Source organism: Girardinichthys multiradiatus, chromosome 22 (assembly GCF_021462225.1).
Source record: "Girardinichthys multiradiatus isolate DD_20200921_A chromosome 22, DD_fGirMul_XY1, whole genome shotgun sequence".
In the NCBI taxonomy this organism is placed as follows: domain Eukaryota; kingdom Metazoa; phylum Chordata; class Actinopteri; order Cyprinodontiformes; family Goodeidae; genus Girardinichthys; species Girardinichthys multiradiatus.
This window is the reverse complement of record NC_061814.1, coordinates 24,160,790-24,216,183: the sequence shown is the minus strand read 5'-3', so window position 1 is coordinate 24,216,183 and position 55,394 is coordinate 24,160,790. Positions and strand designations below refer to the sequence as shown.

The 55,394-nt window shown below is 36.7% G+C and overlaps 2 long non-coding RNA genes across 2 annotated transcripts; one reads left to right on the top strand and one right to left on the bottom strand.

The window, feature by feature from the left end:
* The first annotated feature begins 17,553 nt into the window (after positions 1–17,553).
* LOC124858588 lies at positions 17,554–36,657 on the top strand. The gene is made up of 4 exons (XR_007035880.1): positions 17,554–18,074; positions 26,485–26,585; positions 27,102–27,134; positions 36,498–36,657. It is a non-coding gene; the product is annotated as an uncharacterized LOC124858588 (long non-coding RNA).
* Positions 35,123–53,115, bottom strand: LOC124858587. Its single transcript, XR_007035879.1, has 3 exons — positions 53,024–53,115; positions 35,325–35,499; positions 35,123–35,207 (listed from the first exon to the last, which is right to left on the bottom strand). It is a non-coding gene; the product is annotated as an uncharacterized LOC124858587 (long non-coding RNA).
* Positions 53,116–55,394: the final 2,279 nt, after the last annotated feature.

Genomic DNA, 55,394 nt, shown 5'->3' with positions numbered 1-55,394 from the left:
TCTCTCTTTGTGCCTGTCCTTTCTCTCCTTTCTCAACTCACTCTCCCTTTATTGGTCTCAGCTGTTAGTCATTCCCACCTGATTGCTTTCACCTGCTCTCTATGCCTTTTCTCCACACTCTCCCACAGTATATAAGTTCTGTGGTTCTCTGGCATTGCTGGTTTCTGCCATGAATTCAGTTTGACTGCTCCATGTCTGAAGCACCTCTGGATGTTCCTTGGTTGTTGTTCCCTGTAGTAAGTCTTGAAGAGCTTTTTTGGTTCAATAAATGAAATAATGATTTAAAAATGCATTTTGGCATATCTTTGTCTGATATTAAGATCAGTTTTGTGACATGAATAGATAAACAGAAGAAAACTCTAAGTGGGTAAATACATTATACAACGCTCTAAATAAATTGATGCACAGTGACCTTAGTATATATAAAAAACAAACACTCTTTTTGGAAGACTTGCCTGCTTAACTTCTAACATTTGGATTTCTTTGCATCGAGTGACACCAGCTTCGGCTGTCATGACATTGGGATGCAAAGCGTGCTTTTAAGCACACATGGATTCAATGATGCCGCTTGTTCACCGTGAGGGAGGAAAAAATAGAGCTGAGAAAACAGGAAACCCACCCTCCCTTGTTCAGTTTCTCTGGCTCCTATTCAGGTTCCTCCTTTCATAAATATCTCTCATAACATGTTTGGATTTACCTCAGTTTAGGTCAATCCAAAATATTACTAACAAAAACAAAAAATAGATTTGGACATATCTCAAAGCGTTGACATATCGACATGTTTTATTATTTGCCTTGTGCACTTTGGGATGATGATATTCACTTTTGACTCACATGGTCTAGATGCTTCAGTTCAGCTTTCCACTCTCCGTGAAAATAAAAACACACTCTTTGTACCTCTCTCATTGCACACTAAATTTCCTCTTAGTGGGTGCCTGTCAGTAGGTAAATAAATCCTGTGGATGGCTTGGAACATTGAGCGCCCTCATATGGCTCAGGTGTTGCTGAATGAGTCTTTGTTTGTGCTTCCATAAGTTGCTTCATTCAGCATACTCAGCCAGACTCTATTTGAAACGCCCCTAACATGACTTAAATTTGAAACCATAAACTTTGATGGATTTTTCTAAACATAAGTATCTTCAGAAAGCTTTTCAGATAATTAAAAGATGAAATATAAAGCTTTTGTGCAGAATTATTACTATACAGTTATTTGATGTGGGTCCTGTAGAGGGCAGCAGATGCTTGAAGATCATTATAATCAAATTGTTTCTTCTGTGGGTCGTTATCTGTAAATATGACACAAACCATATATGTGTACACAGCCCTGTGTAAATGCATATTTATAAATATCTATACAGAAGCTATATGTAGATGCTATCTTTTTTTAAAGTGTGAACCAGCTAAATTAGAACAAGCTCTCTTACAACTTAATTTGTCCTGGTTGTAGCCTGCCTTCTGCATCCTTGACCTTCGTATCTTAAAACTCAGAAGAAAACATGTGACCATTTTTATCATCTTCTCTTGTCTCCAGTTTTGTGTTTTCTTTAAGTTTTGAAGTTTTCTAGTATGAAATGGACAAAAAGTTTGAAAACATGTCCACCTCAGAAAGGGTACAGTGTTACAGTGCTTAATTTAAAACATATGGTGCCTTACAAGCTTTAAACTGTGTTATGTTTTGTCACATTACAACCACAAACTTCAGTGTACAGTACTGGGATTTCATGAGATGGAGAAAAAGAAAGCATTTAATATTAAAAAGTTGGGAATGTTATACATGATTTAAAATTAAAAGCAACTAAGAGGCCCACCATCACTTTGGATGTGCTGCAGAGATCTAAAGCTTATGTGGGAGAATCTATTGACAGAAAAACTATTAGTCATGCACTGCACAAATCTGGCCTTTACAACCTAAAAGAAAATCACTGCTGAAAAAAAGCTGAAAGACATCAAGCTTAAGGTTTGACATGTAGGGGACATAGTAAATAGAAGAAAACTGAACATTTTAACCTACATGCAAAATGAAATGTTTGGTCAAAAGCGAACACTGCACATCACCCAAAACATACTTTCCCCAGTGTAAAACATGATGGTTCATGCTTTGAGGATGCTTTTCTTCAGCAGGAACAGGGCAGCTGGTCAGTAACTTGGAAGATGGTTGGAGTTAAATATAGATCAGTCAGTCCTGAAGAAAACCTGTTAGAGACTGGAAAAGGCTTGAAACTGGAATGAAGGTTCACCGTCCAGCAGGACAACAACCCTGAACCCACAGCCAGAGCAAATAATAAAAGTGTTTATGTGGAATCACAATGGCCACAATGGAATTAAAATGGCCCAATAAAACCAAACCTAAATCCAACTAATAATTTCTGGGCAGACTTGAAAATGAATGTTATCAGATGCTTTTCAAGGAGAAATATGTTTGGTCTCTAGATCTGAGCAGCCTAAAACAGTTGCAGTTGTAAATGCCTTGAAAAATTGGTTTCATACGGGCTAGAAGTCAGAAGTTACATCTCTCAAGTTTGAATTTAACTTCAATGTCTTTTAAAGGCACAGACTTCAACACACAAACACATCTTTTTTTTAACTGACAGGTGGAGAGCCCTTCAGGGGAAATTGTTCCAGACTCACCTGCACCATTGTTTCCTCTGCTCTTCCTGTGTGAGGAGCTCATGTTGTTTGAATACAATGGGGTCAGGGAAATTACTGCTTCCATCAGACAGACACTCCATCATTGTGACAGAAACGACTGGCAAGAAAAACCACAAATACTCACTGCCAAACAGCTTATTTTTGTAGTACAGGCATCAAATAGAAAATTCTATCTAATGTGATTAATAGAAAGTTAGTTGATGTTTTCTTTGTAGATATCTTTTCAGATGTCTAATTTTTTTAAATTGCGTTAATGACCACAGAGTTCAACACCAAGTAGTCTCCATGTGTTTAGGTTCAGCCAATCTGTATTCATGGCATGTTGTGGTCTCACTCAAGATTTTGTTTCCAGATTTTGTCAACTTGGGGAAATGAATTAAATATATTGAATTGCTACATCTTCATTAAAGGACATTTTAAAGTGTTTAATATGTAAGTATGATTTTTCAGAATCACAAATGGTAATATATTCTGGGATAGTTTCAGAAAGGAGCTCATTTTATGTTTTAGTTTTTTTTTGTTTTTTTCTCTGGACTTAAAAAAACATAATCCAACTATGATGAAACAAACACTAAAGCTTTAAGGTAAACAAAGCTAAATACAGCTAAACAGATGTTTTGTCATACATTCAAAACTATATGTTTGTTTTTACCCAATTTATCATCACACAAAATAAATGCAGTTTCAAATATGAATTATACATTTTTATAAAAGCTATTATAAACAATGCAAGACAAACAAATAAATAGTTTTTAATATTTGCATTAACTTTGTGAAATGACTACTTACCTAAAAGGTTTTTAAATCTGTGAGCTGGCTTCCACTACTTAAAATCTGACTGATTACTGATGACTAATGTTTTAAAAACGTTTTAAAAATATATAAATGTGTTTTTATAATATTGTTTTATAAATCCTGGACATATTTGTTTAAATAGTAATAGCAGTAATAGCCCCTTCCACTAAATATGTTAAACTTCATGTGTACAGTCAGGTTATTTTTGTTTGACAGGTAACAACATTTTCCAGTGTTCAGTTGGTTGGTTCTGGATGTAAAGCTCCATCAGAGAGGTCTATCAGAAACGTCAGAGTTGTGGATTAAAGCCACTCTGGAAATGTCAGCTTTGTCAGATAATGCCAGCCTAATGCAGACACTATAATCTTTATCAAAGTTCATGGAGCTACACAGAACCCAGCTGCTTTAATCTATTTAGGGTTTTTTTTCATTATAAGTCTTAGCAACATTATTAAATACCAAATGGTTATTTCTTTATAATTCTATATTGAGCTTGTTTGCAGTTTTACCCAAACACAAAAGACATTTGTTTTGTAAGAAATAAACAGCAGCTGTTTTCAGCATATTTCTGTCCTGAATAATATGTGGACATGTTGCTCAGTCTCACAGACCTTGTCTTAAGTTACATCAGCTATAATTAGCATTTTTGACCATTATGCACATTCCATGCATAATTGATGCTCTTTGTTCTTGTTGAATGTATGTCAAAAGGGAATCCTGCTCTGTTTCAACAAACCCAGATAACTTACCCGGGAGAAAGGAAAAACATAATTCAGAAATTTGAACTATTCAACAACTGGATGATTTAAAATTGATGAAAGGAATGTTATTAGGCAGGGTTGCCCAGCCGTGATCAATGAAATAATGTATTGTGGAAACTTTTGTCTCTTTAGCCTTTAGATTTTTATATGAACAACTTGTTGTTGATTCAGCCACCGTCCAGAATAATGACTGTAGTGTATGGAGATGATGTTTGTGGGTATCTGAGGTAACTTGTTTTGAAATAAAGATTTGTAGATAAACTATGGTCTAAATAAACAAAAAGGTAACTTACCAAACATCAGGACTCTACCTTGTTTGAATTCTAACCATAAACTGATATTTTTCGAATAAGGAACCTAAATTTAGAATAAATTCTGCTTTGATAACAGTTTTCTAGCTAACCATGCTTCCCTCCATGTCTTAATTTAGAGTTACTTACCATGGGAATAGTCCCAGCTTAAACTTCTTCCATCCTGGTCCCTGTGTGGGTGTAAGTCTGATTCTTAAACAGCACATATGGAGACACACACAAACACACTTGGTTGGGGTTACAGGGTTGAGTCTGCTGATGGTGTAGCCACCCTTTGATTCACCGCTCAATGAAACTTCTGACTGTTTTAATTAAGGGGAAAGTATACTGACAGTGCAGCATGTGGAAATCCACCACCAACCACATAAAGGGGTGCTAATGCTTTTCTTCCTGTTGACACACGGCTGGCCTCCTTTCGTCAGAAAAAAAACATTCACTTCCATTCATTTCTCTGCCTCCTCCCTTTTGTTTTTGTAAGTATGGCATTGCATGAGGTCTTTTGCGAACAGCAGGAAAAACATATTCTAGATCTAGGCAATTGAGATGCTATCATGTGCTTAGTTTGGAGAAATACTTTGTAATTAACACCGTTCTCTAAAAGATTTATTTCTTACAAACACTTTTCTTAAGGGTGAACAAAAAAAGCAAATGTTTTTTAAACTGTTCATTGTGTTTTGCCCAGGATGGGTCTCCCTCTAGTAGGTTTACTTCAAGGATTGCCCTGTATTTGGCTCCATCCCTCTTCTTCCTATTAACACTGTCTAGCTCCTCTGTCCCTCCTGAAGAAAAATTAGTTTTCCATAACACATTGCTTTCCCCCAACATTAAACTTAAAATGGGACTTCTTATTACTTTCCTTCAAAAATGACTTTCTTTTAATCAACTGATTCTCCCACCTGAGCTGTGGATTGCTGTAGCTCCTCCAGAGTTATCATGGACCTATTGGCTGCCTTTGACAAATATAGGTTTTGCCCAGTCTGTCAGTTTAGGTGGACCTTATAAAGTCTTTGTAGGTGAGCAATTGTGCAGTTTTCTTTCTGGGATTTTACGGTGCTATGCGAGATGTTCAAAGCTTAAGACATTGCTCAATTGACTAACCCTGCCTTTAACTTCTTCATAATTTTATCCCTGACCTGTTTGGTTTACTTAATGCTGTTGGTTCACTAATGTTGTCTTAACAAACCTCTTAAGGCTTCACAGAACAGCTGTATTTATACTGAGATCAGATTAATCACAGCCTTTTAATAATGTATGAAGGCAGTTAGTTGCACTAGGATTTTTTAGGGGTATCAGAGTAAAGTGGGTCGAATACAAACATTTAACATAACTTTTCAGATTTTTGTTTGTAAAATCTTTTCAAAATCATCCGTCGGTTCCCATTAACTTCGCAATTATGTGTTTCATTGCGTTGGTCTCACATTAATGCTAAATTAAAGACTTTAAAGTTTATAGTTCTATTATGGCCAAATGTAGAAAAGTTCAAGGGGTGTGAATACTTTTGCAAGGCATTGCATAAATTGAATCTTGTTTTCTTGTTCTCTATAATGAATATTATGGAGCTGTTTTGACAATCATTTTAAGTTAGTAAAGCAGACAGAACAGTACTCTTTGGTCACCGGGTTGCATTAAAACAGCTGACAGCTGTCTGTGGGTTCCCATGTTAGTCACACAGGTACAGTTCTCTGTTGTCTCTGTCTTCTGACAGATGCTTCACTGAGGTTTGTGTATGGTGATGTGTGACAAGTTCTCTCTTCCTCTGGGGATCAATGTCTGTCCTGTTCTCTCGCCAATCTGATGTTTATCTGCTGGTGATCAATCACATGGCTGACAGCATGAGGGTTAGTGTTACCATCCTTGCTGCCTCTGACTGGATGTCTGAAGACTGAAAACAGAGGACAGATAACGACTAATAAGAGTTGGAGTCTTAATTAAGCATGGGCTGGTTTTTGATCAGTCAGGTAAATATGATGCATCGTAAAAAAAAAAACAAATTTTTGCATTTGAAGGATTGTTTGATGGAAAAAAATTTGTTTTATCTTAAGTTGTACTTTTTTAAATGGTATATTTTAATTGATTTAAAAAAATATAGATGTTAAGTCACTTTCATTAATAACATTTTGATAAATAGATCTAAAATGAAGAAAAATGCAATAGCACATGAACTTCTGAATTCTAACAGGAAAAAAAGGAGAAAAGCAATTTGATACTGTACACAGTTTTCTGTCTACCAGCCCAAACTAAAGTGCTCAAATGGCCTCTCCACACTTTAAATACATGATTGATGATCAGCCCCTATACTCCAAATGGGCCTGAGTCGCGAGTTTTGCACCTAATGCAGGTGTCAGTAATCTTTCTCAGCCTCTTCAGATGATGGCTTTAGCCCGAGGAAATGCTTGACCAGATTCTTCCCTCACTGCATAGAAATGGTGTAATCTCTCAATTCTTGACACAGCAAATAAACACTGCACAGAAGGAGAGTCTCGCAACTTTATCTCTTCCTTCCTCCCTTCCACATTGTCCTGGTGACAAGTTCCAGGGGAAGAGAAAAGAAAAGACATATTTCTCAGGTCAGAAGCCCAAAGGGGCCGTCGCATGGGACTGAAGGTTAAGTGCATGTACTAATCCTCACAAAAAAGAACTTAACACCATGCATATGACACTGCAGATACTTCCTCTGGACCTTCCATTTGGTCACCTTCTCTTCCTAAAAGTGTGATTATTGGTGCCTTATCCCATTACACAACACAAGAAGAAAAATGTGTCTGTGAGGTGTCACTCAAATTACTGTAGCCACACACCTAATTGGAGGTTAATCTCTTATAACCTGTCTCATAAATTATTTCTGGATACAACTGAAATTCCACTAGAATAATCCATTCTTCAATTTAGCAAGGAAAGACACCTATTTTTTTTTTTTAGAAAATGATCATAATGTCTCTTATCAGACATGGACTGCAGAATTGTCTATCTTGGCTTCATTCAAACAATGTGTATGAACAATCCAAACAGCAGCAAGCTGGAGCTTCATCATAACTGTTTTTCAGCATACTGTGGCTCTCAAAAGTGTGAAAACCCATGTAAAAAGCTAGGTTTTTTGTGACAAGAAGATGAATAATGTAACAGTTTGCTTTCCCACATATAATCTGACGTATATCCTGTGCAATTCCACTGAAAAACAAATTCTTCTGAGAAAAAATAACCTGCAATAACGTGGTTGCATAGTTGTGCACTTTTGTTTGACCCAGTAATGGATGGAGAACAACCACTGAACTACACAAACAAAAGAGACTGGTAAAAACTCTAAATCCCAGAATGCTCAACATAAACCTATTTTCAGGTCAACTCCCAGGAACGATGAGCCACAGTTGGAATCTCCTTGACATCAAAGTACAAAACTATGGTGCCCAGCATCATTTGTACTGTTTCCAGCGGCTCCTCAGCAGAAGCAAAAGTCCATAACATTATAGCAGTAAAGACAGTCATCAATTACTGACAATAATATGGGAAAACAGTGATATCTCAGAAATAGCATATTTTTCCAAACTAAAAATGGAAACTGGTCAAGGAGGTCAACAGCAACAATGAAAAGGCTTGTTTTGTTTATTTTATTTGTATTCTACGTATGACAACAATCTCCTTAAAATATGCTTGAACCTGTGTTAAGGTCTATAACAGCAAGACTTAAACTTCTGTGCCACCAGTCCAAAATATATGTTAAAGCACATCACCGAACCATAACCAAGAACGCATAGTAAAGCATGGTAGCGGCAGCATCATGCTCTGGGTTTACATTTCTTCAGATGAAGCTCGTGTCCCTATTAAGGTGACTAAAATTAGAAACAGTGCCAATCAGTTCAGTTGTCTGCTAAATGGCTGAAGACAAGAAATAATTGTATTTTTCAGCTTCACACTAAGCCAAGGCATAAATCCAGATCACGTAAGAGTGGCTTCATTGGAAGAACATAAACAGTCTGGAACTGCCAAGCCAGAATCCAGAACTAAATCTGACAAAAAAAAAAAAAAACTGTGGGGTCAAAAAAAAGGCTGTGGAGAAGAGATGTTATCAAAATCTGGTATAATTGGGGAACCTTTCCAAGATAGAATGATCCAATATTGGTGAATCAAGAGGAGGTGGGAAGGTGGCATGCACACAGACTCCTACCTAAGAAGACTAAATGCTGAAGTTCATTCAAAAGGTATTTAAACAAAGTGTTTGTTTAAAAATGTGCTTCATAATGCCACCAGGCTGCTGCTGGCTTTCTTCCTTATAGACGTTTTCCTCCAAACCAATTTTTCTAATTTTAAGTTGGATTTTACAGGATACTTGTTATAAGAATAAAGATGAGGCATTTTGGCATTTTAGAAATAGTGTGCTGCACAGTGGAGCAGTTGGTAGCACTGTTGCCTTGCAGTAAGAAGGTCCTGGGTTCAATTCCCAGCTGGGGGTCTTTCTGCATGGAGTTTGCATGTTATCCCTGTGCATGTGTGTGTTCTCACCAGATACTCCGGGTTCCTCCCACAGTCCAAAGACATGGCTGTTAGGTTAATTGATTACTCTAAATTGCCCCTAGGTGTGTGTGTGGTTGTTTGTGTGTTGCCCAGTGATGGACTGTACCCTGCCTCTTGCCCATAGACTGCTGGAGATAGGCACCAGCTTCCCTGAGACCCACTATGGAATAAGTGGTAGAAAAGGACTGACTGACTGACATTTTAGAATTAATTAAAAGAAAAACACATTTTAAAAAGGGTGTGTTGACGTTTGAGAGCAACTGCAAGCACTAAGGGTAGGACTGGAACAGTTAATGAGAATCAAATTTATTTCTAACACCAAAGGGAAGATCTCAATGTCTTTAAATCATTGGTATTCCTAGAAATTTTATTTATCAGCAGCTACTCCAAAATAATACTTCAGACAATATGACCTGATTAAAACAAACCCATCAAAGGTTGTCAAAGTCTGAAATATTGCATAATGATAGATAATAATAATAATAAAAAACAATAATAATAAAAGACAGGGATTCAGTCATCAAAATCATAGATGTTGATGTATTCACTTTAAAACAATGGAGTAAAAACATCAAGGTTTACATAATTTCTCACATATGTTCGATGGATTTAACAAATGTGATTTCTTCATTATTTTCAAATAAATAATCTTTGAATTTTGCAATGAAAAAATAAAATATTAAATTGATCTCTCAACTTATTTTGTAACATTAAACTACACTTAAGTTAAATAATAGCATAATAAAAAAAACAATATGCCATGGCCTTAATTTTGTCTATATTAGAAAATTGAAATAAGGATGTTTAACCTTAAACAGTTTGTTCATTGTAAATGAAATCCAATTTGTTGCACTAAATGATAATCCTATTAAATTTTGTATGATGTTTATAGTGTGTCCTGTTCCAGACTCTAACAGCATGGATTTTGAAACAAACTATATTGAATTCTGTTCACCTTTGAGGTGCCACATCTACTGCAAATTTTTCTGCTTGGCTTTAAAACTCAACCTAGTTTTTTTAAGCTAGTTTACATTTAAAAGTTTAGGAATAGAATACAATGCACTTCACATAACAAGCACTAATCAAGGTAAACAAAAAAACATTTTAAGTCACATATTTGAAAAAAGGTCAATAATATATAATATGAAAACATACTATATTACTTTGATGCCCTAGAAAAAAGCTAATTATAATGCAATTTTCCCTGAAACCATGATTTTTTTGATCTTTTGGTATTCCTGGATCCAGATATCTTCATCTTTTCCCTGAACCTATTTAGTTGTGAAAATGTATATTTAAGACTGAATAAATAAATAAATAAATAAATAAATAAATAAATAACATAAACAAACAAAAACGTAAAATAATTAAAAATGAATGAATATTCTAAAACTATTTTAGCATTTTCAGACTGTGTTTTCAGTATCAGTACAAAGAATATATCTATTTTATTCAGTGTTTGTTTCGACACATTATTTAATCTGTTGTTTTATGCTGGAATCAGATAGTTTAAACATAAAACAGGTTTTATAGATCTGGGATAAGCCGTAGGACTGAGAATCTGATCGTGGACTGACTAAAACGAACAAAACAATCTCCAAAAAGTGAATAAACTGATGATAAATGGGCAGTTCAGGTTGAGTCTTCTCCTATTGCTTCTGCAATGCTTATTTCTGTCTTTCACCCCTAAGGGGCAGCAGAGACCTGCTTTAAGTATTGTCAGCTATTCAATGAGCAATGAAAGTCAAATGGCAGTGAAGCATTTCATGATCAAGAATCACTTAGAAAGGAACAAAGAGTCCAAATTTTACACACAGTGAATAAAACTGATGTGTTTCTTAGAGGGTTTATTTAGAGCTTTTTTGATCTTTATCAGTGAGAGTTTTTCATAAAAATCCAATAGACGAACTCTGATAACTTTAATTCTTGTGAGCTTGTTTCCCTTCTTTCAGCAAACAAGTTGAAACAGTGAGACAGAGTTCCTGGGTGGGGTTTACAGTGAGAGTGGAGGCCCATCACTTCAATCTTATCAAATGTTTTTTTTTTTTTTTTTTTTTTTACAAAAGGGAAAGATTAAAAAAGGGAGAGCCATGAGGTTGGTGATAAGTGAAAAATGTGACTGCTTGTAATTCTGTGAATCAGGATGTGGGAACCTACAAAAGACTAATAAAGATGGGAGATCTGTGGAGGTCCAGAGAGCCAGCGCTAGATGAAAGTGGGAACTCTCTCCCACAGCTGTCAGCAGTTTTTAATGTGAACGTTGTTATTGATTGGCAGAGCTGTTGACCGAATTTCTATAGTTAGAAGGCTTCATATTTCTCAACTATTACATGTTCTGTGTGGTGACAAAAGTCCAGTCAGGTTTGTCATCTTCATATCTTTCTAACTAAATTCTGTTAATTGAATTGTGTTATTTATGAATCAGCATGTATAGAAAAGTGTTCTTTTTGAGTAAACTGTAACTTATGACTCCAAATGTCCAAATTGGCTTCAAAGAGCAAGTGCAAAGTTGTTCATTGAACCTGTTTATTGCAGCTGAAAGTGTTTTAATCTGCAGTGCAGGTAAGGTTTCATGTAGAATACAGTCATCTTTAGCCTTTACACAGCACTGTAATTGAATCAAGCCATGATCTTTCCTCCCTGTAGTTATTTTAAGACATGAACGACACAACAAAAATTGAAATGCACTACCCTCCTTCATTTTCCATTTCAACAAAAGGTCAGAAATTCAATCACCACCACCGCTATTGCTATAATAATGTATGTATGGGAAACACGGGCACAGTTACTGACCACCAAATTCTTTGGCTGCCTGTGGTCATTTTGTCTTGCCTAAAAACAGAGGCGTTTCTCACTGGAGTTATTCATTAATCCCAGCGGCCTGGGAGTACAGCACCAATGGACTCTTTCACTCTTAGCTCTATCACTAATGGTGTTTTGTTAAAAATCCGAGTTGGAGGCAATGAAAGATAATTTAAAATTAGTTTTAAACTTAAAATGTCAAACATTTTTAAACTACGTAGCTTTATGGATGTTTGAGTTTATTAAAGAGGAGATAGCACTTAAAATAATAAATTTTTACCCACAAGGTTATTACCTTGTTCATGTTTAGCAAGATGGAGACATAAATTATTATTCATTTCATTTTCTCACTCTTTTTAGTGTTATATTTTGATGGTAATTTCACCAGCCATGTTGTTTCATTTGAAACAATTCAAAATTAATATAAGGCCAATAACCAGTGGCAACACTGGGGAGTGGGTGGTGGTGGATAGGGGGGAGGGTTATGGCCACCTGGAAAACTTTGGCCAGACAGTCTTGTACATATAATTTTTTTTTTTTTTATCTGAATTAAACTGAGCAGATAAAAAGCTTTAATGAGTTGTGATATCATTTACTTTATTGAAATTCATTTTTTATTTTGTCATTTTAAACACACAGCCTTTAAATGCCCGTTATATGACAGTATAACAACACTCCTAAAATTGGCTTTCAGTTTTGTTGTGGCACCCCCAGAATTATCACTGGGTCCCATCAGGTCTCCCCTTTGAAACCTTTCTCTGGAGCCGTCCCTGATCATAAATCAAGGTGATAATTCAGAGAAAACACAAGATAAGACTGTAAAGAGGGACACAAGAACGAGTGAGGAAATGTGGAATGGTAGAAAAGAGGCGGAGGAGGCAAGACGAAGTGGAGTTCAGCAGAAATGAGCAGGCTCATTAATGCACAGTCACAGCTTTCATTAGCTCCCAAGAACAAGGTAAACAAATATAAACCAGAAAGAAAGAGATGCAACTGAAATAATTGACAAAACACAATCAAGAGATTAAAGAAACTAACTGAGCTTCAGTGGTAATGACTTATGCTCAGTCTGAGAGACCTTTTAATAATCTAAGCTGCAGTAAAGCCACATAAATAGTGCACCTGCTTTGTTGCTTTATATTTTATTAGGAGAACGCAACTGTATGTGACTTTGAACCTAGTTTTTCAATTACTCTTATATAAAATGTAAGAAAGAAAAAAAAAGAAATATTCAGAACATCAGTAATATAAATAACAGGAATGTCCTTTGGATATACCCTATAAAATGACTCTCTTTCTATTTGTATGATAATAAAAAAAAAAAACTGCCCTTGCATTATATTGAAATCGTCTTTTGGAAACACCTTTTCCTCTTTTTTGCAAAGAAGAAACAAATCCTTCCTATTGTGTTTTTTTTTTATATTTTCCAGCATGCTTGCTGTTTCTTCCATCAGGCATTTTTAAACCCTTGCATCTATTACTTTTCACTGGGTAAATACCTAACGCTCGAAACATTTGTCAACGTATGCAGCTGGCTGAACAGAATAGATTATTAGGAACAGAAGGGGAAAAAAAACACAGTGCCTCTCCAAACAGTGCAAAACGGGCCACACAAAGTGAGATTCTTTACCTCAGACATAAGGAAGCTGCAGAAACAGCAGCTCTGGCGGTTTACACGTTCACCAACACAATGTAGTACAGTCTAGTTATGTCTACAGTGTGATAGGAAAGATGAATTAATAATCTACTGCATTTAAACAACACACAGTAATTACACATTTTGAACAATAAGCCAAGAGAAATCAGATTTTGAATAGCTGGTCAGAGGTTATGTTGTGTCTGTGTGCTAAATGTGCAAATGATGAGCTGTAGGTTGAGGAATTTATGTGGTTTGTACTATGGTGTTTACATCAAGCCTCATTAGAGATTTATCGCCGACGCAATGCAGCTCATTCACTCTGAATGCCAGTGGAAAGCCACGAGCATGAAAACACTCATTGTAAATTACTCAACAAGAATACAGAAATATAAGAAGCCAAATGGCAAACGGGCTAAAAAGGAAGAGATGTCTAATTTGGTCTTGTTATGCTGTGTCTAATAATTTATATAACTTTTTTGTGTTAGAAAGTAGTTTAGAAGTTGAATATGTGTATTTGATGTGCTTGTGTTTTGTCTACAATAAAAAAGCAAGACTTAAGCTGCAGAAAACAAGGGCAAAAGCAAAATAGTTGATGGTTTTGGTTGCATGAAACATTTTGAACCATCTAAAATATGCACAATAAAGCAGCCTCTGGCAATAGTCTGCTGCAGTGGCACAGGCGAAATGAGATTTGCTATAGTAAAGGAACACGAGCAGAATAGTGGCCCCCTGTTATAGGTCCTGTGGCCAGCGCTGTGCAAACAGCAGAAAGTTGCGGCGTGTGAAGGGTAATGGGACATCCAATGCCAGGGGACAGCAGGCAGCAGAGTCACACACCGCAGCCGAAAGAAAGATGAAGTAATCTCAGGAAACAAGTAGACACACTCCACTTCGAATTTCGCCCCAAACAAGATTAAAGTGACATTATTCTATGAGAGTGTGGCAAGAGTATTAATCTTACACATTGAGGCAGAGGCTGGACAAACAGAAGCAGCCTGCAACAGTATGAGAGTACATTCTTTATTTTGTCAGTATGTGGTTAGATTTAGAAGTAGCCATGAGAACCTTATCATCTCCTTTTACATTACACTGATAGGGTCATTGCACCTCTTTTAGTGTCTTCATGGCAAAAGTTACATCATTCAAGTGTAGCATGTTGATGCACGGTTTGTTTGGCATTTGGAAAAAATTTTTTTTAGGTTGATTTACATTAAAAACACTTTTTTGCAGAGAAACAGTTGCGTGTCAATGCAGGGGTTGTTTGCATGCATATATGTATTACAGTAAGGACTTTATTGGAGTACAAACAAATTAATTTACTAATTAAATTGTTCAGAAACCAATACCAGATACTGAGTAAACTCTTACGTAAATATTACATGATTTAGACAGTATTTACTAGTATATAGGGACAAGTGTAATTACTGTTATACAGTTTTTTAAATCATTGTTTTATTCTGAGAATCACAACTGAAAAAGTACCGAATTCCGTCGGTACTACTGAGTACCGAGTCACGTAAAATAAAACGGGACCATGTTTCGGTATCTAAACGCATCATTGTGACACTGAGGGAGTGGAAAAGCTGGCAATTTTCCATGCCAGACATGAACACAGCATTACATGCACAAGAGCGTAATGACGTCAGTAGCTGCTGGTACAGTCAACAAAGCATGTCTGATAGAAAGCGCTTGAAAGTATGGCTCCACTTTTAAAAATGCGATGCAGATTACAGTCACTGCAATATTTGTGATGCAAAGTGCAAGGCCAGAGGAGGGAATACTTCTAATCTGAGGAAGCACCTGGTTAGGCACCAGATTTTCCCCAAGGCTGAAGAATGCACAATGTTCGTCAGCCTCAGATCTACAGCTGCAACTCCTGCATTCGGCATGTTAGTACGGCTGCATCTTTTAGTGGCTGTCATCTGCAGCCAGCAACATGGGAAAAGAAATGTTTGAAACTGTGATATTACAATTCAAACAGCTGGATGTTGTTTTGATATATTAATCGAAGTTTATATATTTAAAGATAAATGTTAAATTGATGAGATTTTATAATTAAATGAACTAACATTTATTACCCCATAAACATACACAAAAGTACTGAAAACTGGTACTGTTGAGTACAATTGAGTACCAATTCCTAGGTACCGGGTATCGGTACTGTATTGGTTCAAATGTGAAAGGTATCCATCCCTACAAAGTACCCAACCTAATCTTGCCTCCACACATAGTGGGTATGATGGCCAGAAAGGTTAAAAAATGCAATAACTGACATTCACTGTATGAATTTTTGCACAAATGTGGCTTGTGTTGTACATTATATAAGTGTAAAAATGTAAATATTGTAATTTTTGTCATCTATGCTTGAGCTGGACAGTCCCAACCTAAAATGTGTCTGTCTTTCCACTCATCTGTACAATTTCCTTACATTTCTTGGAACCCCTGTTAAGGATGTAGAAAAACATGTTCTTTTGTTGCTGCATTATCTCAGACTAAAAGAATAGCTGCAGTTGTGTAACAGTGATCTTCTTTTACCTCCACTCCCATCCTCCTCCCTGTAGATGGTGATAAGATAAACTTTGGTCCTTAAATAGCCTTGTTTGTCACAGTTTCAGCTATGTCGTTTATTATTAGCCTGATTGTAGATATGGTCAAGCTTAGACAAGTTTATTTACGGATTTATGAATATCAACACACATCTACCTTACTTGGATTTCATGTTCTCTTGTCTTTCCTATTTTGAAAAGTGAAAGTAAAATAGGCCTCATATTAACGTCCCTGGGAACAGGAAGTTATTGATTACTTATTAAGTTGTTTGACACTGTTCAACTTATACTGATATAATGATTTAGTCAGAACCAGTTATTTTCCCTACTTAATAAATATAATTAAATCGAGCCTTACATATAAAAATAATCGTCAGTGAGAGAATATGTCACTGCAATTAAAGATGAATTAAATTCAAGGATTTTTACACATCTTTACTACGGGTCCCAATAATTGTACATGGATATACCCACCCATCCCATTTAGGAATTCATTGGTTTCAAATCCACCAAATGACCGTTACATTGAGGTTTTGTTTAGAACCTGTTGCATAAATAAGTCAGTGCCTAAAACCCCACTGAGAAAAACAGAGGTTTAATGACTGGGGTTTAAGCCCTTCCACCCCTCCACTCTTCCACTCTCAGCTTGGTCTCCTAATGAGCCATCATCATGCAAAACTGCCAGCTTGATACACATTAATTGGATTTTCACTTTTTCACCAATTAATTGACCAGCATTGTCATGTTGGCCAGCTTCCGAGGGCTTCTAAGAAAACGGGGCAGCTTCCCCTTTTTACTCTCGCCGACTCTAACATTCACCGACTTGAGAGGGGAAACATTTTTCTTTTCTTCTTTACAACCGAGATCAGCTATCTCATTATAGGCTTATGGCATTTGTTGGAGCCCCTTGCTTTTGTGGAGAGAAAACTGTTTGTGTGCTGCTCAGCTGCAGCCTTTTACAGTTTGTTAACCTGCCTCTGCCAGTGCCAGGGACCCCGGGGGGAAAAGCCTGATGTGCAGTGAGTGACTTAGATTCCCTGTGCCCTGGAGGACATACCACAGGGTTAGGGAGTGCAATCCCACGCCGCCTTGTTCAACAAGCACCAAAACAAGAAATGAATGCAGCCATGGCATTTCAAAATGGTTATTTGATATGTTGACACATCAGTAGTGTTTCGAATTCTGCCAGGGGGATTTTTTTGTTCAAATGAATCCTTGCAGTTCAAATCCACTTGAGGAATGTGCGATGGGAGAAATATTTGACTCACTGTGTCGGGATAATCTTGGACATTGAGGATCTAAAACCAGCCTGGACCAACAAATGTGACCTCCAGTTACTCATCAACAAAACACTCACATTTGAAGGGCTGATTCTTGTTATGTTTTCTCAACTTCTCTCTGATTAAGCTGATTAAATATTAACATCTAGAACTATTCAAAGTTGAGTCCATGTTGATGACAGGAATACCACTGATAAAGTGTGATTTTTCTCTTAATATTTACAAAGGATAATTCAATTCAATTCAATTCAGTTTTTGTTGGGATCTGGGTTGTTTTTGTGTATTTTGTGCTTGCAACATGTGTTCAGAGTTTCAGATGGTGCTGGAGTTCTCAGGTGTGCTGGGTGACAGGTGCGACTTATTCCACTGATTACTTGGAGGAGTACTTAAGCAGGAGGCTGCCAGCACTTCGATGCCAGAGTGTTTTGTCTTCAGTGGTAACAAGCTCAGCCAACACTAAGTTTATGCTTTGTTCTTCGTTTCCAAGTAATTTTGTTTATGCTCCTTCGTAGGCTGAAAACCTGAACTTTGGATTTACTTCGCTAATCACTGACTTTGTGTCCGGACGTTTCTGGACGGACAAGATTACCTATGGTCTGAGGACTTTGTCTCCTAACAACTGTTTCCATCCCTCCACCCTCCAATGCAAATATCTGCACATTGAACTCTCTCCTGAAATCACCAAGCTCAAATGGCACCAAATAAATCATCTGAACAATTTCTGTTTCGACAACCTGGACTCCAAATCCCTCTACCCCTGGCGACCTGACCGCATCCACTTAGTAAGCAGTTTACCTGACTTTCAGAATTACTTGTCGTTTTCTCTGTCTCATTTAGTTCCCTGTTTTCACCAGTTCTCTTTCCATACAGTTGAAGATTCTTCAGTTCTCGTTTCCTGATTATTGTTTGCACAATTAAAAACATCATTTCACTTAATCTATCTCTCCAGAGTGTTCTTCTGTATGTGGGTCAGATCTATTACAAAAATAATGACAGTTTTATTTATATAGCGCCAATTCACAACACATGTCGTCTCAAGGCACTTCACAAAGGGTTTGGAATGGTGCGGGTTGTTGGGGAGGTTAGAATAAACTACTGAGTGTAAGAGTTTGGCCATTTTAGAATGGGCTATGTGTAGGGGTACTAAGTAAAACAAACTGATAAAGTTTGTCCATCTAGAGCCCACTGGTGGCCATTGTTATACTAAAAACCACAAGTATTGGGGGTACCTGTCTCTGTCAGACTGATTATAACCAATGGAAAAGAGAAGGGGTCGCACTGGTAGCAGAAATGGAGGGTGTATTTGCACCTCAACCATAACTGAGCCAGTTAAGACTAAACCTGACTCCGACTTACTCCAATCAACAGTGGGGGAGGAAGGCAGAGGTAAAAATAATTGGAGTGTTTTCTGTTGCATTGTGTGAAAGGTGGGTAATTTTAAAATGGGCTAAATCAATTCAATCAAATCATACAGATTTCAAGTCAGGTACGTAGATTCCAATTAATCCTAACTATCGAACAGTGCAGTCAGATTCAGTTATTTATTCAAACTGGTTAAAAGTTTTTCTGTCTAAGGAAACCCAGCAGATTGCATCCAGTCAGTGACTTGTAGCATTCACTCCTCCTGGACAGTCACTGGTGTTGACTTTGCAGCAATCCCTCATACTGAGCATGCATGTAGCGACAGTGGAGAGGAAAAACTCCCTTTTAACAGGAAGAAACCTCCAGCAGAACCAGGCTCAGTGTGAGCGGCCATCTGCCACGACCGACTGGGGGTTTGAGAGAACAGAGCAGAGACAGAAAAAGAACACAGATAACAGGTTTACATGCAGTTACAGTGTCAAGCTTTTTTTTCCCATTTTGTCATACTGCATAAGCTTGTAATCTATTCTACTTTATGTGACAGAACAACATGAAGTAGAAAATAAATATGAAGTTAAGAGAAAAATATACGTAATTTTCACTTGTTTTACAAAACAAAATTTGGGAGGTATGTCAAACATTTGAATTTGGTCTCCCTAACTCAATACTTTCTAGAACCTCCTTTTCTGTCATACCAGCTACAGGTCTTTTAGGCCATGTCTAAAATATTTTAAACATTTATAGGTGGAACCTTTTTCCCCTTCCATTTAGCAAATAACATCAGTCGGACTGGATGGACTTTGACTGGGTTATTCTTACTGTAGCGAAAGAAATCTGACCTTTTTTGAGGCATTTCACAATCTCAACAAGACTTTTGCAAAAGGTCTTCCTCATGACAGATTGAGTTGATATAATCCAGCATCCTGCAGATGACTTTCCTGAAATTGTTAAACCATGTCCAAAGGCAATATTTGAAATCTTCAGACTATTATAAATAGTTTATTTATATGCATGTCAAATGATGCCATTTAAATTAATAATCTCTTTCTGCTAGTTCAGAACTCAGTAAGCATTTGAAATAAATGATTTCTTGGCTTTTTCTCGTTAGAATGGCATCTAGACCTATAATTCAGTAGCTAATTCCAACCAGAAAGATATCGTTATCTAGTGTTTTGGAAATGTTGGCTGTTGACAAAAAAAAAACACGTTTTTGTGACCCCTGCTCACAGAAATGAAAATGGATGACTTTTGATTCAGAGTGAAGCACAGACTAAGAAATAGTCGTCAAAATCAAAGAAGGGCAACCCAATTGGAGTTTGCAGGTCAAAGTTTGAGTGCACAAATTTGGAAATAAAGCTGATTCTGATTCTGTTCATCTTGCTTAAGATTTGGTTGCAAAAGAAAAAGTAAAAGGTTTGATTCTTCAATCTTCAGTTTAAGTTTTTGCAAAATATTGACTTATTTTCTTTTTGTGTGATCCAAAGTAAGAAACAGTGGCTTAAGCCAGGTGAGACACACCATTTTAAGTTAATTAACCTTGGGCTAAAGTAAGACTTTTTTTTTTTTTGATAAGGTTGTGTTCACAGCTGAGAAGCTGATGGCCTGAAAAGGTTTTTCCTCCCTGGAATCCCTCCTTCCCTTTTCTGTCTGACAAATTTTTTCATAGGTTAAAAAACCATGGTGAAACCTTTTCAGAGAGCGACAGAAAAACTCCAATACTTTTGATAAACTTAAACCTTTAATCAGCTTGTGGGACTAAGCTTTCACTCTTAGTTTCTTTTTTTTTTAATTCTCTTTAAGTGGCTTCTAGTTACATGTTTGATTTTTTAAGATGTGTTTTGTATCTTTGCTTAATTAATCATTAAAGTATATTAGTGTGAGTACTAACAGTTAATTAATTTAATCTATAAAGACTAGTGTCAGTATAATAATTCAACTCCAGTTGGTGTGTCGATGTTGTGATTCTTAAATAAATAGTTTTTTTTCAACATTTATATCTCCTTTTTCATTTTAGAAAGGTATGCGATTAGAGCTTCCAAATCAAGTGAAGAATTTACCCTTCAGATTGAATATTGATACATGTGGACTAAGAAATTGCTAGATTACTATTGATTTGGGTCCAAGCCATTCTAACACGTGAATTTGCTTTGATCAAAACTGTTTAACTGTAGCTCTGGCTGAATGTTTAGGGTTTGTGTCGTACTGGAAGGTGAACCTTTGACCCAGGTTCAGGTCTTTTGCAGCCTTTAACAGAATTTCCTCCAGGATTACCCTGTATTTAGCTCCATCCATCTTCCAATCAACTCTTACCAGCTTCCCCGTACCTGCTGAAACTAAGCATTCCCACAGCATGATGCTGCCTCCACCATGTTTCACTGTGGGGATGGCACATTAAGGATTATGTGAATTATAGATTTTCTGCTTCACAATGAGTTTTGCATGTAGGCCAACAGTTCACTTTTGGTCTCATCGGACCAGAGCATCTTCTCCACTTGTTTGCTGTGTCCCCTACATGGGGTGTGTTATACCCGAAAGGGAACATTTTATTGCAATGGCTTTCCTACTCACACTAGTTCATAACGGCCAGATGAAGTACAAGGGTTGGACAATGAAACTGAAACACCTGGTTTTAGACCACAATAATTTATTAGTATGGTGTAGGGCCTCCTTTTGCGGCCAATACAGCGTCAATTCGTCTTGGGAATGACATATACAAGTCCTGCACAGTGGTCAGAGGGATTTTAAGCCATTCTTCTTGCAGGATAGTGGCCAGGTCACTACGTGTTACTGGTGGAGGAAAACGTTTCCTGACTCGCTCCTCCAAAACACCCCAAAGTGGCTCAATAATATTTAGATCTGGTGACTGTGCGGGCCATGGGAGATGTTCAACTTCACTTTCATGTTCATCAAACCAATCTTTCACCAGTCTTGCTGTGTCTATTGGTGCATTGTCATCTTGATACATGGCACCGCCTTCAGGATACAATGTTTGAACCATTGGATGCACATGGTCCTCAAGAATGGTTCGGTAGTCCTTGGCAGTGACGCGGCCTTCTAGCACAAGTATTGGGCCAAGGGAATGCCATGATATCGCAGCCCAAACCATCACTGATCCACCCCCATGCTTCACTCTGGGCATGCAACAGTCTGGGTGGTACGCTTCTTTGGGGCTTCTCCACACCGTAACTCTCCCGGATGTGGGGAAAAGAGTAAAGGTGGACTCATCAGAGAACAATACATGTTTCACATTGTCCACAGCCCAAGATTTGAGCTCCTTGCACCATTGAAACCGACGTTTGGCATTGGCATGAGTGACCAAAGGTTTGGCTATAGTAGCCCGGCCGTGTATATTGACCCTGTGGAGCTCCCAACGGACAGTTCTGGTAGAAACAGGAGAGTTGAGGTGCACATTTAATTCTGCCGTGATTTGGGCAGCCGTGGTTTTATGTTTTTTGGATACAATCCGGGTTAGCACCCGAACATCCCTTTCAGACAGCTTCCTCTTGCGTCCACAGTTAATCCTGTTGGATGTGGTTCGTCCTTCTTGGTGGTATGCTGACATTACCCTGGATACCGTAGCTCTTGATACATCACAAAGACTTGCTGTCTTGGTCACAGATGCGCCAGCAAGATGTGCACCAACAATTTGTCCTCTTTTGAACTCTGGTATGTCACCCATAATGTTGTGTGCATTTCAATATTTTGAGCAAAACTGTGCTCTTACCCTGCTAATTGAACCTTCACACTCTGCTCTTACTGGTGCAATGTGCAATCAATGAAGACTGGCTACGAGGCTGGTCCAATTTAGCCATGAAACCTCCCACACTAAAATGACAGGTGTTTCAGTTTCATTGTCCAACCCCTGTACATGATAAAGGTTTTCTGTCAACGGATTTTCTCATCTGAGCTGCGGGTTGCTACAGCTCCTCCAGAGTTCTCAAACGTCTCTTGGCTGCTTCTAAATGAAATGCTTCCCTGTTAGTTGAGGTGGATGACAATGTCTTGGTAGGTCTCCTGTTCTCTATAGTATAAGAATATCAGCTTGGAGTATTTTTATAACCAAACATTGAAAACCTTTAAAGCCTTCATAGAACAGCTGTATTTGTACTGAGATTTGAAGTAGACACATATATGGACTTCTCAAGGCATCTAGTTATGCTGGCATTTTTAAGAGCATTAGATTAAAAGGGGCATAATGCAAATTTATGCAAAATGTTCTGAATTTTACCTAAAGAAAAGTAAATTTAAAGTAAGGAAAATGTTGAAAACAATACATTTTTCATGAACTTTAAAATCATGTGTTTCCTTGTCTTGATCTATCACATAAAATTCAAGTGAAATACACAAGGTTTTAGATCTAATGTGATATAATATAGAAAGGTTCCAGGGGTGTGAATACTTTTGCAAAGCCCCACACATTTGATCATAATTTTTTACGCTACTTTTTATTTATGTATTGCATGTTTAACCCTTCTGGACCTCACTATCAAATTAGTGGAAAACACAGTTTTGCTGAGGCCTCCACTATGGTTGTGCAGACAAAGTGCCAATGAATGAGAACATAGTGACCATTTATAAGTTTAGTCTTAATGGATAAGGCTACTTCTGTAGATGATTAATAACTGTATCATTGTAATGATGAATGACTTATAAATAACTTGTCTAATGACAACTGTGAAGAGTACATACTTGGTTTCCACCAAAGGGGAGTTAAAAAATAGACCTTTCCCTTCAATCAATAACCCTGCAGTCGGGGAAGGCTGAAGGTTAGAGGTCAACATTTACTAAAGCTGTTATTGGATAATGAAGGGCAATAGCCTTAATTAATCGATGGAGTGTTCAGGAGGAGGGGTTGTTTTCACCATATAATGTGTTGGTCTCCATAACCATGAAGGATTCCATTATTTATGTAAAAGTGTCCATTATGTCACAAGGAGGAGAAAAATAGGCGTTCTTTTTTTTTTAATGCCATCAACGTTTAATCAAGTAGAACTTCATTAATCCCTATAATTAATTGAGCAGACTTTGCTATGTTCCTTTTCCTACCTTTACGTTATGGTCATGTTTCACCATTATTGTTGTCCCATCCCTCCAAAGGTTGTGAGTTAATCTGCATGACCCAGCACCTGTCACATTCTAATAAACACAGAACTAATTGACTTTGTTGCCCCACTTATCAGCTACCTTCCAGCAACCATGGAGATTTTTGTTTGTTTACAGCAAGACCACCAGGTGTATCCTATCAACCAAGATAGAGATATTTTATAACATGGTTATTATCAGGTCATTACAGAAGAGGATTGAATTATATTTAAGGACAGCATTTTCAGTTCAAAAATTAGGGCAGTGGGGATGGCTGCAATGCTCTGATGATCAAAAATAAAACTATTAATATGTGCAGGATTTTAAATCCTGCACATTATAGGTAGTTTGTTATGTTGTTTACTTGACATGCACAGTTAAGTACCCAGCCCAAATGATGTCAGCTAATGTAGACAGCTAATGTCCTGTTTACTAGACACAGACATCAGGACACTGCTTAAAAAACAAACCCCCTTTAAAACTAACAACATTAAAAAATTAATTCAGGAAAGCATAGAAATGCATTTGAAGTTGACCATGGCAAATATAGTCAAATCTTGGTGGTCACTCAATGGCAAGCCCTATCAATCCCAATTAGTTGCCAATGACCTTAAACCTGAGCTGGTAATGCCTCAAGTTAAACCTGAAAACAATCTGGAAACTTTACTCTATTATTATAGCAGTAAGTGACACTTGTGCCCCTGTATTTTTGTCTCTGTCCTGGATGCAGTTACTGTTTTCATAATTCCATGTTATCTTTGTTTTTCTTTTTCCTTCAAAATCCTGGCTCCTGTTTTTTTTTTCTTCTCTTTTCACTGGCTCTCAATGTTTGTTTTTGCTGGAGGGTTGTTTCTGTCATTTCGTTCCACTGTTGCCACATGCTTTCACAGGATGAGAGATCCCTGTAAAGTCGATGACTCAGTGCAATCTAATGAGCTTTCTAACTTTTTGCCGATCCACTAAATCTGACTGGATGGCAAAATAATTTGCATGGACTGGACTGTGTGTTTCTGAATCTGCCGACAGGTAATGAGGTAGCAACCTGCATATCAGGGGCACACTCCAATATTAATGAACTGAATTGATTTATACTGATTCTGGACTGAACTGGATTCTATACAACTGGTTATGAATTAGACTTTTCAATGCAAAGTGCCTTAAGATGACTTGATTGGTTATGAACTGGCACAACATAAATAAAATTTAACTGCACTGAACCAAAGTGAATTCATAGAAGTACCACTTTTTGTTTTTTCATTTTGTGTATTTAAACAATATTAATACATGTGAAAAGGTAAAACTGTGACACAGCTTTGTGGGGCTTAAAATGTGAGATACAAAAAGAAAAAAGTTATTATTTAGACACTTTCTACATGGCACAACCATGTTGTCCAACATGTCACACAACCATGAAACACAAAATGTCAAATTGTATTCATGATTATTACATTATTAATTTCTTAGTCTCATAATATTTTTTAGAAATATGTTTATATAAAAAACTTAAAGAATATCAAAGTTAAAAGAAAAGGTTTTCTTCATTTCCTGTGTATTCCCTTTACTCACCATGTGATGGTTCAGAAACCTCATAATATATTGTGTCCTATCTGGTTTATTGTGGTATTTCCAGTATTGCAACAGGTGTAAAGGTTATAGCTTAGTTATTTAAATTAGATGGAAAGCCAGTTTGTTCTGTTTTTACAAAAAAGTAAAAAATAAAAATTATACTTTAGTATAAATGTTTATACATCAGTCAATACATCAGTCAATCAAAAACTAAATAACTACATAAATACAGTAAGGTTCTGTTTTCATCTTGCTCTCACTATTGAAGTAATTCTAACAAACAATATTGCCTATTTTAATTATTTTTAATAAATGAAGTTCTCAAAAATTTCTTATCTTACAGGATTTTACAACTATTTAGATCTTAAGAGTGATAGAAATTGAGTAAAATGTTCTTCACATTGAAAAAAAATTTGCCATCACATATTGTAGCCTCCTAGCTGAGAGGCCCGAATAGCTGGGTAAGAACAGGAACAAAAGTATGGCTGTAGTGTCCTATTTATCCTGCAGTACCACAATCAGGAAATGAGCTAGCTATATACAGAATCACCATATGTCACACTGTACACTCTCTTTCTCTGTTGTTGTCGTTATTTTATACACTTACTTAAGCACACCCACATACAATGGCTGTACAAAGTTTTTCCAGGGTATTTCTCGGTTAATTAACAGATTAGTGGTGTGGGGCAGCTCTGAAGTTCAGGGGTCAAGACTAAACCCTCTAACTGAGAGGATAATCAGTGGCAGGTGGGCCCACACTTCTCCCATTGCCCCCTCCACAAACCCCTCCCCCCCTTGACTTGACTTATAGCAAAATAAGCCCACCCCACTGACTTTCCTTACAGCATTCTTGACTGCGGCCTCCGATAGCACACTGGAAAGAGAGAAAGAAGACGTGGCTAGTGAGGGACCATGACGGTTGTAAGGAGGGGATCGAGCAGAAGAGACCTACTTTCGATGAACTCTGGGAAAGCGCCACCCTTTCATATATGCTGCCAGGTCTTGTATTTACAAAACTGAACAGTGGGAATCTCAGAGCACAGCCTGACTGAATGGGAACTGGACTATAGTACTGTAGGCTTGTTGCTAATGCTATGAAACAGAAACACAAAAACAGTCCAAAGTAAATGAGGGCTTTTTTTGCCCTGTCTCTGCAGTCACTCCTCCCATTTTTCATTCCAGGTTCTGCTCGGTGGTGATCTCCATTGTGAGGCTGTGAATGGGAGAGTTTGGGAGTGTCTCTCCTCCGATTAATTAGGAGTGGCCAGCGTTTCCGCTCCCCTGTGAGCTCCTCCATTATTATTATTTCCTCACATTCATTATCAAATGTTAACCGCATTCCTTTGGTCTGGCTTTAAACACTTTTGACAAAAAACAAAGTTTGCAGAGGAGCGATTATGACATTTTTAGCCAAAATCTTTTATTGTCTTGTCTTTTTAACTCAAAAAGATTGAAAAAAGAGCAACCTAAAAATAAAAATTCACACAAAAAAATCTAACAATTTATCAACACACAGCACAAGCGAAGAGTTTATGAAGCTTTATAAATATGCACTATAGAAGTAGCCTGACGCACACACAGTTATTGAAACACTAACCTAAAATATAACTGCCCTATGTCTGTGGTGAACATCAGCCAGAAAAATAAGTCCTAGGGTGCATTCTGCTGGTGCCCAGCAGGCATCCATTTGCTGAAAAAAAAAACCCCACTTGGCCTCATTAGCTACACACACTCTTAGTTTGTCACAATGCCTTTGCTTGAGACTTGCTAACAGAGCTCTTCCTCTCCTTCTTCTCTAGGTGGAGGCTTCAGGGGCCGGAGGCACAGTTTTGGTGAGTGAGGCCTTTTCTTCTAGCCCTCTTCTAGCTGATTTAAGGGTTGTAATTATCTTTTGCTGGGGGAGGCTGTAAATTGGATTAAAGTAGAGGGTCTTGGCTCAGTGGGTCACCCCACCCCCCTTCCTCAGCCCTCCACCTCCCCCACCATCTCACCACTTGGTGGGCCACACGCTGATAAAGTGCGGAAAAACGGATTTGGATTCAGCCTCTGCATTCATGGCTTCCTGCCCGAAAAAATGAAATTTTCCAACAGAAGGGGCCAGTGTGCCCGTGGTATCTGTCCATGTGGTATGTTTCATCTGGCCTCACTCTTCCAGAAACACCATTACCTACGTTATCTCTGTGAACCAACTCAGCCTGACGGGACTCAGCAGCCTGGCCAGCTACTACCACACACAGATCTCTAGCCAACTCCTTATTCCAACTCCCTTCAGTGCTGCCAGCCTCCTGAATTATAGTTTATTAGATGTAATGGCTTTGTGCTAAGATACGCACATACCTAATGTACAGTATGTATACAAAAACACACAGTAGTAAGAGTAATAATAATAATAATTTATTACATTTGTAATGCACTTTGCATGTTAAAATCTCAAAGTGCAACAGGATAAAAGAAATCGAAAATAACAGGATTAAAAGTACATTAAATACTATAGAATTTTTTTAAAAGAAATGTATTCAGTTTTTTCTTAAAGAAGTTCACATCTTAAGAGTGAAAGTTTGATGTTCATGTGTTCTCATTCTACACTTTGATAAAACTTTATATATCAGAAAGAAATGTTAAAACCTAACTTAAAAGCTAACTTTGGAAATCAAAGATAAGAAGATAAGGTAGGGATGATGTTTTTTGGCTTTGAAGCCGTTTTCCTGGTGATCGTAACATTTTAATCCAGTCACAGAATGTCTCCAAATCTTTACAGATTGCTAGTATGCTGGTGCGTGAAATGGCAAATTTACCTATCCAAATGATGTCAAACCTGTTTTTACTTGAATCAAAAAGCCTTCAAAACTCATGGCAAGACAGACTCTTCATTGAATTAAAGTGTATTTTCTGACTGGTGCCCATAAGTAGGATTTGAAAAACCCTTACTTAAATTTATTTTCTAATTTGTTTATTACCTCTGGTAAATTCACCTGTGTGGTTGGGATCTCCATATAAAACAATTACAATGATGCAATATTTTCTAATAAAAAGAATGAAAAAAAGAAACCCTTTTGTTTCTCTATATGTCCTTATTGTTTGCAGGAAGGGAACTACAGGGAGGTAATGTTTAAATACTTTTAAGAACAATTTGCAAAACCTGTTACATTCTTGTATTTTTTAAGGAATAAAGATTATATAGAAATACATAATTTTGCTCTCCTACATTTTTGCTTCCATAATTACGTTTTATATAAAACATTTGCATGCTTGATTTTTTTATTGTGGCATTTAGGAATTAGAGATTTCTTTGATATTGTTAAAGCCTTGTAACCCCTTTTAACACAAAGGTTTTGGGCGAGAACTGACTAGCAACTACCATTGTCACTGTAGGTGCAGTATTCTTTTGGTGATGTAGAGTATTGTTTTGTTGCGAAATATACCTTATTAAAACTATGGCCACAAAGTACAAGTTGGTTTCATCAGACCGAAACACCTTTCCCCACAATGTTGTGGAAGATTTTAGAAAGGCCTGAAGGATTTCTTTATAAATAAAGTATTCTGTCTTGCCACACCATCCCTTAGTCCAGAGATATGGAAAATATACCAGTTTTATGTCACAAGTGGAACAGAATCACTGCTTGTAAAAAATTCCTGCAGTTCCTTTAGCGTTATTGTCGGCTTCTTGACAGTCTCCTGACAAGTTTCCATCCTTTTATGCAACCAAATTATTGCAGCTTTTCTTCTTTTAGATTTGTACCTCTATTTGCTTGTTTTTCACCTAAATTGTATATTATATGCAGAAAAGGTTTTGAAATGATTTATGAAATACTTATGATTTATGATTTAAATCTTGTTTTTTTGCATCACAAAAATCTGGCATTTTTAGATGTGTAAACTTTTTAAATCCTGTTTGAGTCTAAATTGGAATAAACAGAGATATACCTTCTGGGAGTTCATATTTAAACCATTTAAGTTCAGAAAAGATGAAACACAAAAGTTTGACATGATGTCATTTACTAAAGTTTGCAAAATCGTAGCCTAAATGGTCCTCTTTAACACAGACAAGTTAAAAAAAAACCTAATAATGGTGACATGTTTTTACTTAGTTTTACTCAGAGGAATGTGTTATACCATTCTAAATTGAGTGGTTCCTAACTCTGGGCACAACGACCTGAAGAGAGTTTATTGAATAGGGTTTCTCCATTCATGTAAAATGTCAATGCATTTTCCAACAGACAGTTAAAGGGGATCAGTGGACCCTCAAAGTGTTCGTGGAGAAAATAACCTTTGAGTTTTACTTGGGGATGCTACTCAACTGAGCCATTGTATGACCATAACACCTCTAATGATTTAACCAAATAGCTTTGGCATTTTAGAAAGAAAGGGGAAAAAAAACAGAACAGTAGCCTAACTGTGACTCATAAAGAAATAAAAACATAGGCCGACATCAGCGGTCATTCAGGGTTTACTTATGCCTTCAAGCAATCTGAATTTAATGCTCGAGCAAAAGTCAATGCAGAGAGGAAGAGAGTAAGCCATCCTTGGTGTTAGTTAACAGTGTAGACGTGTTTTTCATTAGGTGCTAGAAAAACAGAGCTGCAGTTATATAGGAGGCTCATCTTTTGATGTTCCTCCAACCTCCCAGGCTGGTGTCTTTTTCTTGCTCTCAGCCGTGGAGATAAATAGGAGGGAGTGCTGTTAGTATGAGATCCTTCCACACGGTGGGGGCTTACAAGTGTTTGCTTAAGATATGGATTGTTTGTTCTGCTCCTTGCAACTAATTTATTTATTATTATACTCCAAATATGTTGGCTAAAAGAACATAAGAAACCAACTCCCTTTAGACTCATTATTGGATTTTTTATTTATTTATTTTTGCAGAAATAATTTGATCACTTTGGTACTATCATAAAATATATAACAAACTATATCTAAATACTACAATATATGTTTAAAATGCACCACAACAAGAATATATTGGAAATAAAATAAAAATATTTTATTTAATGAACTCAAAACAAATAAAGTTCTATTAATAAGATTATATGCAATGACTAAGAACACAATGCACAAGAGATTTTTGATAATCCAGATCTCTGCAAGAATTATCCTCAGATCCAATATATCCAAAGTGGATTTGTGTCAGCAAATGAGGGTATTTTGTCTGTGTTTATTAGACAGTAGTCCGACCCTCCTTTCATCTTTAATTTCCTGCTGTGTCATCTGAAGACTGAGATCAAAGGGAAGACAAAGTGACCCTCCACGCTCTGCTTTCCTCTGAGGAGGTTGTAAGACCCCCACTGCTCGCTCAGCCCTCAACTCTATCTCTCTCTGCTTCCTCTTCACTCAACCCTTCACCACAGGCGGACCTTTAAAACGTAAAACCTATCAATGCTATTTGTCTACAATGAGACAGTTCATCTTGCCTTCCTGATTATTGATTGACTGAGGAACCATTAGTATCAATTTTAATTCTGCCATTGACAAACACCATGTCACTCCTTGATATTTAATGTTGTTTTTTATTTACAAGCAGCCAGGATTCTGTATCGCCTTCCTTCTCAGTTTGACTTCTTCTATATCTCCTTGATGAAATGGCCATTCAGTGAGCTTTCCCCTTTCTCATCAGAATACTATGATTGCCAATCTGTGTGATCTTTGTCAATCAAACATCTGTTCAATGTTTTGTCCACTGCTGCACCTGCTGACCTCCAACTGACCTGCAAAATAAGCAGTGAGGCGGGAAACCACAGGAAGCAATTTACTCTCCCAAAGCTACCTTGGAAAAGGGAGAACCAATCAGGGCCCTGCCTGAGTGTCCATTTCTGATTAAACATACTCTCTAGCTTGGCTTCTTATGTTTGATTTTCTTTCTTTTTAACTGCACCCACAGTGTTTCATAGGCAAAGGGGAGGTTAAAATTCTGCCTTCCAAATGGATTGCAATTTCCCTCCATTTAGCACCTGAAGGTAATTAGCTTGAAGAGATTGCAGAGTGAGAAACACGTTCATGGAACATTAACTCTCGCACATTCTCCAGTTGCAGAAAATTAATAGGAAAGATTAAAGTTTAAAGAGAGCAAATGCCATTAGCTCACAAACCCTTTCTCTGGGGCTGCAACCAAAACACACAAAACTAGTTTCAAGAAGGGTTAAAACAGGAAACAACAAAATGAAAAGAAAAACGAAAGTATTTACAATGCTAAATGTAGGGTGTGCATTGGTTTACATCACATTTGTTTGAGCCAGCAAACCTAAAAATCGTAAAACATAAATAAATCACAATCAGCCTTTCTGCTTTTTTTTTCTCAAAGCAAATAAGTATATTAAAATGCATTGTCTAAAACAAAAAAGTCTTTTGAGTCAAGCCCCCAAATCTGAAAGTACTCTTCCATATATGAGATGTATCTAATTGCATCATCTTGTAGCTTTACATTGTCTACGGCTGTAATGACAAAGTATATCAGCTTTTATAAAGCAGGCATTTCTGGTGACAGAGTAACAAGGTTGGTCAAAATTGTAGCAGAAATTATAAAGTCTGTCTGAATGCTGCCAGACTTTCAGTGTTTTGAATTAGAGTTTTTATCACCTGTGGTCATTTATCACTGAAGTGAACAACAGACAGACTGGGCTCGTGACAGAGTGCTTTTAAACCACTGGGCAGCGTGCTGGGTTGTAAGGTCTCGAAGCTACTGCTCTAAGATAACAATTCTCCTGATTTTGTCCTCCTCACTTCATAACTCCCCATATAAATCTTTACTTTATGAACAAAACTTCAGCTGCTGTCACTGCTTTTGTCTTGGGTGGCCATTTTTGAAGTTTGGCATTTAAGATGCAACATCATCTCTCTTTGGCAGCTTTTAACTTTTGCCTTGTGCTTGCCTTTTTTCTTTCCTGTTTTTTACATATATCTATATTGCTGTAATGTTGTAATGTAATTATTATAGAGTGTGAGCTACAAGCCTGAACGCATTTTCATCATTTTCATGTACATCATCCTAATGATGCTCAGCATGTGTTGTATTTAAAGGCAAGCAAAAAAAAAAAAAAAAAAATGTAAGCCTTAAACATTTTACACTTTTTTACAGTTTATTTTTATTATCTCTTCTTCTTTGCCATGCCTTTTTCAGTTTCTTGAAGTATCTATATGTATATCTAATCATTTATTTCTATCGTACATTGAGTTTTCGTTCGGTTATACTTTTCTCCACTTATTTGCCCATTTAGCCATTCATCCATCAATCTATCTACCTTAAGGGGGATAGAGGAAGAGACGGCAATTGGCAATGAATTTTTAGAGGCCATCCCACTCAGAGATTCCATCATAGCTGGAAAAAATTCTGTGAGGTAAAAAAATGAAATTGAGACATGGTAGAATTTATTGCCCAGAAAATTCCATTCTACTATCTGATTTGAAAAGTCCAGTCCTCCTAGCTTCAGAAAATCTATTTCCCCACATTTTAATGCCCCCGTGTAGCAGTCCTCATAATTCATTCGAGTGTGTTAAGCTCAGTTTTATTAGATCTGAAACAAATTTTGGTGAGGATCCTATAGGTCATTAACCATGGAGTAATTTTATCCTTGTTTCCCTAATGATGCCATAATGGTGAGTGAATTTCTTAACTAAAGACCAAAGAACATTGTGAAGGTCAGCTTCATCTGTGGGCTCCTTCAAGCGCTTCTCGGAGAGATTGGAAAAGGCGCACTTTTTTGAGGAGTCATTAATAACCTCAAAGCTGAGAGTCTCTTTGCAATCTTTCTCTCTACCTTTTAATTTCCCTGCCTTTTTCTACACTCTCTCTCATTCTCTCTCTGGCTTCCTGGCTTTTCTTCTGTTCTTTTATCGCCCTCATGCAGAAAGCATGGAATGCTGCACATGTGTTTGTGTGTCTGTGTGTGGGTGGGTTGTTTAAATGGATCGGAGAAAGTCAAAGAAAACGACGGAGAGCAGTGCAGTACACACTGATCCCAGATGTGATGCTGCTATAATTTGAATTTTATGCCTTTGTTATCGCTTTAATCATTTTCTTTATTCGTTTTGTTTCAGTGGTCTGAGAGAGACACCTGATTGGGTAAACCACCCAGGGACCCATTTTTATTTGGAATGTGGTGCAAGGTCTAATTAGAATTTGAATTTTGCTGAGCCTTGAAATGGCTGGTACTTTATCCTGATCGCCTTAGATATTGTTCCAAGTCAATCATTTGTCATCGCAAAGGATGCTGGGAAGGTTCTGCTAATGAAGCCCTGCGTTTTGTGCGGCGTTCTTTTTGCTGCCCTGGCATTTTTGTCCGTTTAAATGGTCTGAAGACGCCAGCGGTTATATATCCATGTTACAACACAAGCAGCAGCGTGCGGTGACTGAACTGCTGCTGTCACATCCATCTGAGGCTTGTCAGCGTTCAGCATCTAAAGGGTGCACAGGGTCTGAGATGCCAACCACATGGTATACAGTATTTGATGATAGAAAACATAGATTTTGGCTCACTTGATTATGAATGAAGTAAATCTCTACATGTCCTATTCTAGAAGTTTATTTACTCTTTTCTTTTCCACCTCTATTACTGAATTAAAAAGATACTGAACTCTAATACTTGAACATCTTTAGAAAGTTTTTATTAAACTTATGACTAAGTTACATCCAATAGTGTGTTGATGTACTTTAAGGACAGGGACAATAAATCCAATCAGCTACTGTTTTACAATTCAACTTCAGCTACTTTTACAGCATCTCAGCTAATTTATGATTGATCTATGAATTAAATTATTTTATTTGTAACACACCATGTACATTTAAAGCAAAAACACCTCAATCTATTAAATCACATATGACATATTTGGGAATAACACATAGGTATAGGAAAACCTAAACTAAAATAAAAAAAAAGGTGAAAAGTAATTCTGATTCATCGATATTGATCTACCCACACACCCCAAACTTAGATTTTAAATCATTTTTATTCAACCGAAAAGTTAGTTTTTTTCTAGAAAAAAAGACACTCATCTATCAAAAGATAATAAAATGACCTTAAAAGGATCATCAGTTTTGAAAACTAAAATAATTGATTGCTTTTTGTACACATTATAGTAAATGTTGAAAATTATTAATATCATTGTTAATAATCAATGCGGAATCTCAATTAGCATTACAGCAATCAAACCCTTCTTTTAATTGCTGACCAGCTTTTTGCATGTTTCCACTGGTGTTTTGACAATTAAACTTTGATGTTTAGCTTTAAGATTGTAAGCCCTCCTTACCATCACCTTAATCTTTAGCTCATCCAAAGATTCTTTATTAGATTCAGGTCGAGACTGTGGCTGTCCATATTAGAAGAAGGCCAGGCCTGCTTGCAACCAAACATTTTCAAAGTGCATCTTTTCTCTTTCTTCTTTCTTCTTTTTATTTTTTAGAAATGGAAGAGAGATCCTCCAGTGATGTTTATTCAGTGGTTAAGTGTTGCTACTTTACTTTTATATGCCTAAAGTATGTGTGAATGTGAATATACAATGGTACAGAAGACCACTTTCCAATGTAAAATGGTTTTGAAAAATTTTGAAAAACTTACTGTATTAAATAAATTGTTAAAAGAACACAGGCACAATTAGGTGTGACCTCATGATTCATAGTGCCTGTTTTTTCTAACAGTTCTGTGCTTTTATTCAAGAATGCTTAACTTTAAATGTAATTATTCCCTGTATTTAGGTTTTCCTTCTTTAGTTTCATACATTTGAAACATGCCTAAAATACAAACCGTTTTTATTGGTTACTACTGTGACCAGCCAATTCGCATTAATGCACCAGTCATAGTATGTCATTTACAATATATGACATTAAAACCAACTTTAATTTTCTTTCTTTTTTTTAAATGTAGTTTTATTTTAACTGAATTGTCCTTCCTTGTTCTTGCAGGATTTACAGTTGCGACCTAACAATGGATAGAAAAGTATCACATTTTATGCAAATTTAAGGAAACAGAAAACTTACACAAAAGTGGTTGTTGTTAATTGTTTTTCCACCACAAAGAGCTCGCAAATCTACAGACCTGTGCATTTGCTTTTGATGTTGATGGATTCCTCCAAGGGACAGGAGACTATTAGCTGTCCTGTATGTGGCTGTGTGAACAGGAGAAGGTAATGGTGTTTTGTCAGAGCTTATCTGGGTTAACGTGTGTCCTACTCTCAGGTCCCCTCTGATCCATTTTATTTCCTGAGTGTGTCCTTTTGGAGAGATTGGAGTTGACAGGCTTTAACATGTAAAAATGTACCAATAAATGGCATTCATGGGTGCTGGTAGGAAGATTCTTGGTTGTACATAAAGAAACATATAGTGTCCTAAACTGAACAGCTTAATTTGAATATGTCCTAATAATGAAACGCTTTTACATTTTTATTTTCTTTACATTCATGGCTATTGTTTGATTTTTCTGTTGTATTTTATATTATTTTCCTGCAGATCTGCTTAAATGAGGGGGTATCTTTTGCTCACACACGGGACTACCTCTTCTGATAACTGCCCCTAAAACTAATTGAAACTGAAGTAAAAGTCTGGTAAGACTTCTTTGAAGTCCTTTGAAATAAAATAAAATTCTTCTGACAAGATGATGGATCACCTGTAAGTCTACCTGACACTGAAATTAAGGTTTTTAATGACATACTGCCTCCTCCTCGATGTGAATTTCAAATTCCCTCCCTGGTCTCCCTCCCTGTCGTCACCTGTCCCTTTGACTTGCATATACGCCAAACAGAGGCACTTTGTCTTTGTCACTGGGAGCAGGACAATGTTTTTCACCACCAAGCTTTTGTATTAACCAATCTCATATGGAACTGAGGACATAGCTCATTGAGCACCGTGTTGTTGTTACGTGAGCGTATTTTTCTTTTCACAGAAACCAGGCAGGGAATTTTTGAACCTCATTCTGTCTCTGGCACAGCTGATTCCTTATTGTTCAATATACAAAAAATGCAAAATTTCCATTTTTACTATTTTTATTTTAAACTTAATAAATCTAAATAACATTTATATTAGAAATACCACATTAATAGATTGAAACACCTTAAAATTCATATTATTAACTGATTTATCTTTGTACAGAGATAACTGATGATGTTTGAGCTCTCCTGAAGGATGACCACTGTATGGTGTTACTTGTAATCAAGTATAGCAACTTTCATCAACAACCAGTTTGACTCTCCTGTTTTGCTCTATTTCAATGTAGACCCAGTAATATATCCAGAAACTTTGAGGAAAAGGGTCCCAGCCGGCTGTGGGAGTGGAGCCAGTGAGAGGTAAATGAAAAATCAATGCCGCTGTGACACATTAACTTATCCTTCAATTTCATAACTGGCATTAGATGTCAGGAGAAATCTGTGTTTTGATGGTGGCTGACTTGGCCCTAATGGTGTTCATGGCCAGTCTATGTTGTGAGCTTGTGTAGTTTGTAAGAGTTGCAAAAAATTATAAAATACTGTAAAATTTTAAGGACTTTATCATTTTGTTGCTTAAAGTTCAAAATAAAAACATCCACAAAATCAAGTCATCAGTCCTCTTTAAGATATTTAGCCATTAATAGGTTAACCTGTATTTTAAGTTGAAGTTAGTATTAGTAATATTTCCCTTACCTGTAGCACAAAGGTTTGATATCTGCACATGTTTGTTGAAAAGTGAATAAATTCTCAGAGTGATAGAAATATGACAGCTAGTTAGACGGATCCCCCCAATTTAGCTGAATGTAGACGCTGAAAACAACTCAAACTGAAATGTTCACCATACTGTTTGTGGATATTAAACATCCACACTTTTACAAGAGTTAAGTTTGTTTCTGTTTTCTATGCCAAACAATGTATGTAAAAACATTTACAAAGGTTGGTGGAGGCTGCAGGCTGTATCAATCCGTTTTATCAGCTGCATCTGTCTGCTCTTGGTCATCTCATTTAAGATGTTATGATCCTGTTCTTTTTCAGGTCCTACAGGCATTTTTTTAAAACTATATCGGTGGAATCACACTGATGCAACAAGCAGACTCCAGCAACGTAACTTCACGTAGTGACATGAACTATGTTCGTGTGAGAAATAGCAACAAAGTCAGTTGTAAAAGTGAAGACAGTTAATATCCACTAATGGTGTTGATACAAACTAGAGTTGTCTCTCAAGGATATGAACATTTTTATTTTGTGTTGTTTAATATTTCTGCTACAACAGGGATTAGTGTGACTAGTTATTAGCCTTCCACCAGTGTAAGGATTTCCTATATTTTCTACAACCTAAATGCTGGATGGCCTCTTTCTAATACATTAATAGAGCTTTATTAGTAAGTACAATATTCTAGATGAATTTGTCCAAAGGCTGAGTTAGGCATGAAAAATCATTTACTTAAGAAAATGCTTTTAAACATTAATGTGTGATGTCCTTACTATATTTACAAAAACTTTGACAAGACAAACATTTAAATCCGCCAAATCCTGAAAGGTTTTCTGTAGAGATTCCCAAAGTCGGGATAGAAATGCAGTGTGGGTTGTGACACATCCACTGGTGGGAACCTATCTCTTAAGATAATCTCTGGAAATAAAAATAAATGCAAAGATAGTTGCTAAAGGCACGCTTTTGCCATAATTGTTACAGCTCGAACCTTTAGCGGTCAAGAGATACAAAATGTAAAATGTGTCGTGTTGCAGTAGCAACTAATTTATCAGCGATATATCAGCTAATCGTCAGCCATTGTTATTTTATACATTAGAAACTGAAATGAAAGAAAAAAACTTTGATTAGAACTAATTAAAATAAATAATTAGTTTTTTTATATATTGTATGGGCTTAAAGCAAACCAATATTAATTCTCTAAAACTAATAACCTTAAAATAATCAAAACATAACTAGCTGCATCGTGTTAGCATTACATTTTTTGTTAGTGCTTTTCAGATGTGTTAAAAACTAACCTTTTGCAGTTTTTGCTATATTTTGTAATTATTCCAAATTCATTAATTGGTATTCTTAAGAATTTTGATCCTATAAACATAATATAATGACAAAAATATATTTAAATGTAACATTTTCCTTAGTTTTAAGATAAACTTTGCAATATAACCAAAGCATTACCTAAAAAACTGTAATTATATTATGTACTTATATTCTGTACTTATTTTATTAAAAACTACAGTATATTTATATATAATTTCTATGTATTAGAAATTACACATTTATTTCCATTGTGGTTTCTCCTTATTCAAAGTAAGGCCTTGCGTTCATTTATCACATCGGGACAATAATAATATGGAGAGAAAAATAGCTTTCCTGTGGAGAGCTGGCCTAATCAGTACTCTCTCTCTCAACTGTTAAATGTATTTAAACACTAAATTAACAACCCATAAAGGGCCTCTGGTACACTACTTTCAAATTAGAGTCAGTTCTTATTTACTGCCACAGAAGTGCAAAAGTGACACTTTCCTTGATCACATTAAGAAATGCAGTGGAGTGACCTTGGCGTAATGGAGGTGGATGAGATATGACTGTGACTGCCCTTATCCTCAAAAACACACAGATTCACTGCATCTTCAGCCAGCAGGCGGGGATGTGAAAAAAAGTGATAGAAAGAGGATGTCTGTCCTTAACCACAGTGTCATTAAATCATCAGTTAATGGTGTTAGCATCAGTTCAGCAACTAACGCCGCGGCGAACTGGTAAGATATATGGGGATGGCATCTGGATCTGGAAAAAACTGGAGAAAAACTCCCAGATTTTGGCTCTTGGTTTCAGTAAAAGCCCAGCCAACTTATGATTCACCTCTTAGTTCTGTGTCGGGGGGTTTCATCTTGTTTAGCGCGTGTTGATCGTTCATATATTTAATGCTTTAATTACACCTCAACAGCTGTGCGCAGTGATTTAAGTTTATGGATGTGAAAGCTCTTCATTATGAAGCAAAATGCATAAAGTCATTTCTGATGGTGGATGCAGACAATTAAATTCATTCAAGATTTTCTGCAGAGGCAGAGTGAATGGCTCTTTGAAAATGACCCTTACTAAAATGTAAAATATGCCTCAATGTGTTCTGTAATGTGTGATCAGTGGGAACCAAGGTCATCAATCAGCACAGTGTCACTAAAAAGTAAGGAAGATCTCTTTGATTTTCTGTTATATTATGAAATAAATTCAATGGGTCCTAAACAAAATGAAAGGAAGATTCAATACAGTCATGGTAAAATAGAAAGTACACTAACATGAAAATCTGTGGTTTTAAATATTAACTATATATTAGGACTCTTTAGGGTTAACCCAAATTAAGTGAAAAGATGGCTTCAGCTTTGTTTACCAAAAATAATGACATGATGAAATCAGTAGTGTGTAGTTTTGTATTTTTTTGTATAATTAGAACCTGCTAAAGGCCAGATCATTAAAGCTAAAAAAATGATATTGGGTATATTTTCATTTTACCTGTCTGATAAACAGTCAACACTGGTGCCGTCTGGTTGGCGGTCTGAGCCTGTTCTATTTATTATCGTAGGCACTAATAGTAAAACTATCCCCAACAGAAGTCCAGTAATTGTTTCTGAATTTGGGCTCTTCAATATGATGTTTGCACTGTTGACTGTGCCAATGGATGTTTGTAAATCAAAGTCGTGCAACACAGCGCTTGTAATGTACATCCACCTAAAGACTTAAAAACAAGCAAGGCTGCCCAATGTAATTTACATGACAAGTTTCTTTTTGAAACTTTAAAGATCTCTATAAAAGCTTGGTAAAATAGCTTTTGTGCAGAGGTGTGCAGAACTGTTTAGCTCCTTTAATTCAGGACTGAAAACTTTAATGTTTGCTGCTGTGTTTCCATAAAAAATTATTTTGTCTTGTCTTGGTTGTTTATTCCTTTTAAATGAGCTTTTTAGTGCTTCTTTCTTTTTATGTAATGCTTAAATGTTTCTTTGAATGTATTTCTTGTTTTCATTGCAATTTGCTTTATCTCTCTCCCTTTATTCACCTAACAAGCACTTCGAAATTACTTTCAAAGGCAATGCAAATAAGTACATAGATCCCAGTTTTACCCAATGTTTACAATATTATTATTAAAGAGACAGATTTTCATTCTGTGTAGAAAGCAAAACCAGGCAAGACCAACAAAATGTACTCATTCCAAACCAGTAGATGGCAATAATATTGACATTTGTTTAAAAATGGAACAGAAACAAATCAATAGAAGAACATTTTGGGCCTGTTAGACATTCAGCCAACATAGAAAAATTATTTTGTCTAGAAAGAGCCATTAGAAAATCTTTGGTGATGAGCTTGACAACCGTTATGGACATGCTAGCATTAATTTTGCACAGAAAATAAATCTTCCAAAAACAAGCAACCTATAGGACTGAGGAGTGACGAGGCTCAGTCCCGTAGGTGGATTTTTCAACTGGCAACTCACTTAAAAATTGAAAACATTTCAATGATTTTCATCCCATTTGAAGAAAACCGGGTTCTACACACCATTTCTTCTGAAATTTCAGTCACAAGTAAAAGACCAGCCCTGACTGGCAACTCAATAGATATAATTCTGTTATTTGTCAGTTTGCTGATTGCTGACAACGTAAAACGTTAACCTGACTTAAATGCCTGTCCAGTGAACTTCTATCCGCATTAGGGGACAAATGGACTTATGAGTGCTTTTTAGTTTGAGAAAGTTAATGCGGGACATTTTTCTTTCTTTCCCTTCATCTTCTCAGCTTCTTTTATTCTCTCGCTGCTGCCCTCTTTCTGTCTTACTTACAATCTTTAAGAGACTCCTGTTCTCTTTTTCTGGCTGAGCAATCAAGGCCTTGCACTGATGATTTGAAAAAAAAGTGATTTACTTAATTTTTTTTTTCTGAAAACTGCATTAGCCTTGAGATTGTGCTCATTATTGATGACATCATTATTATGTATAGGATCTTTAAATGAATAATAAGTCATGATCTGTCATTTTTCCTCATTCTGGTACTGCAAATTGCAAAGGTTAGGTAATCTATTTTAATGTTTAGTTTGTCATCTGATGTGGGAATGCACTACTGTTTCATTATATTACATGCTTTTTTCTGCAGCTCGCAATCATGGGAAAAATGTTTCTTGTCATAAATAATTTGCCAAGTGGTATCTAATTGTCTTGTGGTATATATATATATATATATATATATATATATATATATATATATATATATATATATATATATATATACATATATATATATATATATATATATACATATATATATATATATATATATATATATATATATATATATATAGACCCCATCCAGAAATCCATTGTAAGATAAACACTTCTGCCTGTCTTGCTGAAATTCACTGACAAATGTGCTTCACAGCGAAATAAATACGCAATCTTCTTGGACATATTTCGTTTATTTAATTTTTTTTTTTATTAAACCATGAAACCTAGGTGGACAGAATTTTGCATTATGAAACATGGAACAGAGAAACAGAAAAGGGCCTCACATACAAAGACATTTCTGCACAGCATATTCCCCAAAGATGAATAGCTGTTTGGTGGTATGGTCGTGCAGAACAATGAGAAGGATTTCAGGAAAATGGGCTTTGGGGTGGCATTGTACTCGTACATTGTGGAAAGGAGGGCAGGGGGGGGGGGAGAAATCAGCACGCTTGAGCGCATTTAAATTTACACAAACTCTCTAGGAATGACAGTGATAAATGTTACACTCTATTCTACAATATGTTTAATGCATAGGTCTGAAGACTTAAGTTTCCCCCCTCTGGTACGAGGCTGCTGTTGTAGTTACCACTATATGTTACATCAGATTCCCTTTCATTAAAATGCCAAGTGGCACAGTGAAGACAGCAGGAGAATATGACACTGAATTTGTTTACCTGTCACCTTCCTCCATCCCTCATGCCTCCACCCCCCTTTTGTGTTTGCATGTGTGTGTGCACATCTCAGAGGTCAGGTTTGATGCATCATTTAGCTTACATTAGGTCAGAAAATGTAAATACAATTTTTAAACGTGCAAAAAAAAAACTAATGAGTGACACATTTGTATTCCTTAATTTTACAGTGTGGTTTGCCTTCTTGATGTAACCTCAGAAAATGCATTTTGGCATTGCAAGGAATGATTGTCAGGCTCCTGAGTAGATAAAAAAGTCTCATCATTGAAAAAGTTCAACTGTGACTGTCCATGTTGTCGTACATTTCCCTTGCTCTGTCTGCCACTGCCACTGTACCACTACAAAAATCTGTGAATCCTCTTACTCAGTTCCCCCTTTTCACTGTGGCACACATTCACTCAGTCTAAAATATATAGAAAGGCACACTTGTGTGGATTACGAGGACTAGTTTCTGACCTGCGTTTGATCTCCTGGAAGCGGGGCCTGCATGAGCAGCTGAGTGTACATCTCTACTGTACATCTACGATTGTAAGCACTGATAAGATAAGCTTGATCTCTTTTAGGGATAAATGTTTTGGTTCCCAGTGTACTCAGAGGAACCTGGTAACACCTCAGTGGAGGTTATTTTATGTGCTTTATATTGAGCTGCAACAATATATATCAAAGAGCCAACGGTGGAGATTATACACAGAGAAATACTTTGTGTTTGGAAGGACATTGATTTCTAAAAGCTAAGACTAAGTCAATTCACAACACTAAAAAATAGCATTTTTTATATTAGGGAACAGAAAACATTGTCACATTGCCTTTTAAATGTCATATACACTCACAGTTTGTCACATTACAACCATGAACCTTAACACGTTACTGAGATTAAGAAATATCTCAACAGAATTTGAAACAAATTGACACTAATAGTACAAAAAATTGATTTTTCTTTAATTCGGCAGTTTTTTTGTTTTGTTTTTTGACTATGAACTATTCGGTTTAAATAAACTGTGCTCCACACAAAAACTGTTTTTTCCATTCATGTTTAAAAAATAAATACATTTTGAATAGAAGCAAGGGCGAATATGGATTGTAAACGTTGCAGACCCCTGTGATAAACCAACACAAAGTAGGACATAATTGTGAAAAAGAAGGAAAGATGGTCTGCAAAATGTTGTACAAATAAAAATCTAAAAAAGTTGGCGTACATATGTATTCAGCTCCCTTTATTCTAATACCTCTGAATAAAATCCAGCACATTGAACACCTGCAGAGATTACCGAATTGGTAAATAAAGTACATGTTGATATATTTTCATAGGGCTATTTTAAAAGGCAGGTTTAATGATTTTATGCCTTGCTCATATTCATTTTGACTTGACTTGGTTAACAGGAAGAGTTTATTAAATAAATAAACTAAAACTGAAACTATCTCTGTAGTTATGCTGTTATAGGCTTAGGCTGCTGGAGGACATAATGACCACTTTCACCCTCTTCGCTACATTCTCACACTACTCTCTAATTTTGCATTATTTGCTGTTATTTCAGTTTTTAACTTTATGTTCTCTCTCTTTTCTCTTCCTAGAAGCTACACCTGGCCTGACTCTGTGTCTACCTGTGACACCTTTCCGGAGAGGGGTATCGTCCAAGCTTCTGCTGGCAACAACTTAATGCTCACCCTCTACCGATGATCCACATGGCCCTGTCTTTTAGTGTTTAACCCTTTCTCTCTCCTAGATATAGCAATTGACTGAGCTTTTACTGTGACTAATTATATGTGCTCTCTTTCAGACTCTAGCCTTGAAAACTGGCTCAGAGTTTATATGTTCTTTCTTTCTAGATGAAACGACTAAAGGAGCTACATCCATTAAAATGTACTTTTCCTTCCCATAGAAAGTACTCCTGGATCAGTGCTTCTTTGTTCTCTTTGTGTCTCTGCTCTGTTCTCTCAAACCCCCAGTGAGTCGTGGCAGATGGCCGCTCACACTGAGCCTGGTTCTGCTGGAGGTTTCTTCCTGTTAAAAGGGAGTTTTTCCTTTCCACTGTCGCTACATGCATGCTCAGTATGAGGGATTGCTGCAAAGTCAGCGCCAGTGACTGTCCACTGTCTCTACATGCTCATCCAGGAGGAGTGAATGCTGCAAGTCACTGACTGGATGCAATCTGCTGGGTTTCGGGTTTCCTTAGATAGAAAAACTTTTTATCCAATTTGAATAAATAACTGAATCTGACTGCACTGTTCAATGATTAGGATTAATTGGAACGTATGTACCTGACTGTTGTGAAGTGCCTTGAGACAACATGTGTTGTGAATTGGCGCTATATAAATAAAACTGAATTGAATTTATGATTTTATGCCTTGGTCATATTCATTCTGACTTGACTTGGTTAACAGGAAAATTTTATTAGTTTACAGAACCAGAGGTAAAAAGAACTAAAACCCTAGAAAAGGACCACCAGAACCTAACACATTCAGTCCAATAGTCATTGGCATTTATCACTTTCAAAAGTTATTTTTAATCAGACAAACAAGCCCATTCTAGTTTACTGAATATGACTGTACTCTTGTTGAATGGACATTTTACTAACTAGCATTAATGGAGTGGCTGCCGTTGCCAGTTTACATTTTATACTAGTTTTATAATTCATATAAATCCTGCACCGTGCACAGCTCCCTATGTACTCTTACTGGTTCTCTTTAAAGCCTGGAATATGTAAACAAACAAGCCCAAACTTTCTCAGATTTACAACATTAGCTGGTCTTGGCTGGAGATCCTTTACCACTTTAAACAGGCTTTCACCAGCCAGTCATTCCAGTCCTAGACAGCTTGAGCACTTTCGATTTTATACCTCAGCAATTTTTATAGCATCTTTAGCTCTGCGCGCACAGAACTTGCTATATCCTCTGGAAGGAGAGAGTCTGCGAGAGGCAGCAAGGGAAAGGCAAATGCTCACAGTATAGATAAAAACAAAAAAAAAGTGCTCATGAAGGATGCTAAGCAGCTCACACATGTGACCTGAAGTGTTTTTGCTGTGATTGGACCCTGATGGAGGATGCAGAGCCGTGCTGGCTCCTGACTGAACTGACTGATAGTACAGCACTGTTTCAGATTAAGTAAGGTAGAGTAGCCAAGCCTCCGAGGGTTTAAACATCTGTGCAACGTTGCCGTAAGTGATACTGTGAAGGCATAATTAAAGGTTCCGACTGAAAGAACCTTGCATGATGCGGTTCACACCTAGATAACTGATTCTAGAGGCAGTAAAGAATTGTGTTTTTGTAAAGATGCAGCAATAAAACCAGGGAATAAACCGGTCACTATCAGCATTCAAATTACTTTCATGACCAAATGTTGCTATATGTGTGGTCTGTTGGCTATCTGTTCTTTGTAGGTTATTATCAAGTTGCTACTATAACAACAATTGCTACAACTTAAATATTTAAGATCAGAGGTCCTGGCATACACCAGTGCATCCATATTTCTTTACCTGGCGAACAAGGTTAAAGCTTTCAGATGCAACACACACCAACCCATTTTTCATTTACCTGCCAGAAAATCAGAGGTGACAGTTACATTTTGACAGTAGAGGAACGCTCTTTGCCATTTGGAGCTAATGTCATGTTTCTCCGCTAATCCCTCATCATTTTTGGGCCTCATTGCCTATTTTTCTCTATGATATTAAGTATTCAAAGCTCATTTACATTCTTATTTTTCAATTTGCTGCTGCAGTAGTTTAATTTATTCTATATAATTTCTTTTTCTGAGAGGGACATTAATCACTGACTGTACGTTTTAGTGCCTCTGGGACTTTTTTAATCAATAAAATAAAGGGATAAAAGCCTCAGCCTCTTTGAAAGGATGTGGTTAGGGTTTCTTCTGTGAAGCACCTTCTGTTTTACAGTCTCTTTTTGTTTGTTCAAATTCAATTACAAATCTGACTACACTTTATTTGTTCCATCTTCTTAAGGAATGCTTTTAAATGTTGTAGCTCCTGGAAAACTTTCCTAAAAAGTATCATCTTGCCTTTGATTATAAAGCAGAGACAAAAACATGTCTCAGAAATAACGTTCAATAAACCCCACACCCCACCCCTCCGGTACGCTTCTGGTAGTTCTATATTTCTGGTCTGTTAACCTGGAGGCCTAACCACTTTTATCCTCTTTTTTCTCTCTTTTCTTGTTGTTTCTTCATCCTTTTACATTCATTTTATGCTTGGCTATTCCGTAGGCTATCAGTATATTAATGCCAAAGCTTAAGCCAAACAGCCTCTGCGAGATAAGCCCTGGGGTTGTCATGTGGCTGCTCACAGTTCATACTCTGCTTTACTTCTTTCTTTAAAAATTCCAAGTCATTAAATATTATTAATCTTTTTTTTGTTTTCCTTATTTTTTAGTTTATGCTAATTGCTCTTAGCCTTATTTTTGATGGTTCCAAGGTTTCTGTCAAATTTTCTCTTTATCGTGCACAATAGACATATCTTCATTACTTATTGACTAGTTTGAGAGGTTTGACCTTCGTGAGGTGTGAATGAAAATGTGGGGTTTGATTGTTGGTTGATGAAGGTGCCTGTGGATAGAGTGGGGGTGGGTGGGGGTGTCTGTAAACTCTGATACATAATGCTGTGAGCTATAATACTCTGTGCATGGCTGGTTGCAGGCCCGCTAATCACAAGGAAAAAGACCCGGCTGTCTCACTCCATAAACCAGGTCCTGAAAGAAGACAGCCACGGGGGCACAATGTCACTTGTAAATCCCAAATTAAACTCAACTGCCCAAAGCTTCCCAGCGTAAAAACACACTCACTTCAATCTCACCTTCCCACCGTCTTCCTCTTTTCTGCACGAGGTGTAAATGCATGGACAGAGCGCTGATACGTGTCCGGGAGCTAACGATGTCAAGGTTGTGGAGTGGTCAATTTGTCTGCTTGTTGGCTGTGTTTTGCTTTATGCATGCATTTAATGCTGCAAAACCCATGGTGCAGCCAGGCCTGCTAACAGCTCTCACGCCAGCACTCTGATCTACACATTTCACACTTGTCGCTGTAAAGGTTTGGGTGTTTAAAAGAAATATAGTGGATCTTAAAAGTGTGCACACCCCTGTTATTGTTAAGTAAAAAGAAATATGTAATTTTCAATTAAATTGAGTTTATTTGTTTGTTTCTCTTGACTGAAACATTTGTCTAATGAGATCTTCTTGATTCTGTATAATCTCTCTGCATACTTTGGCTTTAGCAAAATGATTCAAATGAGCAAATGTCAGAAAATCTTATAAGACTTTACTTTTTTTCTCTTTAATCAGATTCAATATAACTAATGGTAGTTGGGTACACAATAACACAGAATTCTTAAGTTTTCAAAGAATTTCAAGATTTGCTTTTACAAAGCATTAATTTAAGGCTGTTTACAGTCACGCAACCAGGTTATTGTATTTAGCCTCTGAATTTGTTTGTTTTACAGTTGAGCTGTACAGGATATATGTCACATTAACATTAAAAGAGTTTGGGAATTGTTTGCCATAGTCTAATATTTTTATAGCAAAAGCCTTGCAGCTCAACACTTGACCAAAGAGTAAAACTGGTCTGCATGCGTCTCTCCCTCAAACCCTCATGTATATTGTGTCATAAATACTAAAGAAATTTCTTTATATGCACACGGGCTTTGAGACCGCTATAGGGGAGGGAAAATGGTCTCCTTCAAGGCAATCTGCTCATTAAGATAATGTGTTAGTTCCAATTAAACTAACATTAAAATGGTCTCCATAAAGAGTTGGAGTCAGCGTTTTTCACAACTTGCTCTTTTAATTACATCATTCCTCTCCTGTCATTAAGGATATTAAAAATTCATTAACAAGAATAGTATTGCACACTGCAGTGCTGCAACAAATCAGAGAGACTTTCATCTCATGTTGTCAAAAGATTATTGCCATTAGTGATTTCATCTGAAAGGTGTTAAGCTGCCTTTAAGTGATACTTCAGGAGATCTCAACAGGTTACTGCAGTGCCAAACTGTCAAGTTTTTTAACCATTGCATTTATTTACAAGATGTTTTAAAATGGGATTTAATAGGGAAAGAGGCAGACATTTAAATGATGAATGAGTTTTACCAACATAGGGCTTCATGTGTTGTATTTAGCCATTTATTAAATGTGCATTTATTTGCAGCAGCATCTAGCGTCCTCTCTAATGTGATTCCATTGCCGGTTGTTATGTTTTCTGTCAGTTATATTTCTCGCTCCTAATTTGTTTTCATCAAATGTGTTTATAGCCAGTTGAAACTGTTTTACAGCTTCACTATTGAACCGTGCTGCCACTGCTGCAGGAAATGAGTCTGTCCATGAATAACACAAGTTCTGCCTGCATCATCCTCGCAAGAGAGAACAAGGAAGGACTCAAAATCTGCATCTCTTTAATATTAAAACTGTGAGTTTATTGTTATGCTGCTGCACAGCTCTATGTTGATAGTACAAAAGCTGACTTTCTCAACCTTAATGAACATCAGTGCAGTGCCAAAGCTGACTCACTTAACGATAAATATTAAAGACACAGAGCAAACATACATTCACAGGAAATGCAGCAGGTGTTCATTTTGAAATAATTATGGGGTTGGCATGATATGGAGAAACAATTAAATGAATAAATGTAAAACAACAGTATTTAAATGTTTTGTTGGCACAGACATGATGTTGTTGCTCTAAAAATTTCCCCTGTGGTCTGTCTGAACACCCTCATTTCAATTTTTTCAATAATAAACAGAATTTGGTGAATTTCATGCATGTCATACATGGATTTGTAATGTCTGAGAAGCACTGAGTGTAAAGTTAAAATTAATAAAGCTAAAACTGCTTCATTAATATGTTTAATACGACAAAGTGGTGTTCAACTGTTATCATATTTCTGAGCACTCATTTCTGCATTAATCGGCTAGTAGTAAATTAACAAAAGTCATTTCTGTTTTAACCTAACTTATTTATTTTAAAGTAGTCATTTTTTGTTTAACTCGACTTCAGTATAGTAAACTTTAATGTTAGTATTTTTGCTTAAAAATCACTACTGTATGTCAAAACTTTGAGATTCAAGTAATTTAATCAAATGATAAAAACTGAAGATATTTTAAACCCTTTTTGTTATTTAATGACCAAAATTACACACATGTATATCTGGTGTACATCAACATTGTTTCTCAGTATTTTGATAAAGGTTTGCCCTGTTTAAACCTCAGAAGTTTGGTATGGTTTTCTCATGACTCTCTAAGTGAGAGTGAACACAATTGTAAGGTGGAAAGAGCTGTCTGAGTACTTTAGAAAGAAGACTGTAGCAGGTCATTAGAAAGTTTACCCTGAAAACAGACCGCAGGATGCTAAAAGAAGTCTACAAAAACCCTGAAGTTACATCAAGGGACCTACAGCAGATTCTTTCCACTGTAAACATGAAAGTGCATGGTCAGACTAAAGTTTGTAACAAAGAATGCAGTCAGACCTGAAAAATGTTTAATGTAAATTAAATACAGCAGTCCAGGAAAAGAACCTTATACCATCTGTGAAGCACGGAGGGGGAAATGTTATGGTTTAGGGATGCTTTGCTGTAGCTTAACCTGGACAGTTCATCATCATGTAATCTACCATGAATTCTCCCATGCATAAATTATGCAATGTATGCTTGAGGAAAATGTGAGACCATCTGTTAAAAAAATGAAAGCCTGCAACATCAAAATGACCCAAAACACACCAGTAAATCGACCAAGTATTGGCTGAAAACTAAGAAATTGAAACTCCTGGTCAGAGTTAAAAGTAATGATTGTGGCAAACCTTTTTAAGAGTGGTAAGTGAAATAATTTTAGCTAATGGGGGAAAAGCTAGCTATATGAACTAGTGTTCTACTTTTTTCCTTATCTGTTGTTTAATGAGTGATTAAACTTTTTGTGTGTGTTTGCCTGTAGTTAAAACACTGTTTTTCAGAGAGATCTTTGAAATGTGAACTCTTATCTTGAAAGCAAATTTTTAACATGACTGTGTGTGTGTGTGTGTGTGTGTGTGTGTGACTTTGAATTTTACAAAATAGCAGCTGCAATCTTATTAATTTTATTCTAAATATTCAGACAGCTGTTAAAGTTAAATGAAGCCCTTTATGTTCCAAGTGTAATATTTGATATTCATTTAATAATAATCGTGAGTGAAATATTTAATTTCATTTAAATATAATTCACCTTCAATTAGAAGCTGAGACCACACAGTAATGAGAAAAAAAGTTCAGCATGTAAAATGTTTATGAAAAACAAATAAACTGACCATAAATACATAAAACTTAACATTGTGAAGCAGAAATGCTGCATACGGTGCCTTAAAATGATATCTTATAATGAAATAAATGCAACGGGAAGGATGCTTCTGACCTTATTAAATAATATTTGTGATGAATGCAAGTTTGATTGAATTAATGTTTTGAAGTTTAAGCTTTGCAATTAAACTTTTTTTTGGCAATTAAAATTTCTATTCCAAGATTAAGTTACCATTCTCACAAATCTGACAATACGATACATGGATTTAGATGAGCTGTATGGTAAAACTTATATAAACAAAACAAAATTGTTGAAAGTAGCACCAAAAACTATTCAATATATTTAAAGGGGAGTCCTAAAAGTGATGGACGTGAATCTGAGACTGAAGGGACTGAAAAAGTTACTTTTAATTGTTTAGAAAACTCTCTTAAAATAGTATCTAAAATAGTATTTTCTATTCTTCAAATGGATTTTATTTGTAGCTCTGCGTACTAGAGCTCGAAGAGTGACCACTGGCTGAACCCTTTCCAACATGCACACCTTCTCTGAAAGCTGAGAAAATAAGAAGATAACGTCACCATGTTATCAATATTCCATTAGGAGCTGTTTGTGAATTCAATCTTGCAGCAGCCGCCAGTGTATCATAGAGCACTGAAATATTCATATCCTTCTAATTAATTGGCATCAGAAGGGTGCCTCGTTTTGTTTTTCAAGCAGTACAACAATAAAGTAAGCCAGAGTTTAGGCTGAGATATGCAGCGAAGCAGTTGATGGGATTAATGCAGAAAGTTATGGAATGAAAATAAGCATCATATATTTATTTTAATCTGCTTTTATTATCTCGCAAGTTATCTTAAGCAACCATTAAAAATCTGTTTTTTGCTGGTGTCCAGGTTGGCACATTCAGGCCTACTCAAAAACATCATGAGTTCCCCCACCCACACGTACAATTATTGAATTGCATTACATGGCTCTGTGGGGCTTCCATTACTCACTCTGGCTAATCTGTAATGACTGGCTATCATCAACCAACAGAGCTAAAATTGGCTCCTTCATTGATTATACTCAAACCAAAAAAAATAAAAAAATCCAGTGGTCTGACAAAACTATACAGCCTTTCTCCCCCCCCCCCCCCCCCCCCCCCCCCCCCCCCCAATGTCACTGACGTCTAATCCCAGTTATATATTTTAGCACCAACTTCTCTCCCTCAAAAGAATTTGCTTTTGATTATGTCTGTTTGTGTTGGGGAAAACGGTTGTGTTTGTGTGAGTTGCAGACGAACAGCTCTGTGCTTCGGTTTTTTTACACACTGGCCCTGGCCATGTTGGGCTCAGTCTTGGGACCAAGGTATATCCCAGCTGTGTTGAAGATTCATCAACCCTGACAGGTCCATTGTGCAGGCACTCTTCACAAGCTCAGACCGACAACTCGCACCAAGGTATCATTTTCAATTAGAAAAAAACATTCAAGAACATGAACGTAGGTGGATTTGAAGGACTAGAGCAGCTTGCAGACTCCATGTAATGTTTTTGCATTTCAATTTAGAATTTTAGATCTTTCTTAACAACAAGAAGCGAAAAGGATGAATTTATAGCACCTAAAAAAATCTTTCAAATATTTATGGATGAAACATAAAAGCTCGCTATAGTCACTACAAAATAAAAAACTGAGGTCCTTAGAGGCGTGCAGATTCAAAATTCCAGAAATGAATGGGTATTTGAATGATTGCTGCTGTGACAGGCTTGCTGTGATAGAATAACACATTCTGTTAAACAAATAGGCCCTTGAGTGCCGCCCGGTCCCAGGGGTCTGTCTATAGCCCTGAGGCTGAGGCTTTCAGAAGGATGGGCTGCTCACAGCATGGCTGTACCCCGACAAGCACTCAAAGCATATTGTTAATTCTGTCTTGTATAGTAAACTAAATATGCAGTTAAGCCGCAAATTATTGATGCAAACAACTTTTAGGTTTTACCAAAATATTTCTTCTGACAGGAAAAACATTAACAAATTTAGGGAAGTCCCCCAATTGAATAGGATAGAAAATCTGTTGAGTGAGCTAAAGGTTAGGAACTCTTCATTGCAGAAATTGGTTTTGTTTAGTTTTTTGTTGTTAAAATGTAAATAAAAACAAATAAATTATTTAATTTAAAAAATATAACACTTTTACATTGTACTTGTCTTATGTGTCATTTTGCAATCAGAAACTAACTTCTTGGTTGAATAGCAACAGCAAACACATGGAGTCTATCATCAAATTTTGGCTCTAGCTTTTTTTAACTATTATAAGCTAGAGAAAAATGGTAGAAAGTAGCTATGAAAAAGTGGAACTATACGGAATTAATCGAGTCAAATAAATAACATTTTTATTAAAAAATTCAAAAAGAGGTAAAGGGCTAATGATTTACTAATCTCTTCATAAACCTATAACACTCACTTTATATATATATATATATATATATATATATATATATATATATATATATACATCTATATATGGTGGTTTAATATATATAATATCTTAAACCGCTGTTGTTGTTGTTTTGTAGGTGATGGCACAGTACTGTAGAAAAAAAGCATGTTCTAAAAATTGAGACATGACTAAACTCAAGTTTACCTTATTACAGTAGAGTATTGGAAAGAGACTCCCGTAAGACTAGAAGCACTGGCGCTCAGCTTTGTTCATTGGTGCCTTAAGAGACATGTCGCTGCTGTTGTAATGGCCTGAATCCTACACTGCAGCTTGCCATCCCCAAACAGCACGCTCTTTGATGATGTCACAGGGTTAGAGAGGCGCCATTATAGATATGGGCTTCCAGAGAACTGGTACACACTGTTTTAGCATCTGCTGAAAGAGAAACACCCTCCCAAGTCCTTTTGACGGGGGCTTTCTCTAAAAGGGAGCTGGACAAAAGCCACAGTTTCTTCTGTGATATCCTGTTAAGGCTGTTCTGGAGCCAGCCAAGCATGGCCTTCCTTCAGAGAGCTGGGGCAACATCATTCAGCTTCCTTCGTGTGTTTCAAGGCACACAACAAACCCTGTGGTCCACAGCTCAGTGGCCAAGGAAAAAGACCCACACACATTGTCTTTTACCCCTACACAGATTCAGAGGCATGGACATTATGCATCAACCCCATTTGGGCTTGTACTACACACCACAAAGAAAAGAAAGTCAGCTTCTGTTTTAAGGAAGGGCATTGAGGGTTTTTAGCAATATTTTCTCCACTGCAATTTCATCCTTTATAGTTGTCATTACTTGCAACTTGTGTGTCTTGGGATAAACTAAAACAGCGCCACAAGTTATCTGGTTCAACAAAGTGCAATGTATGCTCCCAAAATGTTCCACCTTCAGTTTTCCCAGAGCTCAGTTAAATGACTGAATCAGTATAATTAACAACCCCAATCAGACTGAATCTGAATTACTGGAAACACTGATGATTTGAAGGCGGGTTGGTGGAGAGGAGTGAGGGGGGTGGCAAATGCAGAAATACAGCTAACATATCTCAGGGGTAAACATGATGGAATTACAAAATGAGCAGCTTGCAAACTGTCTCAGCTTTGATGAAGTAATGTTTAATTATGCCCCTGATGGAAGAGGTCCTTCATTGTCTAAAGCTAATTTGTCCCTTTTGGCTACTTCCCTACTCTAGAGGCCTTTCTGTCTCAGGTTACCGCCTCCCCACCTCCCACCCTTCCTTCTCTTCCTTACCAGCCCGCTGCCACCCTGGGTATCAGCATCTCACAGTCCCAAAGACATCTACAACTAGGAGAAAGATCCAGACAGTATTTTGTTTGTTAAGCGCAGCCCTAAGATCTGGCCTCTTGGGAAAAGATGAAAGACACTGAGCCGCCTCCCTCTCAAGGAAAGGATCAAGCAGGTCAATTTCCTCTGACTTTGTCCTGTCTCGGAGTTTGTATTCCCTCCGTCCACAAAGGCCACCATTGGTCTCCACCGGAGGCTCTCTCTCTCTCAGTTGCCCCGTTGCTGCCCTCATTTGATTCATGGAATAATAGATGGCAATCCATGTCTCCCGAGCACAACTCCTTTTTAAAAAGTGAAACAAGAGATAACACTCCCCAGCATAGAAGGGACATCAAAATAGAAACAGATACTGTATCATTCTTTCTGGTTTTGACATAGTTTTTGCAAGACACTGTGAAAATAGGATTACTACAAGACAAAACATTTTCTTTGTGAGATGTGGTGAAAACAACACCTACAACATCTCCAACCATGTTAGTATTTCATGATGAATATTGTGAAACCATCCCTGCCCCCCTACCCCCCATTAAGCCTCGAACAATTTCTCATTCTTTCCACATAATGGAATTAAATACACTCACATTAGGCCTGACAGTGGATCCAGTTCACATTTAAATGCAATTTCAAAGGGGGCATATATTTGCATAGTGAATTAAAATTAAGACCTAATTATGCAAATAAATTATCAAATGCGACAGAGGACGCTTTTCAATTTGGCAAATGTCTCATTTTTTTGAGACAATATTTATTTATAGTGCAAACGCCATTGCACACATTTTGCATTGCACACTATTTAAGTGTTGTGTAATCAGAAAGGAGAACAAAATAAATTACAATGATTTTAAGGCAAAAAAAAAACAACTCACTTCATAATTCACTGCCCTTTATACACTTACGCAGTATGCAAAGATTTTATATATAATCATATTTTTGGACACAAAGTTAGGCATTAATGTGTCATGTAATAAATAAGGTAAACTTTTAACTTTTAATTCATTGAAAAAGATTGTCATTGTATAATGAAACAAAAGTGACTAATTAGGCTTTTTCTGACAGATACCGATTTCTGGTTTTCTTTGAGATCTAACCTGCAGACTTCAATTTTTTTTATTTTTATGGCCGTAGTACATAGAACAGAAAACCACAGCAACCTTTGAAAGCAACAGAAAGTAGTACTTCTGAAACCAACAAAAAATTAAGAAATTACAGATTTACTCCATTGTA